At 42.2% G+C, this 72,089-nt stretch overlaps 3 protein-coding genes across 3 annotated transcripts in view; all 3 read left to right on the top strand.

The window, feature by feature from the left end:
* Window positions 1-28,029: 28,029 nt before the first annotated feature.
* On the top strand, window positions 28,030-35,125 carry LOC308290669 (uncharacterized protein; the record flags this gene model as incomplete). The annotated part of the gene is made up of 6 exons (XM_080732580.1): window positions 28,030-28,264; window positions 29,636-30,010; window positions 31,252-31,385; window positions 33,802-34,004; window positions 34,215-34,460; window positions 34,555-35,125. The coding sequence occupies 6 exons, from the start codon at window positions 28,030-28,032 to the stop codon at window positions 35,123-35,125; spliced, it is 1,764 nt and encodes a 587-aa protein (XP_080588706.1).
* A 3,462-nt stretch (window positions 35,126-38,587) lies between these two features.
* LOC308290670 (transient receptor potential cation channel subfamily M member 4-like) lies at window positions 38,588-56,782 on the top strand (the record flags this gene model as incomplete). Its single annotated transcript, XM_080732581.1, has 25 exons — window positions 38,588-38,674; window positions 38,871-38,932; window positions 39,448-39,622; window positions 40,030-40,225; window positions 41,132-41,250; window positions 42,177-42,366; window positions 42,923-42,987; window positions 43,709-43,948; window positions 44,615-44,717; window positions 45,195-45,274; window positions 45,688-45,848; window positions 46,325-46,457; window positions 47,021-47,122; window positions 47,873-48,001; window positions 48,740-48,869; window positions 49,189-49,325; window positions 49,531-49,649; window positions 50,477-50,684; window positions 51,411-51,526; window positions 51,806-51,938; window positions 52,054-52,228; window positions 52,442-52,607; window positions 54,639-54,829; window positions 55,939-56,071; window positions 56,707-56,782. 25 exons carry the CDS (start codon window positions 38,588-38,590, stop codon window positions 56,780-56,782), a joined length of 3,426 nt encoding a protein of 1,141 aa, XP_080588707.1.
* Window positions 56,783-63,923: 7,141 nt separating this feature from the next.
* Window positions 63,924-72,089, top strand: part of zc3h10 (zinc finger CCCH-type containing 10) — an 8,329-nt gene continuing 163 nt past the window's right edge. The window contains exons 1-6 of the mRNA XM_080732582.1: window positions 63,924-64,089; window positions 65,497-65,875; window positions 66,430-66,723; window positions 67,302-68,025; window positions 69,562-69,786; window positions 71,662-72,089. The exon at window positions 71,662-72,089 is cut by the window's right edge and continues 163 nt beyond it. Of these exons, the coding sequence (XP_080588708.1) occupies window positions 65,691-65,875; window positions 66,430-66,723; window positions 67,302-68,025; window positions 69,562-69,786; window positions 71,662-71,976 (1,743 nt within the window). The 5' untranslated portion in view covers window positions 63,924-64,089; window positions 65,497-65,690 and the 3' untranslated portion in view covers window positions 71,977-72,089. The remainder of the gene's footprint in view (window positions 64,090-65,496; window positions 65,876-66,429; window positions 66,724-67,301; window positions 68,026-69,561; window positions 69,787-71,661) is intronic.

Consider the following 72,089-nt stretch of genomic DNA (forward strand, 5'->3'; position numbering starts at 1 on the left):
CTCATGTGTGTAATTAGATTACTACTTAAACTACAGCCTTTACCACAAACTGAACATGTAAATGGCTTTTCTCCTGTATGCGTCCTCATGTGTAATTTTAGATTACCCTTGTCACAGCAGCCTTTGCCACATACGCTACACGTAATGGGGTATATCCCTGTATGAGTCGTCATGTGTGTCTTCAGATGACTTGATTTAATGTAGCCTTTGTCACAAACTTTACACGGAAAGGGCTTTTCCCCTGTATGAATCATCATGTGTGTTTTCAGATTACCTGAGTTACTGCAGCTTTTGCCACATACATTACACGTAAAAGGCCTTTCCCCTGTATGAGTTCTCATGTGTCTGGTTAAATCACCCATGTCTCTGCAGCCTTTGCCACACTCTTTACAAATAACACTTTTCTTCCTAATTTGACTAGTTGGTTTTGTTGGTTTCAGTTCCTGGGGCAGATTTTTTATTAAATTAATTATCTGCCCTCCCAAATTATTTCCGTGTGATTTCAGTGTGTTTAATGCTGACTCACCTTCCCCTTTCTCCCAGTCATCACTGTCTTCAGTATCATATTCAGAACAATGTGAAGGGAGGAGTGGATAATCATTAGTTGTTTGTGATGTTTCTTCTACATGAGCTTGTGTTTCCGTGTGTTCTGTGCTGTTTAGGGGCCCTGCCTCTAAATTGTCATTAACATATTCACTTTTCATTGCTAGCAATGTCTCTGTTGACCCATCAGCCTCCTCTTGTCTTTGAAGTAGCTCCCCCTGTTCCTCTTTAATCTGTGGAGGCTCTGGTTCCTCCTGGACCAGACTGGGGCTCCTCTCTTGCTGTTCCTCTTTAATCTGTGGAGGCTCTGGTTCCTCCTGGACCAGACTGGAGCTCCTCTCTTGCTGTTCCTCTTTAATCTGTGGAGGCTCTGGTTCCTCCTGGACCAGACTGGAGCTTCGCTCTTGCTGTTCCTCTTTAATCTGTGGATGCTCTGGTTCCTCCTCGACCAGACTCCAAATTCCCTCCCGTTGTTCACATAAAGGGAGGAGCCAGGTGTCTAGGGAATAATAATAGAACGTTAAATGTTTGATATCCATACAGTTGTTACCTCTGTTTTGTATATGTCATGGTTGGAAATTCTGATGTTGGAACTAAATGTTCAACATGTCATTGTTTTGATGGATGTTTTGAATCTAACAATATCATATCAAAAATATCCAAAATATGAGTGTATCAACTTTTTAATGTATTAACCATTATCCTTGTTAATTGATATGTTTTAAGCTAGAATGATTATACTTTGTATGTTGTATTATGGAGAGAGAGCAGTGTCTCAAATAACGCACACACTAGTCATAATGGTTGTAACTAGGATGCATTGATTACAATACTTAACATGTAGTTAATGCTGTTTACTTTTAGACCTAATCTCCACATAGAACTCCCTCATATACATTATAGCCACAATGGGATCTTACTATTAAATAACCAAAGATCTTCTTGACTCAAACCCATGTCTGCATTACAATATGAATTAAAGCGTACTTAAAAGTATTTCCACTAACCTGATCTGCGTAATTTGCTGTAGGGTTTTAAAATCCTGTCCAGGATGTTGCGTTTGTGGTCAATCTCTTGCTTCAGAGAAAGAGCTTCGTCCTCATACGCTGTTAGAATTCTTCCAACAGTCCAAAATATCTCTTCAGCAGCTGCAGATAGTCGCTCATTGACCAAGAACCTCAGTGTTTGTAAGGAAGCCATTTCTCAAAACACGCTCCCTGTGTTCTTGTGACAAATAGACCAATAGAAAAATAGACCAATACGAATTTCTGAAACTCCCTCCTCAAGTCAAGGATAGATAATGATCAGCTGCTTACTTAACCTATAGTCCAGAAGAGTGGCACAGATGTGTGTCATGGAACTAAACAGAGCTCTCTTAAATACACACAAGCAGTCTAACGGACCAATCAGAGTGGTGGGGGGAGGGGCTCCAACAATAGACAGAAACTGGATAATGGTTGTTCAACTGCCCCCACTTAACCATTCAAGTCCCTGCGAATCTGAACACACATCAACTTCCCTCTCATAACAATATTACTACTACTACTATTACAAATGTATATGAAGATGTTGCTGAATTTGAAGATGTTGCTGAATTTGAACAAAAGTCTGCTAGAACATCCACTTGGGTTGTGGAGTTAGAACAAGGTGTGTGTTTACACCTTGTTCTAACTTCTGCTTATACGCCTACCCTCAATGACCATTAGGTGCTTGGTCTACCTACCTTTTTTTCATAGATTGATATGTCTATATGCATTTGATGTATTGATGTTGATGTAATGATATATTACCTTGCTATCGTATTGATACCTTGCTTATTCTAAATCGCTCTGGATTAAGAGCATGCATCTGCTAAATGCCTAAATTGTAATTGTTATACTGTAAAAGTGTCCTGTGACTGAAGCCTTCAACAGTATCCATAGCCTAGCTGCAAAAAGAACATCATGTATATTAGGCCTATATTATTGCAGACAAACAGGTGAAAGGTACTCATCCCTATTCTTCAGGTGTGTCAGGGGTGTGATATGATGGGTTACCGGGGTGATTTTTTTTAACAAAAGTGAATGGACAAACACAACATGTGTATTTCTATTTCTTTAAAGTGAAACTATGTAAAGGTCAAATATGTGGATGAAAAACAGATAAAGGTGATCTGTAAGGCTAATGCAAATGAGCCCTAATCCTATGTGCATGTTCCACCCCATTCACACAATAGGCCTACTGCTGAGGGGGCTGTATGCTCTCTACTTATCATAATGAAAGGAACACATGCAAATGAGTTGTCCCAAATTGTCACCTGTCCATTAACAAGGGAAAAACATCTTCCAAAACACCTCTACTACCTAACTAGGCCATTTTATTTAGCTTAAGACAAAGTGAGACTTTAGCAAATGTACAACCCGTCAAGGTTGAATTGTTCAACTAATCTGTTTGTTATGTAATTGTGACCGAAGGTTGCAGTTTACCATGAGAAATGTCACAGCTTGTCTGCATGTAGACGCGTGTGTACCTACACATTTTTACAGTATATAAGGTTGGTTCTCTAGACACATCACAGGTGACATCACCTATGTAAAAGGCCATATACTGTATTGGTATTCCCCAGAATCCCTTTTATGCCTTGCCCATATATGAAGATCCCTGATGTCATTGATATATATATCACTGGCCAGATGGCCAAGACCTGGCCCATATCTGTGTGGCTGGTTCAGATAGGGATTTCCATGTATGGGCATAAAAGATAGTGTATGTTGTGATGTCATGGGAACCACTCTAACATAATCCCTTTTATGCCCATATACAGTATGGAGATCCCTGATGTCATCAATATTAAGCCCATATCTAACAGGACTTCATATGGGAATGCCCATATATGGAGGAAGATAGTGTGGCTGGTTCAGACAGGGATCTCCATGTATGGGCATAAAAGGGATGTACATGGATCTCCATATATGGGTAACTAGTCCGATATATCACTGGCCAGATGGCCAAGAATAAGCGAGGTTGCATGTCGCCCTGAGGCGTCTTACTAGTTTACATATACCCTGTTATTTAGTCATAAAACTTGTGTGGTAAATGACTCACAAATATCATATATTCTTAGTAAGTTTATTCTGTTTTCTGAAAACCAAAATGACACTTTGAGAATGTTTGGTGGAGAGCATTGGTTTTCAACCCTTTCATGTCAAGGTCCGTTATGTTTTCGGCATTTGAGCCACAGACCACCAATTGATGAGATTTACCCTCTCAGACCCAAAACAAAAATAATATTGTTGGATATAATTTCATTCACAATGCCATGCTGTATTGATGTGGCACCATTATGGAAGATGACAAACGTTGACTAAATAACAACTCTTCTACATTCTCTAATTGTGGAGACATCTTGTAACCCTGTAACCCTGGTGGTCCCCAGACCACTGATTGTTTGGAACAATGGTTGTACATAACCAGTTTAGAAGACACGGTTTGTGAATGTTGTGAGATGTTTTGGAATGCGTTTTTCCCTTGTTAATGGATGCACATTTCCCATGCAAATGAGTTTGCCCAACCCTTGTCACCTGAGGGGTGGGCCAACTCATTTGTATGTATACCTTTAGCATACAGCCCCCCAACAGTATTGGATCAATGGGGTGGAACATGCAGATAGGACTCATTTGCATTCGCATTACAGAATACAGATAACCAAATCTGTTTTTCATCCCCATATTTGACCTTTACATTAGTCTCGCGTAGCCAGACAACTATATTCCACAATCTCTGAATGCTATATAGTCTGGAACAGCAGCTCCCTAACGGCGAGTAATGGAAACAGGCATTACCGTTCAAGAAAATATATTTTAAAATGTCATTTCTGCTAAGCAGCAAGCTAAACATGCTTATATGATTTTTATTTATATAATGATAAATGTGTGCGATGTGAGACTGAAACGGAAGTGACGAGGAGGCTTCACTTCCGCTTCATCTCGCACTCATCATTTCTATTCCGGTTTGCCAGACTGTATGCTGGGAGCATTTGACCAAATCGCGGAGGCAACAGTCTGGCCACGCGAGACTACCTTTACATAGTTTCGCTTTTGTTTTTAAAGAAATACACATATGTTGTGTTTGTCCATTCGCTTTTGTTACAAAAATATACATTTGGGGGTTCTTATTGTGAAAACGTCAAAAAGACTTCACAGTGAGTGAATATGAGACTGACATACTGTATGTACAGGGTAAACTAGGCTTTCACAACAGTTATCCTTTGCAGGCATCTGCCATCATGTATCTCTAATACTTCACAAGTTAGCAACCCCCCCCTCTCATCCTTTTTGTGATTGATTGAAGACTTTATTAGATGTTTGCATAGGGAAAAGGTACAGTTTCATGACGGTACAGTTCACTGGTACAAGGTCTACTAAAAGGAGATCCTAGAAAAGACTATGCTTATTTCCATAGGAAACCGTTAAAGTATCTCATATAACATTGAATGACAGACGGATAGAACACGGTACTATGCAGTAGATATAGTCAGGAAAAAAAGTGGAAAACATTTAAAAAAAGAAAAAAAAAAAAAAAAAAAAAACATACGGTAGGTAAACACAAAGAAGGGTCAGGGGAGGGGAGGGCTGGGCTGGGCAATGTTTGATTTTACCAGTTGTGAACGGCTGCTGCCTATAATGGTCCTGACTATATGGTCCAGACACAACAGGCAATTTTTCACTCACATTCAATCCACACTCAAATAATACTTTATAACACATTTTGAATTCTAGAAAAACAGTTCTACCTTATACAATTGATATGGTTTTATCATTTATAGCTTTAGGAACCGTTCAATGGACTTCAATAGACAGGTGATGCCATCTTGGGAGGTTTTCAGCTGTTATTTTCAATGATGTAATGTCACATTATTTCTATAGTATAAATGATTAACACCAAAACAATTTAAAATACATCTGGGTTAAAAAAAAAAGTTCAATGTTATAGCCTATATATAAAACTAAATGTTGTCAGGTTCTAAAAGAAAAAGCCACCCCTATAGACGGGTTTCTTGTTTACAAACTTGGAGACTAAATGCACAGCTGACTGTATCATGTAATCAATTCCGTCCAATCCCTAAACCTGTTGTTTTGGGGAGCGTTGGTTTCATTGGCTAATTTTGGTACGGACCCTGTGCGCGCGTGTAACGTGGACCAGAAACCCGTCTATAGGGACGGTGAAGCTGATAAAAAAAAAAAAAAAAAAAAAAGAGTACTAAACGAAAAGGTAGAACTAGCCTACCGGCAATCTCCAGGCCAAACTGAAATAAACTGAATTAAAGTTCACTGAAAAAAGGGCTATTTAGCCTGACAATTTATATGTCAAACCTAAAATAACTATCTGAAAACAACGTGTCGCACATCTGAGTTTCACTCCGGTGTGCGGCTCGTGGTGCTGTAGGTACAAGATGTAGCCCGAGCAGCTCTTGTACTAACAGCGGCAGACACTGAGGAAAAGCGGATAGATGTTTTGCGGGAATGTTTTGCGGGAATGTCACGCCGCTGTGGGACGCCATGATGCTTGGTTTAACGCGTCCTTTATAAAAATAAAAAAATAAAACAGACGCAGGAGGCTGGTGGTGCTTTGTAGCACTAAGCCCTGTGCCCTTTTTACACTGTACCTGCCAGGCGAGTGCAGGTGAAGGCCCCATGAAGACGACAGACATAAGGGTCTATTCACTGAGTGGACTCGGTGGTGATGGGTGTGCGCCGTGGTGGACGATGAGCGGCAAACGATGCGTGACGGGCGGCAGGCCACTTATCTATTGTTTTTGGGGGGTGCGGCAGTGGGTGGTTTGCATAATTACATTAGTTCGAATATAAGGGAACACCAAAGCATCTCACACGGAACACCAAAGGTCCGCGGCATAGAAACACTGATCTGACCGACTGCAACTTTTGTCACAATGTTTACAGTTGACAGATTGTTCTCCAGTGTGAACACAGTGTTTATTCAGGTTGTATGGCTGACTGAAACTGTTGTCACAATGCTTACAATGGAATGTTTGTCTCTTCAGGCAACTTGACTGATTGAAAGTTTACAGTGGAAAGGTTTTTCCTCCAGTGTGGATACACTGGTGTATTGTCAAGTCACTTGACTCAAGTCACTTGACTCAAACATCTTGTCACAATATTTACTACAAAATAAAATAAAGAGTTGCATTTGGGAATCCATCAGTCTGGATTGAAAACTGAAAAATGAAAACTTTTTTGGGGGGGCTTTATCGAAAAAAACAAATGCACGAATGGAGTATGGAAACACTTAGCGAATTAAAATGCATTGAACTCGCAGGAAGGGGCGCTGGGGGGCGGCCACCTAATCACTTGACCCACAACCTCAAGTGTAATATTGCAATTATACACCTGTTACCCTTAAAAAAACAAGTCAACTTCATTTCATTGTAATTAAGATATTCGATAGGAATTTGTAATTTTCTAATGCCAGATTTAGCTATTATGTCCCTTAACTTCACATGAAAACTGCTAGGCTAGCAGCTAGCATAGTGTGGGGAGAGCTGCAACTCTTGTGACCAGCACAGCTGATATCTTTGTTTGATTAGACCCGTGTGGTAGTGCTCGTTATTTACACGGATAGAGAGCTATTTCAACCAATCAGATTGCTTCGTCGGAACTTCATGTACTTCATTGTGTACAGCCTCCTCCCCTTGGCCCGTTTCCAGTGTCCAAGTGCCTCTTCAAAGGGGAACTCTGGCCGTGTGGGACCCAGGTTGACCTTTAGGAGCTGCACCTGGTGCTCCAATGTCAGCCTGTGCCTGTGAGGGGCGAGGATGAGGTTCTGTTTGGAGAACCATCGTTCGCAGCCCGCTGTGTGCACAGCCAGGGTAGTGGCCAGCTGAGCAAGGACAGTGAGGTTGGGGAAATCCTCCTTGTGGTACTTAGTCACCGATGACCAAAGCCTCCACACGCTGTCTTTGGGGTAGTGCTGTGCTTTCACTACTTTCTTCACCGCTGCCCACTCCTGTCGTGTTTTCGCTGCATCAATGAGGGGCTTAGAAGTTGTCTGGCGGTCCTCCCCGTCCTCCTTCCATCTATGGGTTTGCTCGCACCCATAGTGAGCAATAAGCCTTTCCAGCTCCTCCTCCCCAAAGACATTCAACTCCTCCTCACTCATGGAGGCTACTGGGCGGAGACTCAGCACACCAAATGCAGACAACAGAGAGGTGTTTGGAAATCTGGAGTGCATGTTGCTAATCATGTTGTCAATGAATTTGACGCACAGCTGCTCCAGATTGAACGTGCCCCTAGTGATTTGGTACTCACCCTTGTACATGTTGTCCAGGATGTTGCTGGCTAATGTCATCAGGTTGGGGGATTTCATCTCTTTGATCTTTTTTAGATCTTGGATTGCTAGGTCCAGCTTCACTTTAACCAAAGCAACATCAAAATTCTCAGTTTGCAGGAACTGGGATAAGATGGTGACAGGGGCCATTGCATCCATCATCAGAGCGGTAATGCTGATGAATTTGACGGTACTCACCTTCTTCTTCAAGAAATTTGCCTTCCAATATTTGCTGAAATCCTGGGACACGTCTGTGAAATAGGACAGCAAACCGTCAATAGTCCTGTGCACACTTTGCAGAGCCTTGAAGTACAACAGCCATCGGACGGAATTCAGCTCTTTGAGTGCAAACACAGGGTCTTCCAGCAGTAGCTGTATGTCTTGGATTCTGACGTCTATTTTGGGATGGCCGCACAAGTAGTAGAAGAGATCAGTCAGAATCTGCTGATGCTCCTTGAGATCTGCTATTGCCTCTGCTGCCTGAGATGTACACAAGGCCAGGGAATGGGCGGCACAGTGCACATTAACCATGTGTGGGTTTGCCCGAAGCAGTATTCCTGTGCAGCCTTTATTCATTCCCGTCATGACGGCTGCTCCATCCGATCCCATGCTCATCACCTTGGTTAATGGGATATCCAGCTCTGACAGCACTTCTTCGATGGCCTTTGCAATGCCCACACCTGTTGCATCCCTACACTCCTTGTTGTCAACAAAATGAGTGCTCGGTTCAAATGTGCCAGCATCAAGGATCTGGACATACACAACAAGCCGTTTATGGTTTGTGACGTCTGTAGACTCAGCTGTGAGTACGGTCACAAATGGAGATTCCTCCAATTTCTTTTTTAGGGCAACATCCAAAGTGGCTGTCATACTTGACAGCATTTCTGCGGACATGTATCGTGAACTGTATGAAAGAAGCTTTTGCTGTAGATGTGCAAGCTCTGGGACGCCGACCTCTGTCATAAAGCTACTTAACGACCCAAGCTTGGAAAGGGGGACACCTTCCTTGGCCATCCAGTGAGTGGTTTTATCCTTTTGCTGTAGATGTGAAAGATCTGAGACACCAACCTCTGCCATAAAGCTACTTAACGACTCCAACTTGGAAAGGGCAACACCCTCCCGGGCCATCCAGTGAGTGGTTTTAAACAGTACCAGTGCTGCCTTGTCTTGCTGGCTGTTCACCTTCACTTGACTTTGTTCCAAGTCTTTTAGCAGAGAACGAACTTTGAGGCAGGACTGATGTTGCTTGGTAGCAACATGGCGAGTGAGGGTGGCGTACTGGAAGTTGGTGCATCGTTTTAATTTGTGCAGAGAGGAGTTTTCGTTGCATTTTGTACATGTTTTACAGTACATGAAATTGTCTTGCGAGAAGCGCAGCCATGTGAATGTGGTGAGCCACTTCCTCAGAAAGGGACGCTTTTTAGAGGATGGAGGTGCTGAAGATGGCAGCTTAACTGCAGCAGTTGGCTCATCAGACTCTGAAGTAGACTCAGAGGCAGGGGAGGTAGGCTGTACACAGGCTGTGGCAGGGAGGGTTGCAACACAGGGAAATGTAGAAGCAGAAGATGCTGTATAAAAGAAAAAGGAAGATTATTAAAACTAGCAAAATAAACTACAATAAAAAAAATACATATTATGTAAACATATAAAATGTGTTTACAAGACATAAAATCTATGCAATTTTTTCCTTTTCAACAAGACCCATGGGAGTCTCTTGAATGCTCCAGTACAAGGATCCACGCAACACAGAATATATATTTTTCAAATCATGTTCCTAAAATGATTTCAACACGGATAAAACATTTTGTAACTTAGGATAAAGTATCATAAGGCCATGACCAATGGTGGTGTCCGTGTTTCTTTTTTCTGCGAATACTTAACAACATGGAACCTGTTGGCAAACATAGTGCATGCATCCCAGGTACCCCGCGACGCTGACATGAGTGCGTCCTTTCTCAATAAGGTGTGTCGCTGACGCAGACATATGAGTATCTCTTTAATTCTATTTTCTACAGTCACTAATATTTATTTTAAAGAGTATTGTGTTCCGGAGGTTGAATGCTACAAATTCCGTCCTTTTCCATATACGATAATGTGGCAGTGGAAAGCTCATTACTAGCAGCTCAGAGCACATTACACTTCCGTGAAGATGGATGTATATTGATTTGTTTTCAGCATATCGATGACAAGGTTTGTTTCTTTGTTTTAAATCTCAACGTTTAAGTTCTATGGCAATATTTAAGTTGAGGGGTTATGTTTCATTATGGGTTTAATTGATCGATTTGTTTCTTGTTTCAGTTTGTTTGTTTTAATGTATTTTTAAACCAACAATAGGCTCTATGCATATACGCAATTTTGTTCTACACTGTAAAAAAGGACTCTTTTGCCGAGTAGTATTTAAACAATATATGAAGTGAAATATACTCAATATAATTGCGTCCTTGATTTTGTGGCTATTATTTGAGTTAAGATTAAATAAAAATATCTCTAATTGGAATCCACTCATTCTATTTAAATAAAATATAATGATTCTGAGAATGATACTTGAATGTAACTCAATTTTATTGAGTAGTTTTTAAGGGTGAAATCATTCTGAGAATATTGTTTAAATCCAACTCAATTTTATTAAGTACTTTTTACAGATCTGAGTAGTGACTCCAGCCCTTTCCCTTGATTGGTCAAATAAGTTGGTCACATGTTATGCAAAGCATGCTGGGAAAAGCATTTGTCTAGGTTTTCAGGGACATTTTTAAGCTTTCGGGAGCTAAAAATGCTAAATGTATCATACCTATGTGTCTGCCTTGGCAAGCTGACTGTCATGTCAGAATTTTATTTGTCAGTATTTGAGCTTAAAACCCTAACCCTAACCGCTATGCTGCTAGCTTAAGGTTGAGCTCCATCACCTTGGTAGTCTGAAGGAGAAGAATTCATGGTAATATTGAGATTATTATGGTGGTCTTCTTTAAAATGTTCTGATTATACAATAATAACGTTGTTGCATATCTATTTTAATTATGCATCTGTATGTTGGTATTGTAAAACTTGGAACAAATCCTCTGGGAAGAAAACCTGAAACCAAACTCTCCCTATGTTAATATCATATAATATTAGCATGGTCATTCTCCAGACCATGCTAATCTTATCTGTATCGTTCCATTCTTAGCACCGGCAATTTTAGTTTCATTTTGAATCTACTCAATATTATTATGTTGAACCAACTTAAAATGTATGAGTACTATTTACACAAAACTAGGTTAACTTATTATTTTTGACTAGTATGAACTCAATATTTTTACTTAAGTTTTACTTAATTTAGTTAAGTTTCAATTTAAGTTACCCATACTAAATGCATTACATCAAATTATATAATATGAGTTAGATTTACTTAATTTCAAGCCAATAATATTTACTCAATGAAATTGAGTGTAAATAGTTGCCATAATTTAATTAAGTAGTTCTTGTGTAATTGTTTTTACAGTGTACTTCCGGGTGTCTTTCGACTTCCTTCACAGGTGTTACCGATGATACTAATGAAGGATCTGTTCCATTCTGGTCAAACAGAGTCCAGGTGCTGATATTGTGCATGTTGGCTCACTGGAAACACTCTGCTACACCAGTGGGTTTCAAAGTGTTCTTGAGTGGGTTCCAAATGTCCCCATACAGGTGTGTAACTCTGAGAGTGTACAAATGGAAGCAAATGGACCTGCAAGGGTCCATTTGATTCCATTTGTTGATTCCATTTGTTTGAAATTAAAGAACCACTGTGCAATAAATCAAACAGAGCCTTAATTAGTATCATCAGTAACACCTGTGAAGGAAGTCGAAAGACACCCGGAAGTAGAACAAAATGGCGTATATGCATAGAGCCTATTGATTCATCAATAAGGGCCTTTCTGGGCCCCTCCCTTTCCCCCTCCCCCTGAGCAGCAGCCATGTTGGTGGTGTTACTGCTGCAGCAGTGTGTGTCTATGTCTATGGAGATGGGACTGGTAATGAAATTAGTCATTACCAGTCCCATCTCCATGATATTTAGATCTAATTCCATCGCCAGTTCCATCCGCATGATTTGTAGATCTAATTATATGAGTCCCATCCCCATGATTTGTAGGTCTAATACCATCACCAGTCCCATCCTTATGATTCGTAGATCTAATTCTATCAGTCCTTTCTCAATTATGTGTAGGTATAATTCCATCGTCAGTTCCATCCACATGATTTGTAGATCTAATTCTATACAGTTCCATCCTCATGATTTGTAGATCTAATTCCATCGCCAGTCCCATCCTTATGATTTGTAGATCTAATTCTATCAGTCCCATCTCAATTATGTGAAGGTCAAATTCTATAGCCAGTTCCATCCCCATGATTTGTAAGTCTAATTCGATACAGTCCCATCTCCATATTCTTTAGATCTAATTCCCATGATTTGTAGATCTAATTCCCCACCAGTTCCATCCCCATAATGTGTAGGTCCAATTCCATCGCCAGTTTCATCCGCATGATTTGTAGATCTAATTATATCAGATCCTTCCCAATGATTTGTAGATCTAATTCCACCGCCAGCTCTATCTTTATGATTTGTAGATCTAATTCTATTAGTCCCATCTCAATTATGTGTAGGTCTAACTCCATAGCAAGTTCCATCCGCATGATTTGTAGATCTAATTCCATAAGGTCACATCCCCATAATTTGTAGATCTAATTCCATCACCAGTTCCATCCCCATAATGTGTAGGTCCAATTCCATCGCCAGTTTCATCCGCATGATGTGTAGATCTAATTCTATCTGTCCCATCCCCATAATGTGTTGGTCCAATTCCATCGGCAGTTTCGCCAGTTCCATCTGTATGATTTGTAGATCTAATTCTATGAGTCCCATCCCCATGATTTGTAGGTCTAATATCATCACCAGTCTCATCCTTAAGATTTGTAGATCTAATTCTATCAGTCCCATCTCAATTATGTTTAGGACTAATTCCATCGCCAGTTCTATCCGCATGATTTGTAGATCTAATTCTATATAGTTCCATCGTCATGATTTGTAGATCTAATTCCATCACCAGTCCCATCCCATAATGTGTAGGTCCAGTTCTATCGCCAGTTTCATCCGCATGATTTGTAGATCTAATTCTATGAGTCCCATCCCCATGATTTGTAGGTCTAATACCATCGCCAGTCCCATCCTTATGATTTGTAGATCTAATTCTATCAGTCCCATCTCAATTATGTTTAGGACTAATTCCATCGCCAGTTCTATCCGCATGATTTGTAGATCTAATTCTATATAGTTCCATCCACATAATTCATCTGCTTACAATAAATGTGACAAATCTCTGTGACAATTATTAAACAATTCAATCTTTATTTCAGACCCAGGAAGATCCATATCAGTCACACTACAATAAAACAATACAAGAACAAGTAATACAACAATACAAAAAACAAGTAATAAAAAATTCAAAATAAAAGCACAGAGCACCAAGCCTAAAAAATCAGTTTCTGACATACAGACATGTGCGCCAATGGTTCCACAGTCTTGATGAGAACCTGACAGCACTGCGTGTAGGGTCCGTTATAACAGCAATGATGTCATTAACTGACTCAGATGCCCTACACATAAACCTGTACATAAGGTTGCGTAGTACAGCAGAGCAGGTGGGAACCCCCACACTGACAAACATCTGGCTCGCACTGGAGCTTCTCGGAGCTCTTAACAGCAGCCTCATACAGTCATTATAGGCCACTGTGAGACGTCTGATGCTGCCTTGTCTGTAGCGACACCAAAGCTGGGCAGTATACAGTGGTGTACAAAAGGATCTAAACAGAGATATCTTCACAGGTACAGAGCACATGCTAAATTTGCGACACAGCATGTTTGTCATGATAAAACTGAGAAATAGAGCTTCATTGCCAATTCAATACAACTACAACATTAAAAGAACTACAAATCCCAGAGTGCAGCAGCAAGATGGCTGCTCGTTGGCTGATTGGGAGCACCTGAAAAGGAGTGGAGGTGCTCAGTCATTTGAAAAAACAAACAACAGAGAGAAGAAGCTCCAGAACCAAGAACATCCAAGTTCCACTCAACTGAGTTCGGTCCAAAGACACCAATGGTCGGTAGATGTTTTATTTACTTGAATGTGTTTTAAAATGCTGCTTAATATGTTTATGTTAACTGTTAAAGTTTATTTGGCCTAGAGAGGCACATTGCATTGCAGCACAACACATTTCATCGAATTGTTGTTTAAAGAACTTTATTTGTAAATGCCCATAATTATTTGCTTAAAAAGTTAAAGTAAGATTGTCAGAGTTAAAATGTTAAATGATTTAAAAACGACTAAAATGTGGAAAATTCATTAGAATTGCATGTTTAAAGTTTAAAAGGTTAAGTTTAGGGCTGATCTACAAGCTTGGATCAGCTATAGTTTCTTTAGATCTTTCTATATTTAAAGGGCTTAAATGGTTGATTTATTTAAATGTTGAAAAAACAATGTTGTTAATCTTTATCTCTTTCTTCTGTGTTTTGAAGGTTTTCAACCTGATGATTGAAACCAACTAATCAACAAAGAAGCCAACAAACAATAGAGAAAGTTGGAAAATAAAAAAGTTGATTAAGTTGAAATCTTGAGTTGTCCTTGACGTCATTTGGAACTGAAATCTGTGGGGACTTGACAATGTTGGCTTGGGCATACAGCTTCCGCCGCTGTCTATAGATGTCCTTGTCATCTGACAGGTCATTGGAGATAATATGACCCAGATAAGTAATCTCGCTACATACATTTAGGGTAGAGCCAGCTAGATTGAAGTCAGGGAAGGTAGATTGTCTGTCTTCCCTACTTCTGATAATCATGATTTTACTCTTTTTAGCATTGTATTTAATATCAAAATCAAGGCCATACTGTGAACATACACTCAGAAGCTGTTGGAGTCCCGCACTGTAAGGACTAAATATGACCAAATCATCTGCATACATCAGGTGATTAATTAGTGAGTCACCAATCCTACACCCAGTTCTACATGCATTTAACATCAGTGATAGATCATTCATATAAACATTAAAAAGAAAAGGGGACAGAATTCCTCCTTGACGGACTCCATTAGTTACATAAAAGGAAGGAGAGATTGACTTCCCCCATTTTACACTCATCGTCTGGTGAGCATACCAGAACACCAAAATTCTGACTAAGTAACTAGGGACCCCTCTTTGTGTCAATTTCAAAAACAACTTCTCGTGATTAATGCGATCAAACGCCCGAGAAGCATCTATAAACGATACAAACATAGTAGAGTTCTGTCTACTGTATTTTTCTAGAATCTCTTTGAGAGCAAAAATACACAAATCAGTGCCATGTTTCCTTTTAAATCCAAATTGGTTATCAGCAGACAAAATCAACCTCTCAAGTCTGCTCAGTACAATTGACTCCAACACTTTGGACAAAACACTGGCCAATGCAATTGGCCTATAATTATCTGAGCTGTTGAGCTTTCCCACTTTATCTTTAATGACCGGCACTAATAGAACAGTGAGCATAGACTCAGGTAAAAACCCATGTATAAAACATCCTGTAAAACCCATAGCAACCAAAGGACACAGTTTCTTACTGGCAAGTTTAAGATGTTCTGCTGTGATATTGTCCAGACCACAGGCCTTGTTATCCCCTAGCTTCAACAGAGCTTCATGTACTTCAGCAGGGGTAACAATCACCTCATCATTAAAATCTACATTTTGAACTACAAACAGATTACTTTTTACACAGTTGAACAGATCAGAATACTGTTTCTGCCACAACTGTGAAATTTCATCCGACCCACTTACACCGTCTATATTTGATGGAAGGGATGTTTTGCAATTATTTATCATTTTAATTTCTTTCCAAAAGTCATTTACATTATTCTTTTGCAGTTTCTTTGCCAGTGAATCCGACCTCATTATATTCTCATTTCTTTTAATATACCAGAGGGCATATTTAAAATTGGCATTAGTCTGCTTTTTATTCTCAAACAGAGGGCCATGTCTAACCTTACCAGACTCCGCCCACAACCTAAAAGCACTTCTAGCCTCAGAGTGAAGTTTTTGTACGTGATCATTCCACCCTGGCTTAGCATTACATACTTTTGCTCTGTGTTTATGGAGTGGCTTGCTGGAACTACAGAGAGCCTCCACAATTGCTTTATACAGGGAATTCAATTCATTACAATGCTGTGCATTACTGCAATTCATGTCACGACACAGTATTGCATCTATTGGTACCTTAATTTTGCCCAGCAGGGCATCAGAGAGATTCAGATATTGTTCTAGATCTCTCTTGGTCAGTTTAGACCAGTTTATTTTCCCTGAGCTTAAGCTGTTATCCACAGGAATCAACACTGGCAGATGGCCTGTATTCAGTACTACCCGGAGTGGTATGTGATCGGTGGTAGCCAGATCATACACAATTTCCATATGTTCTATAGAGCCATGAGCATCTTGAGTACAAAGGCAATGATCCAGCCAGGAGGTTGTGTGCCAGGCTTCGCTGATATAAGTGTAGCTACTTTCCGGTAATAGTACCTTGCTAGATAAAATCAATCCGTTATCCATACAATATTGCATTAGATGTTTCCCAAATAAGGAGTTAGGATCAGACACATCTGCATTCATGTCACCAACAGCATAGATACAGGTAGAAGGATTGTCCTGAATGAACGACATGATAAATGCCATTCTGTTGAGATACTCATCCTCATTTTCATAGCATTCAAAAGGTGAGTATGTATGTATGTATGTAATCCACTTATCTCGAGAAACATTCGTCCCACCGGCTTCAGATTCGGCACATGCATTCCCCGCCACGGCGCAGAATGCAGTGCCCGGCCTCGACCCTTACCCGATATGCGGTTTTCCGGAACCGGTGTGAAACTTTCGGAATCTCCGTATGCGGAGCTGATTGTTGACATCAGGCTGTTCCGGAGGAACCGGCGCAAACACTGACTAATTGTGACATCACTTCATAAAAGGCTCTGACATCATGTACGCCACATGAGTCACCAATATCCAGGCCCCCCTATGCTGAGTCTGTTCTGGTCTTGGATTAATGACTCTGCTTTACTCTGCCACATTTGCTCATGAACTACTTTGATCGGATGTACACCAAGTATCATAATGAGATAACTGCGGAGGTTAAAGGAGCACTTCGCCAATTTTCAACCTCATCTCATAAGATCAGTCCTACAGTGCACTATAAAATGGCACTGTCTATGGAAATAGATCTTCAAATTATAGGGCTGGGGATGGAATCATGGGCATGGACAATCATGGAGATGGTACTGACTATCAAATTAGAACTATGAATCATGGGGATAAGATGGCAATGGTATTAGACCTACACATAATTGAGAAGGGACTGATTCCATTAGATATACAAATCATAAGGATGATGGAATTAGACCTACAAATCAAAAGGATGGGACTAGTGATGGTATTAGACCTACACATCCTGGGGATGGGACTCATATAATTAGATCTACAAATCATAAGGATGGAACTGGCGATGGAACTAGACCTACACATAATTGCAATGGGACTGATAGAATTAGATCTACAAATCATGTGGATGGAACTAGCAATAGAATTAGGCATACAAATGATAGGGATGGGACTGGTGATGGAATTAGATCTACAAATCATAAGGATTGGACTGGTGATGGAATTAGACCAACAAATCATGGGGATGGGATTCATAGAATTAGATCTACAAATCATGCAGATGGAACTGGTGATGGAATTAGACCTACACATGATGGGGATGGGACAGATAGAATTAGATCTACAAATCATACGGATGGAACTGGTGATGGAATTAGACCTACACATTATGGGGATGGAACTGGTGATGGAATTAGATCTACAAATCATGGGGATGTGACTGTATGGAATTAGATCTACAAATCATGCGGATGGAACTTGCTATGGAGTTAGACCTACACATAATTGAGATGGGACTAATAGAATTAGATCTACAAATCATAAGGATAGAGAGCTGGTGGTGGAATTAGATCTACAAATCATTGGGAAGGATCTGATATAATTAGATCTACAAATCATGCGGATGAAACTGGCAAAACTGGCGATGGAATTGGACCTACACATTATGGGGATGGAACTGGTGATGGAATTAGATCTACAAATCATGGGGATGTGACCGTATGGAATTAGATATACAAATCATGCGGATGGAACTTGCTATGGAGTTAGACCTACACATAATTGAGATGGGACTAATAGAATTAGATCTACAAATCATAAGGATAGAGCTGGCGGTGGAATTAGATCTACAAATCATTGGGAAGGATCTGATATAATTAGATCTACAAATCATGCGGATGAAACTGGCGAAACTGGCGATGGAATTGGACCTACACATTATGGGGATGGAACTGGTGGGGAATTAGATCTACAAATCATGGGAATTAGATCTAAAGAATATGGAGATGGGACTGTATCGAATTAGACTTACAAATCATGGGGATGGAACTGGCTATAGAATTTGACCTTCACATAATTGAGATGGGATCATGGGACTGATAGAATTAGATCTACAAATCATAAGGATGGGACTGGCGATGGAATTAGATCTACAAATCATGAGGATGGAACTGTATAGAATTAGATCTACAAATCATGTGGATGGAACTGGCGATGGAATTATACCTACACATAATTGAGAAAGGACTGATAGAATTAGATCTACGAATCATAAGGATGGGACTGGTGATGGTATTAGACCTACAAATCATGGGGATGGGACTCATATAATTAGATCTACAAATCATGCGGATGGAACTGGCGATGGAATTAGATCTAAATATCATGGAGATGGGACTGGTAATGACTCATTTCATTACCAGTCCCATCTCCATAGACATAGACACACACTGCTGCAGCAGTAACACCACCAACATGGCTGCTGCTCAGGGGGAGGGGGGAAAGGGGCGGGCCCAGAAAGGCCCTTGAAAGTTATAACATTATCGATCAATTAATCGATTAATTGATGAGCAGCGTTTTTAGGACCAAAAGGAAAATATTAAGATAATAATAATAATAAAAAGAAAATATTAATTATAATTGTTTAATTTAATTCTTTACCTTTGAATGTTTTTTCTCCGGTGTGGATACGCTGGTGTGTCTTCAGGTGACTTGACAAACTGAAACTCTGGTCACAATGTTTACAGTGAAAACGGTTTTCTCCTGAGTGGATACACTGGTGTTTCTTCAGGCGAGTACTTGACTGACTGAAACGCTTGCCACGATGTTCACAAAGGAAAGGTTTTTCTCCAGTGTGGATACGCTGGTGTCTCTTCAGGAGATTTAACCAGCTGTAGCTCTTGTCACAATGTATACAATGGAAAGGTTTTTCTCTTGAATGCCTACGCTGATAGTGAACCTTTAGAGAACCTGGCCTAGTGAAACTCTTGTCACAATGTTTACAGTGGAACGGTTTTTCTCCAGTGTGGATACGCTGGTGTGTTTTCAAGTGAGAATTCTGATTGAAACTCTTGTCACAATGTTTACACTGGAAAGGTTTTTCACCGGTGTGGATACGCTGGTGTGTCTTCAGTTTAGATGAACAGCTGAAACTCTTGTAACAATGTTCACACCGGAAAGGTTTTCCTCCAGTGTGGACACCTCCATTTGTCTCCCCCCAATCGTCACTGTCTTCAGTGACCTCCTCAGTGTCAGATTCGAGTTCAACTTCAACGTCAGAGCAGCGAGAAGAGATGTCTTCATCAACTTCACTTTTCACTGTTATTAATGTCAGCATTGATCCAGCAGGCTCCTCTGGTCTTTGAAGTATCTCCCCCTGTTCCTCTTTAATTTGTGGAGGCTCTGGTTCCTCCTGGAGCAGACTGGGGCTCCTCTCCTGTTCAGGAGGATCCTCCTCTTTACATACAACCATGTGCAGGGTGTCTAGGAGCAGAAAAATAACAATAGTGGGATCAACATTTAGAAAGGTAAAAAGTAAAAAAATATATATATATTCTATCGTTTAGACCGATGCTAGGTTCTTGGTTTACTTATGATCCTAGATTACTGAGGCATTACAGTACACTGTCTCTATAATTTGATGAAAGTGCTTACTTTAAGTTAAAGAGCCTCAAACTTACTGAGATCTATGTGGTCTTCAGGTTCCAGTTTAAGGTGGTCTTCAGGTTCCTGTTTAATAGAAACAGTCCTGGCTGGAGAACTCATCTTTACCTGCAGACTGGACTCCACACACTGGTCTGGAATGAGGGAATAGAATTAGGACTTTGACAATAGAGGGTATGCGCATGCATAAAGTAAATGGCAAATCGAGTGGCAAAGTTAGTTTAACATTGTTTAACGTTCATTTAAATCAGACTTTTCTGTTTGAATGATGGGGCTGTCAAGGGCAGAAAGTAGTTTTTTGCCTCTCATAGTTTGCGTTCCCGCTAATGCTGGGCGAGTAATCTAAAATGGATCGTGATCTCTATTCAGACTCCTATGCGATCTCATTTAGAAAAATAACATTATGGCGATTCTATGACATCATGACACTGTGGCAGCAGGTAAATAAACACGTTTGGGCAACAGTCCGCACACTGTGCGTTTGAGCACACACACACACACACAGCTCTTTCTCCATCGCTGTCTCCCCTCTCTCTCCCTCTTTACCGCACGCACGCACCCCTCTTTCGCACACACACACACACACACACACACACACACACACACACACACACACACACACACACACACACACACACACACACACACACACACACACACACACACACACACACACACACACACACACACACACACACACACACACACGCGCAGTAAGGACTTAGATGCAACATAAATAAGGACTTTAAATATAGGCTAAGTGGTTTTCTAGTGTTAAACAACTAATCGTTATTCTGACAGTACTCATTGGTACCAGCAGCAGCAGGCAGGAAGGCAGCTGTCCTCGGTAGCAGGAAAAGTCAACCTAAAATAAAGTCGACCCAAACTCGTTTCTAGGGCTGTCACGATTAATACATAATCGTCTATTCGCGATTATTTTTCATATTCGTGAATATTTTTCATATTCGCGATTATCGTCAATTATCTAATTTAATTTAAAAAGCAGTGAGTTTTGACAATAAAACCATTCTTAAACAAGTTAAACCTCACGTCAACACTTGCATTCTTGAATGCGCCTCCCCCTTGTTGCCACGGGGACCCGTGAACGCTCAATGCTGGTCCTCCTCAGTCACAGTCAGTCAACACAACAGCAGCACGGCACAGGCAGGCTGGCTGGCTAACTAAAAATGCTTAAACAGTTTGTTTTTTCCAGACGGTCGGAACAGACACATGTACCATACACATCCCGGGACTATATATTCCTTTTGATACGTGACAGAAAAAGGCGTTCACTTTCGTTTCAACACAGAGGACTGGAGTCAGTGCCTTTACTGCAGCTTAGCTTAGCATAGCTCTGGTCCATAGCATTAGTGGAGTTCTCCCTCCACTAACGCTATGGACCAGAGCTAAGCTTAGCACTGCTGCTCTGCTGTGGAGAGGATGATGATGATGATTACACACAGAAGGCGACTAACTAACTATAGATGTTGGATCGTGGTCGTGATAAACATTAGGCCTATTAGGCTACTGTCGCTATTTTCAGCTGTAGGCTATTTTTGCAGTTGTCTGCTATTTTCACAACACAGCGCGACGCGTTGTGAGCTTGTAGATCGGCTATTTTCACAACCCACCGCGACGCGTTGTGAGCTTGTAGATCGGCTATTTTCACAACGCAGCGCGACGCGTTGTGAGCTTGTAGATCGGCTATTTTCACAAGGCACCGCAAGCTTGTAGAGCGGCTATTTTCACAACGCACCGCAACGCGTTGTGAGCCTACAGATCGGCTATCTATTTTCAAATAGCTACGGTATAAAATAGGGCTAAAGTTAGCAAGTAAATGTACTTAATAGTTACTTTACACCACTGAACTGATGTTTAAAAAGCAATTAAATTGCTCATTAAGGTGCAGTATGAGTATGAGCTCAAAGCCTATTATCATAGTGGCATAAAATGAAGGGGGGGAAAAGACGATATATTCGTCAATCGGCGATTATTTGTATGACAATTAATCGTCTGGAGAAAATCCTAATCGTGACAGCCCTACTCGTTTCCCAACGAGTCTGTGGCCTTAAGCTAGATGCAGAATAGACCAAAATCAAATCTTTGCTTCTGGGGGTCCCTGGAACAAAATATTTTGCGATGGGGCTCCGTGGCCAAATACATATCATTCTGGGGCTCCATGACATGAAAAAGTTTGAGAAACAATGATAGCAACATAGGTTTTTTCAGGAAAACTGTTTTCCTGGCCACGGACCCCCATCTCAAAATATTTTGTTCCACGGATGGACCCCTATCGCAAAATATTTTGTTCCAGGGGCCCCCAGAAGCAAAGATTAGATTTTCGGTCTATTCTGCATCTAGCTTAAGGCCACAGACCCGTTGGGAAACCAACGAGTCTGGGTCGACTTTGTTTTAGGTCAACCTTTCCTGTATTCCTGTCCTCCACATGTAGTGCACACACAGGAGACACTGCTCATCACTCGACCATGTTCTCTATCTCTCTCTCTTTCCTGTTAACTTGCTTGCGAGCGAGAGAGAGAGAGAGAGAGAGAGAGAGAGAGAGAGAGAGAGAGAGAGAGAGAGAGAGAGAGAGAGAGAGAGAGAGAGAGAGCTTTAGGAGCCGTTCCACAACCTGCAGTGTTAAGGATGGATCATGGATGTCCATATATCAACATCAATGTCCAGCAGTTTGTTTTGTGTCTCCAGCAGTGTGTGTGTGTGTGTGTGTGTGTGTGTGTGTGTGTGTGTGTGTGTGTGTGTGTGTGTGTGTGTGTGTGTGTGTGTGTGTGTGCGCGCGCGCGTTGTGCGTGCGTGTGGGGGTCCACCTAGCCCCATATAGAACCTCACCCGTCGCTGCATACTGTTGCGCTCCGAGATGAGGTCCTTTAAAGATGTCTCCGTGGGGGGGAGAACGCCTCCAACTTTTAGGTAGAAAACACTTTTCCCAAAATTGTATCCACAAAGTAAAGGTGGTTCCGAGCTCCCTTACTGTGATAACCTAACCAGGGTCCATAAAACATGAACCAGGGCACGAAATAACCGCTTAAATCGCTAGTTTTGTCAGCCGGTCTAATGTTTACAAGCCTGGAAGTTGCAGCCGGAATGGCAGCATTAGCGCCTCGTCTGGTCGAATGTTGCATACTGTGACAGTATGCAGCGACAGTTGAGGGTCTATATGGGTCTACGTTCAACCAGAGGAGGCGCTAATGCTGCCATTCTGGCTGCAACTTCCAGGCTTGTAAACATTAGACCGGCTGACAAAACTAGCGATTTAAGCGGTTGTTTCGTGCCCTGGTTCATGTTTTATGGACCCTGGTTAGGTTATCACAGTATGGGAGCTCGGAACCACCTTTACTTTTGTGGATCCCCCCCCCCCGCCCACGGAGACATCTTTATACTAGGACCTCATCTCGGAGCACAACAGTATGCAGCGACGGGTGAGGTTCTATATGGGGCTAGGGTCCACCCTATGTTCCCCAGGTTCTATGTTCCCCACTTCTCCCCCAAATAGGTTCTATGTTCCCCATGTTCCCCACCCACCCTCCCCACAAAAAGGTTCTGTGTTCCCCTCTCAACCAAAAAAAAAGATCTACTCTATCTTCCCAAAAACGAAAAAAAAAAAAAAAAAAAAAAAGAATTGCAGGAAATGGTGGGACATATGGCCACTAAGAACATGTGGGCCCAGGTGTCTCCACCCCTAAGTGCCCACTTGTCCAAATGCCCACCAGATGCCCAGTCATAACAAAAGTATGGTGTCCAGATGGCCCTAGTGCCCCCTGTCCCACTAGTAATTTCTCCCCATTATTGGGTGTTTTGAGTTGTTATTAGGCCGGCTTTACACTGCAGTCAAATCCAGCCCAAATCCGATTTGTTGTCAGATCTGATCTTTTGGCCCGAGTTTTCACACTGCATTTGCAAGTGACACAGATCTGATCAGTGCGTTCAGACAGCGTCAGCTCAAAGCTGCCCTGCGGGGACATGTGTGCTTTGGTTACCGTGGTAACGACGTAGGCGTCATGACGTTACGTCACTACGTCGACGCTGGTTGATTACGTTCTGATTACGTGCGACATAATAGTCCATAGTAAACACACGTTAATATTGTTTTTCTCTCTTCTTTTCTTTACTCTTGTGTTTTGCTCTTCTCTCTCGTTTTCACTGTTTAGCTCACGTGTTTTCTCTCTTCTCTTTTGTTTTTCTAATGTGCTCAGTGGGCTGTAATCAAATAGTAAATACTCGCGCTCTGTAATGATGTAATTTACAGCCGCGCTTGGGTCGCGCTGCTCTCGCAGCAAGTGACGCTTGGGCCAGTTTGATGTGACTTGAATGTGACCTGCACCTGCATATAAGTCTATGGGGTTGATGTGGTTGCTGCTTTCAGACTGAGTCAGATGTCCTCAGATCCGATATGGATCGGATTTGAAACTACCTCTGGATGTGGTTTTTCAAAATCGGATTTCATGTGACCTGAATGTGACATGTTTGGATTTAGACTATTTAAAAAAAATCGGATTCCACTTTTGAAGTGACCCAGATCTGATTCAGGCTAGATTTCAGTGGCAGTGTAAAGCCGGCCTTAATAATTAGAAATGATTGTTTCCTGCATGTTTGGGGGGGGGGGGGGGGGGGGGGGGTAAATGGCGAACATAGAACCTGGGGAACATTAACCTCGCCCACCAGGCTTTCTGAGGCCGGCTACAGACCTGCAAGCACAGACAAGCACAAAGTGCTAGTGAGAGTTGTGTGGGGGGAGGGGGGGGCAGAGACAGCACAATGCATTCCGGATGGAAGTCACATGGTTTGAGTGCTTGTGAGAGTCCTGTGGTGTTGCTTAAGCACAAGCACACAAGCACAGCACATGGACTGTTGTAGGCAAGCATTATAGGGCAGACCAGCTGCACTTGATGAGACAGAAGGGCAGGGTTGAACTGCCAACCAATAGGACAGAGAGGCCATGATGCAATCCCACACAGGTGTGTTCACTTGTAGTTTAGTACTCCACAGTAGCAGAGCCTGTCTGCACTGCAGTGACATGAAACCTCCATTTCAGAACGAAATATTATAAATAAATTAAAGTTAAGTGTGTGTAACAGTAAACATTCGACAATAACAATGAATATTACAAATATTTCTTTACATGTCATACATGGTGACAGTGATGCCTACACAGATGCAATTGATTGAATGTGCTATTCATAATAAAATGAAAGCTTTATACAGTGGTGAAAAAAAATACTCAAAATTATTGCTTAAATAAAAGTATCAATACTGAAACATACAAATATACAGTGGTGAAAAAAATACTCAAATTCATTGCTTAAATAAAAGTATCAATACTGAAACATTTGTTAAAAGTAACTTTTTTAAATAGCAGATCTACAAGCTCACAACGTGTCGCATGGTGGCACGCGGTGAGCTTGTAAATCCATTTTTTTCACCAAAAAGCACCCAATGACACCTCCAAAAGAACTACATGGCCAAATACCATATCTGCTTCCTCCTCAAGCAGAACCGCCCACTTACGCAAAGCATTGTGGGAAATGTATTCTTTTTTGGAACAGACTTTGACTGAACACACAACTTTGACTGAACTTTTTTTTTTAAAAGTGCGTCTCAGTGTGAGTGCAGCCTGAGTGAAAGGGGAACATAGGTACGGTCCCTGTGTGTGTGTGTGTGTGTGTGTGTGTGTGTGTGTGTGTGTGTGTGTGTGTGTGTGTGTGTGTGTGTGTGTTGCTATAGCTATATGTGGAGATAGTTTATTTAGCCTTCAGCTAACATCAGCTCAGTAAAATAAGTAGCCTATATTAAGAATAGGCCTACACATCAAGCCTGAAACTTCGTGACGTCATTACGTGACAAGACAACAAAAACATAACAACACTGTTGTTACAACAGTTAGCTAGCTAGCTAACTAGCATGCTAACATGGAGCAGCCCCATTGTAAACAATGAAAGCAGGCATCACCAGTCTTTCCACCTCACAGTCACATATAATCGACTATATTTTGACACATGACACATGACTTCCATCATCTTCTCCACAGATAAAAACGTACACTCACCTTGGCTTTGTTTCAACAACTACATTAACATTTCCCAGGAGAAATAGGACCGATATCTCAGCATTTGTTACCTCCGTAGCGTGTCGTTGTTAAGCGAATGCGCGCAGGCAGTTGGCTGGCTCACACACAGCTTAGGTGTATGCCGCCACCTAGTGTAGCAGTATGTAGTGCATGAGTCTCTGCAGCACATGGAAGAAGATATCGTTTCACTTCTACCACCCAACCCAAGCTAGCTCCAGTTGGCTCCAGTTGTCTGGATGTCCTTAAAAAATATTACTGGACATAACAATGTAATAATAATAATAGTTTGATCTTACTTAGGATTAGGAATAGACCTCTTCTGTTGCGACACCCGAAACACCCCAAAAGTTCAGGTTCCAACACTGATGACGTGTCCAAGTTTGCAATCAGTAGATGTATGTATCAACTGACAAAGAATGTCTATTTAAGCTGCCACATCATCCAGATCCATAAAAGGTTTCTTCCCAACTGAGATATAGAACCCAACCACCTTAAAAACCATTGTAAAAAAAAAACCACTGTACATCCCTCCCTGCTCTGCCTGCATAACCGTGATGCATGAAAACTGTTTTCACCTGTAGGCTACATATTTTGTTCTGATTGTATTGTATTGTGTACACTTCTGCTTTGGCAATGTAAACGTATGTTTTCTCATGCCAATAAAGCCCTTTGAATTGAATTGAAAATTGAATATAGAATTAATTTAATTTATAGTAAAACATTCACAAGGTAGTGGAGGGGTTATCCATCCTTTATTCACTAACAGTTACGCACCTCCTCCACCAGGCGGCGACAGACAACAGTATCTGGATCCTTTGCTGCTCACGCTTGTAACACGTTGACCCGGACATGAATGCGTGTTGTTTATGTTCAGCGCAAAATGGTGGAATTGGAATTCCTGGAGGACACGTAGACACAGCTTTACACTTTATATAAGTATTTTTGTTGGAAAGGATCTTGTGTTTTACAAGATATCAGTCCTTACGATATTATATTCTTACTAATTATCACTCAGCGCGTCAATTTAAGCTTCAATGACGGCAGTAGGATAAGGGTAGGCAGGTAGAAGGTCCGATGTTCCGAGTAGGATGACCGTCGGCAGGTTAGCTACTCACCAGTGTTAGTTTTTCTGGGGTTAAGGTTAGGTTTAAGTCGTCGGAATACTGTCCTGTTATACTCTTGAAGCTACCATGGAAGGTATAACATTATATAATTGTGCTTAAGTATAGTACAAGTTAGAGATGTGACCGAATATTCGGCGCCGAATATTTTCGGCCGAATAGTGCCAAAAAACGCATATTCGGTTTCGGTTCGGTTTGATTTTACAGCCGAATAATTATTACCGAATAGTACCGAATACCAAATACCGAATATTACCGAATACTGAATACCGAATACTACCGAATACTACCGAATAATGTATAGGATATTCAATATATATATATATATATATATATATATATATATATATTTTTTTTATATAACAATAATTACATTGATATTTCTTTATGATGCAATAATTCAACTATATGGAATGTTAATATTTTGAGACATAATTTGTCTTTTATTACAAATTTACTACACAATAGTAAATAAATAATTCTACACAAAAATAAATACGTTATGTGTGCATTCAAAAGTGAGAAATAAATGTTTTATGGAACCATATGGTGATTATTATTTAAGTTAGGTTTTGCCATAATCATGTCTTTTGCCATAATCAGAAAAAAAATCAAAAAAAATTGTAATACAAAATAAATGATATACATGTATTATTCGGCTATTCGGTATTCGGTTTTCGGCCAAATGTTTCCAATATTCGGTATTCGGTTTCGGCCAAGAATTTTGCTTTCGGCACATCCCTAGTACAAGTATATTTCAGTTGGTGAAAATGGCTCACAAAGGAGGTAAAACGAGTCAAATGGAGTCTGTACGGCGGCCGATAAAAGCACACATGACGTCGGTGGGAGAGGAGATATTGTTTGTTTTGGAGAAACAGCAGCGTGGTTCTGATGTTTGTAGTGTGAAGCTTAATGTCAGGGTGTTTGTGTTGGAGCGACTAAGTGCGGCTGCAGAGTTCATGTGCAAACTCTTCCAGATAGAGATAGAGACACTGGAAACTCTACTGGAGAAACAAAACAAACTGCTGGGCATCATACTACAGCCACACATCAAGCTACACAGAGCAGGTTGGTTCATGCTTCTTGTTAAACTAACATGTTTACAGGCCACTGCCACAGCCATAAATCACTTTATGATGTATGGCTGTGGCGAATACAGGTCCACTCGCAAAATGTCCAACTCGCCAAATCAACTTGCTAGGATGAGCAGGGTTGTCAACATTGGACTGTCAGTCCAGGAGAATCCAGGAGATGTATTTTTTAGGGGGTGCACGGAACTCCCCAACAGGGGTCTGGTGGTCCTTCCCCCAAAACTTCTTAACAGATATATTTTCCTGTGTTCTGTTGAATTTTGTGCATGTTTGATACTTTTATCAGGCTTGCTTTACTAGCATGGGTACAATTTCAGCCTTAAAATGCCAAATGTAGGTGTACAGATTTGATGACTGAAGTAAAGTAAGACATCCTTAATAATGACTTCTCATCTGGGGGTCCTCCCCCAGAAAATATTTAACATAGTAGATGTAATTTCCAATCATCCTGGAAAATCCAGGAGCATTGACAAGCCTGCCCAATGAGTGTGGACAAGTTGTTGGATTTTTGGCGAGAAGACCGGTTACCGCTGTGGCCACTGCCACAGCCATATGTGTTTATTTTAAACATACATGTGCAAGGTACAGTGAGTAGGGGTGGCCATATACCACTACCATTTCTAAACATACTGTACTACTTATTAACTGAGAACCAATGTCAATACTATCAACAATATGTCAATTACACAGTAATCACGTATTCAAGCTATTCATTGCTTTTTAGGAGGAGGACTTGGAAGCAGGTTGGAGTCTATTCATTTCCAATGGGAGAGTGAATGTGAACATAACAATTCGAGCGTCTCATATCCTGCAAGTTTCTGTGTGTGGAAAATAGCTGATCTGCATGCTCACAACGTGTTGCGGATGTGATGCGTAGAGAGCTTGCAGATCAGCTATTTTCATCATGCAACACGTATGACAAAGAGTAAGTCAGGCTTTACTTGGCTTTACATGTCTCCCCCCTTCTCCGCTCCCTCCTCTGGCTCTCGGTTGCTGCCCACACAGAGTTCCAAACACTCATGCTGGCCTTCAAAGAGGATGACTCCTCAAGCTTTAAAATAATTCCCAAGAACTGATGCTTCCCACCCCCACTTGATCATGATTGGAGGAAGGCCCACTTACCTTATCTTTAAGGACTTTTAGGACCTAAAAAAAAGAAGAAAAAAAAACCTTTACTGTAATCAAAAAACGGTTATCAAAACTGCACAAACATTGGCCAAATTGTCAAATTATATAAGAAATGCATAAGTGTGTATATGGAATACATGAACTGTATGTAAATTCACATCACAGCCATTTTACGACTAGTGCTGATGCTACCTCTTCTGCCCTCCTTCTGTCTTTGAAGAAATTTCCCCTGAACATGAGGAGAGGAGTTCCAGTGTGGTCCAGGAGGAACCACAACCTCCACAACACGAGGAGATGAGCTCCAGTCTGGTCCAGGTGGAGCCACAACCTCCACAACACGAGGAGATGAGCTCCAGTCTGGTCCAGGTGGAGCCACAACCTCCACAATACGAGGAGAGGAGTTCCAGTCTGGTCCAGGTGGAGCCACAACCTCCACAACACGAGGAGATGAGCTCCAGTCTGGTCCAGGAGGAACCACAACCTCCACAACACGAGGAGATGAGCTCCAGTCTGGTCCAGGTGGAGCCACAACCTCCACACATTAAACAGGAACAGGAAGAAGAGGCAGATGTGTCCAGGTGCAACACACTCTCAGGTAAACGATAATAGACCCACAAATAGTCCATAGCAGTTGCTAGTTAGATGGGATTTACATTGTAAGGTGTTTATTGTATGCATACTGTACTTACAGTATGCCTGTACTGACATAAATAACAGGTACCCGAAGTACATTTTAGCACAGCGATTAACACAGCTGTGAGTTAAAAGACATTATCCTACAATTTTGCTAAACTTGTTTTGGAAATAACACATGTACAAGCTATTATAGGCTGTTTTACCACTGCGCCATCCACCCAGACACTAAAGTTCTCATTTGTATTAAAAAAAAGAAAAAAGGAAATGATCAAATATTCTGCTATAACTTCACATTAAAGGAGTAGTTCACCCCCAAAATGACTTTTTTGAGCGGTGGTCACACCGTCTCCATAGCGTGGCCGTGTGTGTCTGTGTGTGTGTCTGTGTGTGTGTGTGTGTGTCTGTCTGTCTGTATGTAGCCTCTGGTGTAGCCTGAGTACCCTGGGTGACCAGAGAGGTGCTGTTGAGTCTAGCCTGCCCTGAGCATCAACTGCAATACACACACACACACACACACACACCCCCACCCCACACACACAGGCACCCCCCCCCCCCCCCCCCACAGGCGTGTGGCGTGTGCATCCGATCTGTGCGCAGTCGATAGGTTACATGCATGATCCGACGCACATGGGGCGTGCACGCGCCCTTGTTGTTTTCGGCGAAGCGCTTCCACCTGCTTTCATTATAAGCCTTTAGGCTTCATTATAGGCTCCACCCTGGCATTGCAGGCAATTCAGAGCTATGATAGACTAATAGATGGTGCTATCTAGTGGTGGTCTAGTGGCGGTTCATAGTCAGTGCAGTGAATCTCTGTAATCATTAAATAAAGTTATAACAGGCATTATGAGCGCACAGCCATTTTTTGGGTTAGCAGGGATTGTGTTAAAGCAATTTATCAAGGGTATTTATACCATAAAACGTGAACTTCAGCCGATCTATAAGCTTAAATTTAGTGGAGATAAAAAGTGCAATATTTGTCATTGAAATGTAATGTAATGAACCAAAATGTCTGATTCTGTTTAATATAGTGCTGGAGATGGATGGAGACTTGTGTTACTGAACAAACAAACACACCGATAGAAATGATTACTGTCACAATATAGAGCTATTTAACACTTATTTTAACCAAAGAAAATCACTTGCAACAACCTTTTAAAGTTGAAACATTCCATGGCTGCTTTCATTTGATCTTGTCCACAGATGTCCTGCACCTCCCTTTGTGTAAAGAGGAGATTTCTCCTGAAGAGGAGAGGAGCCTCAGTCTGGTCCAGGAGGAACCAGAGCCTCCACACATTAAGGAGGAGCAGGAGGAGAAACTTCAAATACCAGAAGAGGTTGTTAGGCCAATACTGACATTACTAACAGTGAAAAGTGAAGATGATGTTGAAAACCGAGACACAGAGCATGTAGCCAGCACCTCAGCCGAACACATGGCAACCGAAGCTTATATAGAGTACTGTGTACCTTCACACTGTTCTGAATCTGACATCACCGAAGGCAGTGATGAGTGGGAGACTAATGTAGATCACTCACCTTTAGAATTGAACTCTCTCAAGACAAGACAGAGCTTGTCTTTGAGCAACAAGATGTCCCAGGACCTGAAATCACCAAAAGAAACTCCCACAGGGAAGAAATGTTTTAGTTGTACAGTTTGTAGTAAAGGCGGCTTTCATGGCAAAGGTAATCTTACAAGACACATGAAGACCCATACAGGGGAAAAGCCATTTACTTGTACAATATGTGGACGTTGCTTTATTCAAATGGCTGATCTAAAAACACACATGAGGACTCATACAGGAGAAAAGCCATTTGCTTGTAAAGTTTGTGGCAAAGGCTTTCGTCATGCACAGAGTCTAGACGTACATGTGAGGACTCATACAGGCGAAAGGCCCTTTACATGTCAAGTTTGTGGCAAAGGCTTTGGTGACAAAGGTTATTACAAAATACACATGAGGATACATACAGGGGAAAAGCCATTTACTTGTACATATTGTGGCAAAGGCTTTGTTCACACTAATAACCTAAAAAGACACATAAAGACTCATACGGGGGAAAAGCCGTTTGCTTGTAATGTTTGTAACAAAGGCTTTGCGCAGACAAATACTCTAAAAAGACACATGAGGACTCATACAGGGGGAAATAACCTCTAGTCATTCCCTGCGAGGCGTTACAAGGGCTGTCACAATTATGAATTGCAGATTAAGTGTCACAAATAATTGCGATTAGAGATTCAATTGTGTTTTTGAAATTGAACACTGGATAGACAATGCAATTACAGACATATTTAACTAATTTATTGCCACGATTAAAACTGGCCAATTTACGGGTTGGACGCCACAATTTCCTTACCTTTAACGTGGTCGTGTGCTCCTGTTCTCGAGTTAGCCTGAGCAGTGTTTACAAATTAAGCAAATAGACCGAAACAGAGTACAGAGAAGAAAAAATAAATAGTTTGTGGTTCTGGGTTACTGGCCCAGAACGGAAGCACTACCTCTAGGTTACTTAGTAACCCCATAGTGGCGATCCGATTTTGGATTATTTTTTTATAAATGAAATCAGATTGCATTCTCTGGTTTCTCGGGTGAAGCAGCATGGACCATCGGCTTTTGCTCGGGATTCTCGGGTTGGGGCAGTAAATGAGTTAATAATTTTATACTTTTAAAACAATTTAAGAAAGGGCTTATCTACAAGCTTAGAACGCATCACAGCGTGACGCAATTGTGGTAAATAGCGCAATGTGTGGTGTTGATGTTTGTAGTGTGAAGCTTTACAGGACCACAATGGAAACAAACCCTTATAGGGCTTTTTGTGTGATCCTTTTAGCACCATCGTATAATCGGACCACTGACTGTACTATTTGCAAACTGTTAATAAAGTAATCAATCAATCAAAAGCGTGTTTGTGTCAGAGCGCCTCATTGCGGCTGCAGTTCTTGTGCAACCTCTACCGTTGAGAGATGGACATCTTTGTCAAAATGTAATATTTTCTACAGACATGCATGCCCTGTATGACCATAACATACAGTTTGAATGTGGAGATATTTGACTAAATACTATAATTAACCCAGGGGCCGTACAGAAGAGTGCCGCGGTCCGGTCATAGACTGCGGTCCGCCTATTAAGTACCCCTGCCATAGAGACTTGAGTTCAATTATATTTTTTTGTGTTTTTCAGGGAAAGTTTACTATAACCAAATCTTTGTCATAAGAATGCGACAAAAACAAAAAAATAATAATTATTGAACTCAAGTTTCCATGGTGTTAGTAATCAATAGGAAAGTTTAGTTTAGTTTAAGTGAGTACAGTAAGTACACTACATCTTTGTGACCATAGGTTGCAGTTAACTGTGAAAACCAGCACATCCTGTCCGTCCCAAATGCTCCCAAATTATGCCGTTAGGGGAACCACACTAACAGAATCCCTTTTATGCCCATATATGGAGATCTCTGATGACATCAATATAGCCATAGCTTTGAATGGACATATTTTGTGTGTCTCATGTGGGCTATAACATAAGACATCTATGATGTCAGATGTCAGTCATATCCATATTTCGTCCACATTTTGTCCAACTTAAACAACCAATAGCAACTCGAATCACACTTGCAGTTTAATTCCGTTCTGTGCGAATTCCGACCTGCGGGTGTCTTACTGGTAATAACAGAGTATAAAACAAGTCAACATGTGGAGCATCTTAACAATCTTAAATGACCTTTCTTATGTTTTCCTTTTTTGTTTGTATTTATGTCTAGGATGCCATGGGACCTGATGGTGGCATGGGATACCAGCACGTCGTCCGTCTGGCTCTCAGTCTGGTGGAGCTGCGCAACCACCCTTTTGTGACGCGGGCACAGGAGAAGGAGATTGTCTCCCTCTGGAATAAACTTCCAGATGGTGACAAGGCAGGCGTCTCCTACCTCCCGCCTTTTGTTCCTGGGACAGACAGTCAGAAGCGGTAAGCTGTTGGCATATAGTGTCTATGTATTATTCAACTAAGCATGAAATGTTTTCCTGCTGAACAAATAGAGATAATCTAAGCTCAAACATCAAAAGAAGCCAATTGTTAAATGTAGACTACGCTATTCCAATAAGCTAATAGATGTAATGATTAATGTTATTATAATGTCATTCTCATAAAATGTTTTGGGGGTTGTTTGTTTTACAGCTGCAAGCTCGGCACTGGGACTTCAGCTCAATGGCCCGACAGCAGCCGCCTTGTCGAGGCCATGTGCATCGAGCTGAGCCGCATTCACCCCGCTGGCAGGAGTACCTGCGGTGTGAGGATAAATCGGTGGGGTATGGTGATGAGGGACTATACAAAGATTAAGGACCTCGTCAGTGACAACCCCACTCTCAGGGCCCAGACCAGAATCCAGCTCTATAAACTCAGTGAGATGACTCTGGGCCAGTGGTGAGTTTTAACACATTACTTTATTCTAAGAAAGAAGTAGTAGTAATTCCTGTCCATACCCAGAGGACTGATTGTCTTCGTAATGCTCCTGCAGGAACAAAGCCAGGGAGAAGAGACAGGAGCGGGATGTCCTTCACCTGACTGTGGACCAGCCCAGTGTCTCTGCCGTCGCCTCAGAGCCTCTCGCGGCCGCTCTGAGCAAACCGCAGCAGCCGTCCGAATGTCAGCCGATGACTGCCATCCCTCTTCCTCCGCTGGTTGACCCCGGACAAGCCCAGCACGGACCAGAGTCCATCGTCCTCCAGCTCATCCAGCCTGGCCTTGTGCTGCCTCCTCCTATCCAGCCAGGACTCCAGCCCATCGCTCCCTGGCCCCCGGTCGGTGTCCCACCCCATGTGCCACCCCCCAAAATGTCACGAACCACGGCGTGGCGCTGGAAGAAGAAGGAGGAGGCTGCAGCGGCACAAGGGACTACTCTACAGCGCCCAAAACCAAGGCATGCACTTTCTTGCTCCCAGTGTGGCAACCCAAGGACTAAAGAGTATGGCCACAGCCAAGTGACCCTGGGTGGCAGGAAAGTACACTATTGCGCTACAGCAACGGGCAGGCCTGTTGAGAAGTGGCTGGCGGAGATGAGGAGAGGTGGAGGTGGTGAGCTGGCGTGAGCTTGTACAGAGTGCTGACATTTACATTATTATTATTTTTTTACATGTGCATTTCTGTATAAATGTTTTTATAAAATATGTTATTTACATCCACGTAATTGTCTGTGAACTTCATTTAAGTGAGTGACACTATGTAAATATTGCATATTGTGATGTTTGCCACTGAAATAGAATCTGTGGCCAGGAACTTTAGGCTGCGAAATTAAATGTATTAATAGGACACCATACCCTAATGGACCCATGTGATTCCATTTTTTGTTGAGTTACACACTCGCAAATTTACTGGAGTCAAGCCATCCGACTTTGTATGTTGAGAGTTGTTGACACACCATCATAGGGACAGTGTGGGAGAATGGGAAGCATGTGTTAGTGTGTCAAGAACAGGTCAACATTTCTGAAGAGAGTCAGTTGGAAATCTCAGTCTTTTGAGGAACTGTGTCAACATTGCAGCACACTAATCTGTGCTTCCTGTAAACTTGTCCTCCGTAACGTTCCTGTTTGCTTGGTCACTGGTGATGAGCACAGAGCTTTTATTAGCCAATCATTATTGCTTCAGAGACATAGTTGGGGGAAAAGAGAATGTGGTAAGACAGGTGCTGGTTAAAAAATAAATAATAACATTTGATATATTTGATTGATTGAGAAAACAGGGGTCCCGACCCACAGGTTGAGAACCACTGGTCTATTGGACCAGAATGTCTTGTAGTGACATGAGGAAGGGAACCATAGATGAACTCTACCACAAGAACAGGGAAGGAAAGAAAACCACAAAATGCCTGTTTTATTGGTAATGATAAGAGTTCAGCAGTTATACTCTGACATGCTTAACGTCGTTGTGGGGTGGAAACCTTGTATGTCCAAAACCATTTTGTATTTATCATTTTAAAAATGATTTAAACTAGTGAAAATAGCTGATCTACAAGCACACACCGCCTCGCACGGCGATGCGTTGTAGATCAGCTATTTTCACTAGTTTTGTCTTGTGTGACAGCCTTGTAGGCCTATGATGAAGCAGAGCTTTGCTTTATGAAAAACATACCAATTTTAAACTTGGAGATACAAGGTTTCTGCCCAACATTGACGTTATGCTTCATACACATCGGTCCCCTGGATGTGGGGTTTCACGTCCTTCAGTGCTTGCTTTGTTACCCAGCATACATTTCATAATTAAAACAGAGTATATGGTACTAATCAACTAAACCACAGTTTGATTTTAGTGACATGGTTATATGAATAGCAACATTTAATAAAAACTAAAATACACCTGCACAATGCAGCTTTAAACATGACATTTGTAGAAAACATTAAACATAAATAAAAAAAGAAAGTTATCAGTCATCTCTATTTGGGAAAATATGGACACATTTTGTCCAACTGCTTCTCGCCCTTAGTCTTAAAGAGGTGGTGCCATAGTTTTGTACTTTTTCTGTTTTTCATGTGTCTAGGAGGTTGAAAGTACTTCATTAGACCCCCTGATGTGTGTTTATTTTTTAGAAATGATGTATTCTTTTAGTATTTGTTTGTTTTCTCTTGGAGGCTGCCCCTTGTGGTCAAAAGTGTCAGTTAAAAAACACAGATACTGTGACACACACAGTATCAACTCCTCCCCAATTGCCATTCACCCAACACTGTGGGGTGTGGCTATATCAGCTGGGTCACCACCCACCATGCCATCCATGCATACTTAATGAACTGGGGGTGTGGCAACATAAAAACCCAATTTTAACTCTTTCTGTATACTTTTTTGGAAAAAATCTTCCTCCTAGTATAATCATAATACCTGATAATCATGTTTTAGAGGGGGGGGGGGGGGGGGGGGATCATGGCACCACCTCTTTAAGGCCCTATCAGAGTATAGTCTGCGGTGATAATCACCGTGGTGTAGTTTTCTAGCTATCACCTAGGCTTTGTAATACATTTTTAGGTGATAGCTAGAAAACTACACCGCAGTGATGACTTATCACCGCAGACTGTACTCTGATAGGGCCTTCACTGGTTATAATCATCCAGAGTAGCCTACTGAGGCTATAGTAACAAAATTACAGCATGAAGTTGTCCTATATTCTGTTCTACATTATACATATAAAAAGCAAGTAAATGTTGATTAATTTGTGTTGCTCACAACGCGTGTGAGCATGTAGATCTGCTATTTTCAAATAAACATGAACGATGTGTATAGTGGTTTAAATTGCTCATTTGACCTAGTAGCTTCTTTTGGGCTTGTTTTCATGTTTTCTTGCAAAATCAGGCAATACTGATTGTAAGGGGAGGAGCGGGATAGAGACTCTTGTTTCTGTCTTGTGACACACTGAGATAGGACAGTTGAACCAACGCATGTCCTGTAGAAGCAAAGCATCCAGAGAGACTTTTCATCTCCCCGCCACTGACCTACTCTCCTGGCCGCCGCACATGTAAGACCCTCTCTGTTCCATTATAGTCCATAAATACAGCCTGCTTGACGGACATTGTCACACGACCCAGCCAGATCATGTACCTAATGTCAGGGGGTCTGCATGAAGTTAGATTTAAGACTTTTTAAGCCATTAAAACGGGAACGTTTTTACAAAAAACTCTTAGGCTTTATAACAGTGGTTTAGAAAGGTGGTTCTCAAAAATAGCAGATCTACAAGCTCACATCTTGTGAGCTGAAAACATTTTCAAAAGCGGTACTCAAAGTATCAATACTGCAATATAAAATGACTCTATTCAAGTAAAAGTCTGGAATTCAAAATGTACTTGTGTAAAAGTAAAAAATATATACAGTATATATATATATTGACATCAAAATGTACCAAAAGTAGAAAGTACGTCGGAAAACTCGTAGGGCGGCTATTTTCAAATGGCCAAAATGAAGTGAAGGGCTGAAGTGGTTACTGTATGTTTTATTTATTTTTTATTTTATTTTAATAATAATAATCAAAATCTATAAAGTAACTAACTAAATGTGGTGGAGTAGAAGTGCAATATTTGGCTCTGAGGTGTAGTGGAGTAGATGTAAAAGTATTGAAAAATGGAAATACTTCAGTTAAGTAAAAGTACCTTAAAATTGTATTCAAGTACAGTACTTGAATACAGCTGCTTAGTTAATTTACACCACTGGTTCATTTGATGTACTTCATATCAGTTGTCACACAGGAACTGGCTCAACATTTCAAGGAAAGTTGTCTAATCACTGAACGTTCAGTTCTCGTGTTTAACTTCCTCTATTGTGTTTATTTTTTATAGACAAAGCGTTTTGCTGAAGATAATGGTTTACAAGCTAATACAGTAGATAGAAGTCTGACACCTCAGCATTAGGTCTGACTGAGACTGTTGTATGGTTGAGTCAGCAGAGTCTCTGGGGAACGATGTCCCACTAACATTTCACTGCCTGTATGTGTATGAGTGTATAAGTAATTCTTGACTGATTCTTCGTTCTTCAAGGTTTCGTAAAATCCACTGCAACACCAAAAGAAGAAGAACATGAGCGAAAATGAAGAGAGAGCAGAGATTGAACTTGAAGAGGGACGAGGCACCGCTGGCGAAATACCTACATCTGAAAAGGATGAGGTGGGCATATAAAAGTGGTTATTTATGGAGAACCTATTTTTATTTATTTATTTTACATTTTTAAATGTATTTTCTTTTTTTTTCTCCAAACAGTAACATTTTACATGTCTGGGATTTATCCCATGGATATGATAACACAAATGTCATATATTGCAGTGTGAGGCAATATACCATAACTTGTTTTAAATGTTTTCAGAGTTGGATACCAATCCTCTTCAAGAAAAGAGAGTGCACCACCTTTGTAGAAGATTCTTCCAGGTAAACAATGTGGGCCTTGATCTTGAAAATAGCCCATCTACATCGATACGTTGTGAGCTTGTATAAAGAGGGGAAAAGGGTGGTGGGGGGAATTGATGTTCAGTGGTTCTCAACCTGCGGAGGTCCCTGCATGATTATTATTTTACTTGTTGCAACATTGTTTTCTCAACAGTAAACAAACCAACACACAATACACACTTCCAAAGTGTCAATAACATTTTAATACCGCTAAAATGAAAAATGAAAGAACATTACTCAAAAGTCAAAAGTAATCAACAAACTATACTAGAAGAAAATGGTCAAACATTAGCCATATTGTCAAATATTAGTAAAAAAAAAACACATTGGAAATAACCGATCTACATGCTCACAACACCTTGCAGCACGAGGCGTTGTGAGCTTGTAGAGGGTGTGTGGGTGCATGTCAGGGTGTGTGTGTGTGTGTGTGTGTGTGTTATTTTGGGGCGGAACGTGGTCTAGTTGATACATGTATTGCTCTATGTTTTCTCCCTTAGCAATGGCACACGATGCCAGTGTGGACGTCAGAGAAACGGCCATCAGCCGGTGGCTCTGGGAGAGTCCATGGCCACCCACTGGGACAGCGCCCAGCACTCCTCTGAACATCCTACTGATGCGTTTGGATGGTTGTGGTTTGAGGGAGTCAGCCGGTGGAGGCGGAGCTACATGCCTGTAAGTGGCTGACTGACAGTGTCAGACAAGGGGCATCATGTAGACTCACGTATAGCCAGACAAATCTGTCATTGCAATTGGTGCCGTCACCTATGATGACTAATCATCTAAGATGACTCACTGTGATGCCAGGCATGTCCATTTATGGTTATACTGTATGTCCAGGCAGACAAGACAGATAGACAGCTGTATCCACAGACAGGACGTTGTATATTTTTCTAACCTATTTAGTGTATATTCTAAAATTGACGATAGTTCTATTGATGACATTTCTACTATAGGGTAGAAATATCATGCAGATCATTCTACTCTATAAACCTTAACGCTGTTGATATGAAAGTACTTGTTTTGTATTTAGTTTGTCCATCGCTGACGTCCTCTCGTTTTGCCTCTTTGATCACCTCTAGGTCCTGCGTCTGTCCTGGGACACAAACCCCTCCATGGTCTACGACCTGATGACAAGGGACAGGTCCAAAAACGGGTGGGGTCTGTCCACCCCCAACCTGGTGGTGTCTGTGGTGGGAGGAGAAGGCAGCGCAGAGGTCAGCGCCTGGGTTCAGGAGGTCCTCAGGCAGGGACTGGTCAAAGCCTTGAGAAGAACAGGTATAGCCTACAGTAGTGATTGAATGATTGATTGATTGATTGATTGATTGATTGATTGATTGATTGATTGATTGATTTCGATCCATTTAACCCATTTAGACCAGAGGCCAATTCTTACAAATGTCTTCTAAATCCTAACAGTTTCTTACTCCCTATGTTTCTATAATATCGGTGGTTCTCAAAACACACATTTTCAAGATTAAAAAAAAAATAGCTGATCTACAAGCTCATGCCGTGCTAGGAATGCGACAAAACTAAAAACAATCTCCATGGATTCAAGACTTCATGGGGTGAGTCATTGATTGAAATTAAGTCATTTTTGGGGAGAACTACTCCTTTAACTAATGCTAGTGGCCCGAAGAGATTTAGGCTGATCGCCAAGGCTTATTTTGCCAAGCCTATTTGAAAAGTAACTCGAATTTCAACACGAAACAGTAGGTGTGGTGTCACTGGTGTGTAATATGTGTGAAACTATTCCTGGATTCCTTGAGTCTTATCACCGTTTCTTCTGAACATTCATCCTGTGTGATCCACACAGATACCTGTGGGAGTGAAATGAACGATGAATGAGCTTGTCGATCTGCTATTTCTGGCGAAAGCTTTCCCCACAATAAGCATGCTGGGGTTTAAGTGGTTAAACTGTGATTATCAAGCCATCTCTAACAATCATCGCAAAAACTCTCTCTCTTTGTCTGTCCGCATTCTTGCCCACATAATGACATATTTCACATGAACACACACTCACTCACACGCACACACACACACACACACACACACACACACACACACACACACACACACACACACACACACACACACACACACACACACACACACACACACACACTCATCCAGGAGCCTGGATAGTGACAGAGGGCTTGTGTGAAGGCGTGGGGAGATGTGTAGGAGAGGCGGTGAGGGACTTCAACATCGCAGCCTCTTCCGACTTCCACAACAAGGTTGTGGCGCTGGGCGTCGCTCCTTGGGGCCTTGTGCACAATCGACAACAGCTGGTCAACCCTCAGGTACACGCACGCAAATTAATTGTGTTGTTCTGCATTGATTGTTTCATCGTCATATTGTTTATTTTCATTCTTGTTAAGTGCTAACTCTGATATATACATTGTATCCTTGCATCCAACTGTAGGACTGTACCTCTCCTGTATGTAGCCGCTACTGTCATTGAATGCCCTGTCCATTAATACTGTGCCCTAATTAATACTGAATTCATCTTTTGCCTATTAAACGGTGGGCTTTGCCTATAAATTGTACTGAGATCTCAGATATAGTTGCCAATTGTGATATCATTGTTTTGATACTGTAAATCAAGTGTGTGTGTGTGTGTGTGTGTGTGTGTGTGTGTGTGTGTGTGTGTGTGTGTGTGTGTGTGTGTGTGTGTGCGTGCGTAAGCATGTGTGCGTTTGTGCGTGTGCGCGCGCGCGCTTGTGTGTGTGTGTGTGTGTGTGTGTGTGTGTGTGTGTGTGTGTGTGTGTGTGTGTGTGTGTGTGTGTGTGTCAACATTGATGAATGTTGCACATTGCCAACATTGATCAATATTGATGAATGAGCAACATTGTTTCCTCACTAATAAATAAGACCATTACTGCGTCAAAGGTAGGCTATAACTGTACTATGAAACATTATCAAACATGGGCCAAAATGTCAAATATTAAACATTGGCCAAATTGTCAAATATTACAAAAAAAAAAAACTGCTAGAAAGTCTAATATATCGTAAATCGATATAATCACATATAATCGTCTATTTTCACGATAAGTATTTATCTATGGAACAGAGTCAAACTAAATGTAATGCCTCAACTGCTACAATTCAAAGTGCTTGTCAGGGTGGGGGAGGGCTCCCCAGTTCAGGTTGCGGCCTGAAAAGTTGAGGACCGCTGCTGTCAATGACAGTCACTACAGAATGCAATTCCTGTTTCCTTCCATCCCAGGGCATTTCCACACGCTGCACACCCACCGTTAAGTACTCTGTGGAGAAAACCACCGGGGACTCCTGTTGCCTGGACAACAGCTATGAGGCCTTCCTGCTGGTGGATGATGGGAGTGTAGGTCGCAGAGGAGGAGAGGCCAAATTCAGGGTCAAGCTAGAGGACTGCATCTCCCACACCACAGGCATCAAGGGTAAGAGATGGTGGATGTAAGGACCAGGTTTCACTGCTGTACAATAACATTCTTGTATGCTTCCCCATGATTTAAGATTAATGCAAAATGTATAACAATTTTACAAATCATAAATCATGGAAATATAAAACATCAGTACGTTTGACATTATGAGAGATGTAGATAATGTTTGATGCATCAGTTTCACTGTACAACAGCGCAATTGCGCATGCATAAAGTGAATGGCAAATCAAGTCGCAAAGTGACTTTAACACCGTTAATGTTGTTTAATGCAATCAGATCAGATGTTTTTTAACTAACTTCCGGTTATGATGATTATGTCACGCGCCTACCCTCTATAACATTGTTAATGTATTTCCCCATGACACCAGATGCACGATTGATGCCAAATTGATTATAAAAATGATAAAACATGGAAATATAAAATATATACCGGTATGTTTCACATTGTGAGAGATGTACACATATTGTATAGTGCATCAGTGTGCAATAGCCAAACATGAGCTATACTTTATGGAGAAATAGAAATGAGACAATTCCACCACTTCTCCTACAGGCAGCGGCAGCATTGCCATTCCTGTCCTCTGCATGCTCATATCAGGACAGCCAAGCATGCTGGAGGTACAGTCACTGCTTCTTGATGCAAATCTTCATTCATCCAATATCATTTCATGACATATAACGTGCATAATAACTTTTATGAGGCAGGATTGCACAACGTTTTATACCTCATTAACAAGCTCACGCGCCGCAAGCTTGTACATCCGCTATTTTTTTTAAGTAGTTTTAAAATCTTGAAAGTGTGAGAGCAACGGATTCAGAGGGCATTACCTTTTCCTTGAATCTTTTTGGCCCAAAATATCTTCTCGTGTCAGCCCACTGTACATTCTAGTTTCATGAAAATGTAATGTGTAAACTAAAGAAATAAGAGCCAGTCTATACAAGTATTTAAACAGCACTATGCAACTTTTTTCTTCTACCCTGATTTGAGCCTGGCTTCCTGCACAAGTGCTGACATGTTTTACCATTGAGCTAATAGAGAAAATGTAATCTTTACCATCAGGTCAAAATTCATGTCAGATCCTGTCTCAATAGATGAGCAGGGAGACAAACTACGACCATCCCAATTGTAGAACTTATAATTTATTCACATACTCCATAGAGATTAAACACAATTAAATTACATTTCATTCATTCTTTAAAGAAAGGTTACATAGAGCTACTGTACTTCAACCAGTAGAGAAGCAATGTTGCACTTGTGAAATCATTTGTCTTTATACCTGCTTCTGTTTCTGTCTGTCTGCCTTTGTCTGTCTGTCTGTCTCCCCGATATCTTCTCCAGTGGTTAGATACGTCTCTGAGGAACTCCACACCCTGGCTGGTGCTGGCAGGTTCAGGAGGCGTGGCTGACCTCTTGAGTGACATCTTGGAGAACCTATCACCGCCTGACCCCGCTCTCCAGATGTCCTCCAATGTGGGAGACGGTGATGTGTGTCCCAGTGTTGACCTGAAGGACAGAGTGGCAGAACTGGTCAGGAGACACTTCCCTTCTGAAGCACAGACAGACACACTCATTGAACAGGTATATGAGGGCATTCAACTCTGGGAGGTGCCATGTCATAGTTCCGACCTCCCATTCTTCCGACCTCCCTTTCTTCCAACCCGACCACCTAAACCTAACCTTAACCATAGCCCTAACCTCAGTAAAACTAACGCTGGTGAATGCTAACCTGGTGAAATGCTAACCTGCCGACTCTGGTGTATGCTAACCTGGTGAAATGCTAACCTGCCGACGCTGATGAATGTTAACCTGGTGAATGTTAACAGAACAACGGGAGATCGAACCAATGCAGTCCCTGTTGACTTCACAGGGAGAATGTTTTGTCTGCTTAAGAAAGTTTTCTTTTTCTTTTATCTTTTTAATTATTAACTTTTTTAACTTATCCAGAGTCAGACAAGGTAATAATTGTCCTTGGATGCCGTTTGCATTTTTCAATTTAGGCATTTAGCAGATGTGCATTTGTCATGTTATTAGCTCAGTGGACGGGGATGTACAGTATAATATCATGTGTCATAGGTTTAAAACGGGCTGACTGATTTGTTGTCTCTGAAAAGTATATTTGTTTGTCCATCCGTTTGTATGCATTAATAAACTAAATGCCATCAGAAGAGCACAGTCTTAAGTTCCAGTTTACAGTTCACGTGTAGACATTGCTAAAATCCCCATCCTGTGACCTTTGACCTTCAGGCTCTGAGCATCTACCAGAACAGGGACATGATAACAATCTACCATGGAAAGCTGGAGAGGCCAGATAACTTTGACACAGTCCTGCTCAAGGCCCTGGCCCGAGGTAATTATGGTGCAATAATAAACAAACTGTGTTATTGTCGGGGGAGGTGGCTCTGTATCGTTTCCAATAGTCAGTCACTCATATTTGATACAGACTATTTCTGGTGAAAATCTAACTAATTCAGCAGCAGTAACATTGTGTTTTCTCACCGTCTTTTGATGCTTTATATCCATATATAGTCAAACCGCCGGGACAATTTGTTTATTTTTGGAACACAGTTCTTATTTGACACAATATTAAATATTAAAATGATGGATGGATGGATGGATGGATGGATGGATGGATGGGAAAAGAAAAAAAGAAAAGAACGCTGCCCAGGATGCGTAAATTATGTCAGGCTTTGGTGCTCTATTATAGTCCTTTTCTGGGTTGATGTAACATGGTGTGTGTGTGTGTGTGTGTGCGTGTGTGTGCGTGTGTCCCTAAGTGCAGCAGCCAATAAGCAACATGCATCTTATGACGCCAGACTTCACACAGAGGATCTTAAGCTAGCAGTCACCCTGAACAGAGTGGACATCGCCAAGAGTGAGTTCTTCAATGGTGACATCAACTGGATGGTGAGAAACAACACAATACAAGATACCGGGCAATGTGGGCATGGTCCTTTCGCTCATCATAAAATATATATATATTCCTAGTTGGTCTGTGTCTAAGGAGGGCTATGGACACTTCAGAAACCCTGCAGAAATTGCTGAAGTCGTCCTTGACTGACATAGCATTGACCATTATACTGGCATGATACTGAGCATGGTACTGACCATGGCACTGACATGACACTGACCATTATACTGACCATGATACTGACCATGATATTGACATGATACTTGGTACAAGACCATGCTTAAAATGTAACATTGTAAAGGTCTCTATGTACTTAAAAAGTCGGTTTTGTCAAAAATGTCTTTTTAACAAGAAAAAAAAAAGAAAAACAAGATAACCTGTCCCCATTGAACTCCATTCCGCCCGACAGAACCGAGACCTGGAGGAGTGCATGACGGAGGCGCTGGTCAACGACAAGCCCCACTTTGTGCGTCTCTTCACCGAGAACGGCTTCAGCGTCCGGGACTACATGACCTACGGCAGGCTGGAGAGCCTCTACGGCAGCGTGGCCCAAGGCACGCTGGCCTACAGGTAGGGCTGTCACGACCAGGGACCAGGTGCAGAGAACGTTAGAGAGGCAGGGACTGACATTTCTAAAAGGGCCTTTTGGTGAAAAGAGCTTGGAGGTGCTGTTTGGCTTGTAGGCTTTGAAGTTGCAAGGCCAGATATAACGCATAACCTTAATATACAAATAAATGACTGGCATATTTGACAACTTTATACCTAAAAAAAAGAACATTGATAGTGGAAATACATAAAAGAAAATTTTGTTAAATGGCGAATCAATCTTGAAACACACAGAAAATCTGGTAGGGCGAAAACCAATCATATGCATTATTTTGGTAAAATTCCAACCTACGACCTTCGGTTTGAGCTATCACTGTAAAGCCAGCATTCTGTTCTGTGTATCTGTTTTTTCTGCCCTTTTCTCCACATGCGCTCAAAATAAATGAGTCCCTTCTTCTTGTGGATGTTTCAACACTGTACTGTCTCTTCTTTCCTTACAGGCTGCTGGTGGAGCGCCTGAAGGAGCGGAAGAAGACCTCCGGCTACGCACAGAGGACGGACATCAGTCCTCTGATGGAGTGTGCCAAGGAGCCGTCGGAGTGGCTTAAAACCAGAGAGATCAGCCTGTATGAGGTGGGGCTTATAGAGAAATAACTTTGTATCTGTCGGTCAGAACTTTTACTACTTGTACACACACAAAAGCATTAGAAGTAGCAGCCGCATTTAGAGCTTGTGGGTCTGTGATCTGCTACCACAGGGATGCTGACAGAACCCTCGCTAAAAAACCCAGGACAAAAATCCACTCATCCTAGACAATAAACTCCCTGTTGCACTCAGAACTGCAGACTCACTCCCTAGCTTCCGTCGTGGTCTGAAAACTCACCTCTTCAGACTCCACCTTAGCCCATAGCACTTGCCTACCCTCAATGACCCGACATTTTTTTGTTTTTTATGTAAGGTTTTTACTGAATAGGGTGACTTGATGTATTACCTTTACTTATTGTTACTCGCTTTGAATTGAAAGTGTCTGATTGCCTAAATTGTAAACTGTAAATTGCTACTTTTGCTATTTTTGAATCTGAATCCCAAACTGTTTTGGACATATGAGGTTTGCACCCGACAGAGACGATTTGTTATTAGGAACCTTGATTGATCAGTCCTTCTGTGTTGACTTGACTTCTTTCTTCTCTCTCTAGTTGTCAGGTGTCTTGAGGCAGTTATTGGGCAAAGAGAGGCTGTTCTACTTCCGTGCTCTGGGTCTAGAAGACAATTTCACCTATGGCAGGAAGTCTCTGAGGGTACTAACTCCTAATAACTATTATTTTCTCTTTAAACATGAACCCTAGCAATTATTCTGAGGTGAAGATTAGACGAAAATAGCAGGTCTACAATTTCCCAATGTGTTGTGTTGCGACACGTTGTGAGCTTGTAGATCTGCTATTTTCGGTGAATATATTTAACGCTGAGGGAAACAAATATGGGGCCTAGTCTAGTCCCCTGGGGGACACTGGGCAACTTTAGTATAAGGGTTTAGACATGAAATAGCCATCCTGTACCAAGTTCAAGTTCAAGTCAGTTTATTGTCTGTTTACACATACAATTTGTTGTAATGTGCAACAAATGCAAACATTGCAATGTTTCAAAGATCAATTACGCATGTATTCTATCAAATTAAGTAACTGGTTTCTTAGTTTAATACCAAGCAAAAACTGACATGCTGTTTCTTTCTTAAAGGGCTGATCAGTAATGTAAATGTAAACAAGTAGCCAGGTAGAGGTTCCATTGATGTGATAGAAGGAATAACTAATAGACATAACATATTGATTATTTTTAAGCTGTGTTTACTGTATTCTGGAGCTATATACTGTATATGTAATATTTGTAAACATTGGATTAACAAAAGATTTATAGGGTGCAATATAGTTTCCATTTACAATTTTAACTCTTATGAATGTCCAGTATGCGAATATAACCCCAATGTATATACAGGGCCTTTAACGCCTATTTCTCATGTCCTCTTCATACTTCTGTTATTCTGTGCTTCTCAGCATGCCAGTAAGCTGCTACGTGGAGACTGTTCTTACAGGAAGCAGCCCTGTGAATCCCCCTGGACGTCTCTCTTCATCTGGGCTGTCCTACAGAACCGCAGTGACATGGCCGTCTTCTTCTGGGAGATGGTAAAACACATGATGTCAAGAGAAGGCGGAAGGATTTTTATATGTGGTACCGTACATTTATGGGTGGATTCTGCCAATGCAATTCAATGGGAAATGCTCCATTCCCGTTGAAATGCATTGACAGAATCCACCCTCATAGGTAGAATAAAAGTTAGGTTTGACTGTGCCCTTAGTTTTTATTTTATTTATTGTTTATTTGTTTACTTTACTGTAGTATTTATGATTTTCAATACTTCTACTCCACTACATCTCAGAGACAATCTGAAGGAGTAAAGTAAACTTTCGGCCTAGCGGAGAGAATTATTTGAAACCTTTAGTTATTAGTTAAGACCTATTTAAACCTGGCTATTTGATACATGTATTTCTACATTGCAGTTTTTTATTTTTATTTTATTCAAAATGTTTGTCCCACGATTTTGTAATTTTTCACCCTGTGCTAATTGCCTAAACTGTAAACCTGGACGCTGCTATCCCTCTGCCAACCTGGGGAGCTCATGCTTCCTTCAGTGCATTGGGGGCGAGCAGACCACTTATTATCACCTGAAAAGGGGGAGCTTCCCCGGTTATTCCAACCAGTTCCTTTTCCCTTAGAGAGACCAGGATAACTGTGGGGGTACCTACCCTACATTGCAGTAATGATATATTTATTTAAGTAAAATAAAATAGTAATTTTCCCACCACACATGTATGTGTAGCTAACCAGCCCACTCTTTCCCTGTCCCTCTGTCCATCTCCCAGGCAGAGGAGTCGGTGCTGAGCGCTCTGAGTGCGTGTAAGATGCTGAGGGAGATGTCCAAGATGGACTGTGAGACGGAGACCAAACTTTCCATGGCCGAGCTGGCACAGAGGTTTGAGAAACTGGCACATGGTGAGACTTTGAATAAATGACTCCAACTGAAGTTTTTTATACAAGATCACCAATGTGTCCGTACATGGGCAAATATGTCCGTGGCAGGACTTGGTCTTGTTTGTGGAAGCGGTATACAGTATCTCTAAAGTAATGTCATCAACATGGATCTGTCCCATTTCCCATATTCCCTCCTGATTGGCTACCGTTGCCTTCTAACATTTGTGTATGCGACCTGACAGTCGCATATCTCCTGATTAGGGAGTCTTACTGGTTTTATTTATTTCAACTCTCTGTAATAATGCCTTTCTTTCCTGTGTGCCATCTGTCCTCGCCTCAGATGTGTTCAGTTCCTTTTACCAGTGCAGTCACTCCTTCAAGCTGCTCACCTGCGACTCTCCGGTGTGGGGCACCAACTGCCTCCAGATGGGCATGGCTGCTGACGCATGCCTCTTCTTCAGCCATGACGGAGTGCAGGTTGGTCCGTCTCTGGTCTGGCTGCCTCAGCTAGTCTCTAGAGTTATGTCACTGTGTTTAAAAGTCCTCAAATGGCCACGTTCATTTACTTATAGCTGCCAGTGGTGTCTCCTGCTTGGCTGGGTGCTCCAGTGAATACTACAGTATATTTGCACTGTGTGTGGATGCGAAATGGCTAAGAATAAAACAGTGTTCTGCTGCTCAGGCTAAGCTGTCTAAGATCTGGCTGGGCAGCATGGAGCGGGACACGACAATGTGGAAGGTGCTTCTCACCCTGCTCTGCCCTGGGCTCTGCTACACCAACCTCATCACCTTCAGGTTCAGGTTGGTGCTCGACAGCCATACATGTTTAACATTTAGACATGTTACACCTATACGTTGTTATACCTTGCAAGCTGTGAACGCCTCAGTGTCGTTTTATTTATTGGTATTATATCGCTTTACACAAGTGCGTCAAAAGTAGCAGCTCCACAAGCTCGAAACACGGCACGAATGACGAATCGATGTATTTTGAGCTTGGATATCTGCTACTTTTACTGGTTTGAATCCTATTTTGGACATGTGAGGTTTCAACCTGACAGAGACATTATTTATATTTATAGCAACATAATTATCCTATAATTATTACTTGCCCCAGAAGAGTGCACAAGTACTGCGTTCGGTGGCGTATCTGTCGCGTATCTCTACCAATCAGGGACCAGCATACTTGGTGACATCACCATTAACAACCAATGAGGGACCAGCATTTTTGGTCAAGTCACAACAAGCGCACCCTGATATATAAATAACAAGGCGTGTTCGGCTGCGTACATTATGTAGGTAGGTAGGTAGGCCTAGGTATGTAGGTACAGGTGGGTAGGTGTTTAAGCCCATAGCCCAATCAGGGACCAGCATTTCTGGCAACGTCATCATTAACAGCCAATGAGTCAGTGGTGATGTCACTGGCATCGCCAGTGGTGAGCGCACCTCATAGCGCTTTGCTGGCACACAAGTAGGCCAAACATGGCGTACTTGTGCTCCTCGACAGAGTGCAGTTCTATTTTGAAAACGGCCTCAGATCTTAATGGGATACACAACCTGTATATTACAATGAAATTCAAAATGTGTGTGTAAAAAGATTAAAAGTTGAGCGGGTTTGTCATGCCTTGCAGAATCCTGTACTCAAGATGGCATCAGTTCTGGAGCGCTCCCGTCACTGCCTTCGTGGGCAATGTGCTGATGTACTTCCTCTTCCTCCTCCTGTTTGCCTACGTGCTGCTGGTGGACTTTAAGCTACCACCCCCTAGTGGGTTCCCGGCCATCAGCGAATACCTGCTGTACTTCTGGGTGTTCACCTTCATATGCGAGGAGATCCGACAGGTGGGTGGAGGGGGAGGTTATCGCTTTCTTACATTGAATCTCCAGTTGGCACACAGTCCCCACTCAGCCAATAAATACACAAAGTACAACAGTGGAATGGGGTTTAAATCGTTTGTCATTAAAGCTAGGGTAAGTGTTTGTCTTTGGTTAAAATAAGTGATGAATAGCTCTATATTGTGATAGTAATAATTGCTATGGGGTGTTAGTTCAGTAACAGAGGTCTCCCTGTCTCTCCAGCTCTTAAAAACACCCCATTAACACGTCCACAGCTGGGTAACTGGATAGCCCCCGCAATGCGGCAGCCGCTAGTGAGCGAAAAAAACTAAATTTTCCTAGTGGAAATAGTATTCCGTGGACTCCCGGCTCCCATTGCTGTGTAAACAAACTCGCTGCAGAAACATGAATATATCTCCACTTCTTTTCCCATATGGCTTGTTTGGTCAAAACGGCCTGTTTTCTATGGACCATAGCTTACACAGATCATCGCGTCTGTATTTTTTCTTCCTCGCGTGAAAGAAAATACTTTAAACAGCTGTGAACGGGAACGGCTGCGCGCACAATGGGCAACTTTCAGATATAGGTAATCCTGATTGGATAAAATTGGAACGCTGAAAATGATTACTATCACAATATAGAGCATTACAAAAAAATCCTGTACAAACCCATTGTAACTTTGCACTGTTTTAACGATGATTCAGTTTGATTGATGTGTATAACAACTTCCAGGCATTCTTTGAAGACAACATGACTTTTCACCAGAGTATGAGGCTGTACAGGCAGGATGTCTGGAACAAGTGTGACCTCACTGCCATCATCCTGTTCATTATTGGTCTTGTCTGCAGGTTGGTACGCAGACATCATTGGTTACTGTAGTACACTGTTTCCCTAACAGTGGGTTGGGACTTGGGACCCATAATGTGGGTGACGGAAACATTGTTATGGGTCACGAGTAAATACCCCTTTATTTGTTGTATCCTTCATTTTGTTATTATTTCAAAATATCACCAGTAACATTAGCTTGAAATAGATCGAGAGCTTTGAGAAATGCTGGAACCATGATAATCTTGATTAAAATGAATTACAATTGGTGAAATAAGTTTTATTCTGTGCGTGCGCTTCAGGATGTTCGAGAGGTCCTATGATTTTGGACGATGTGTCCTGTGTATCGACTACATGGTCTTCACACTCCGTCTCATTCACATCTCCGCTGCTCACAAAGAGATGGGGCCAAAAATCATCATTGTTGGCAAGATGGTAAGATATAATACAGATATGAATGCTCTTTTATCATGCTGGGGGTATGATGAGGGTAGCATGGGTCACAGATATCATGTAATGAACACAACATGTGTTGTTTCTCGCTTTTCAGATGAAAGATGTCTCTTTCTTCCTCTTCTTCCTGGGGGTGTGGCTAATGGCATATGGCGTCGCCAATCAGGCACTGCTCTATTACTACGATCCCAGCCCAAATCGCATCTTCCGCCGAGTGTTCTACAGACCTTACCTGCACATCTTTGGGCATTTTCCTGTTGAGGAATTAGATGGTGTGTGTGTGTGTGTGTGTGTGTGTGTGTGTGTGTGTGTGTGTGTGTGTGTGTGTGTGTGTGTGTTAGTGCGTGCTTGGGCATTGCTGCTTTAATGTTTTTACTACAGCTGGCCAGTCTCATTCATTCATTCATATATATATATATATATATATATATATATATTTTTTTATTTTTTTTATTTTTTATTATTATTATTATTTTTCATCCAAGTGGGAAAGCAGTGGGACCTGGCCTGCACTGACAATGTAACACTGATAGAGGGCGGTGCTGAGCCATGCAGGAGCGAGTACAGCAACTGGCTGGTGATCATTCTGCTGGTCATTTTCCTGCTGGTCACCAACATACTGCTCATCAACCTGCTCATTGCCATACTCAGGTAGAGAATCAGGGACGTGTCACCTTCCTCTTCTGTCTGGAGCTCCATCAGTGCATTCTCTGTCTCTCTTCTTGGTTTCCCTCACTTGGCTGTTATCTCCGCTCTTTACCTCTGATCTTGCCGTTGATGTAAAGTAAGCTCTGTACTCGAGTACAATTTATACAAAGTACAAAGGTATTTCTGCTTTACTGGAGCATTTCCAATGTTCTATACCAACCACTTCAGCTCTATATGCGTTTCCGCCATTTGAAAATGGCTGATCTACAAGCTTGCAGCGCGTCGGGATGCAACACATTGTGCGCATGTAGATCTGCTACTTTCAAAAACATTTTTTATACATTTTCTACAACTTGTGAAATGGGACATTATGCATAATGAGTACTTCTACTTTTGGTACTTTTTAAAGGGATATTCCACTTTCAACAGGGAGCAGTGGTAGGGCCTCTCTCCACATACACACCCATTGTAACTTCAAACTCCATTTTAACCATGATAGATTCATTAAAAACACCCATTATTTTTTTCTGGTGACTCACACTACCCTCCTAATACGTGAGCAGGCCGTGTTTTTTCGATAACCTTTTTCATACATTTTTTATAATTATTTGGGAAAATGGAAAAAATGTAATACAACAAAATAATGTGAAAAAAGTTATCGAAAAAACACGGCCTGCTCACATATTAGGAGGGTAGTATGAGTCACCAGAAAAAATAATGGGTGTTTTTAATGGATCTATCATGGTTAAAATGAAGTTTGAAGTTACAATGGGTGTGTGTGGGGAGAGGCCCTGGGCCTGGAGGGCCTGGTAACATTTACATCAAATATCTAAATATTCAATCAAGCTAATGAAAAACTGTTCAGGGTATTCATAAAAGCCTGATTAGATGATAAAATTACCAAAAGTTGTTTTGAAAGTGAAATATCCCTTTAAGTACATTTGGTACTTTTACTTAAGTACTTTTTTAATTCTGGACTTTTACGTGTAAGGGCACGGTCACACAGCACTTTTATTCTGTAATGGGAATGGACCGTTTCTTTTTTTTTCTTTCTTTTTTTTTTTTTGCTTTGCAGAAATCCACAAATGGCCACAAACATCCCCATTCCCATTGAAATGCATTGGCAGAATCCGCCATCATAGGTAGAAAAGAGCAGTGTGACCGTACATTTACTTAAAGGCCCACTGACACGCCCCGAAATTATAATAGTATGATACAGTAGGTCACGTGGTCTCTCTGAAAACTGTCTGAAATAGTCTGAAACTCATGTCACAGTGTAATCTGCCCCCCCGCCCCCCAACAACAGCTGACCAGTACAGTAAGTAGTCTAAGTACAGTCAATTCATTTGATTGGCTTATAAATGCGCATTCCCACAATGACATCATAAAAATATTAACTCATATTTTAAAGCTATACTGTGTAAGTTGCTCAACTGGTGGTCTGTAGCAGTATAGCAAACCGCGGTCGCGTCTGCTTTTTTCGTCCGTTTTTCGCCCGCGGACCGGGCCGTTAGACCACCGCGTCCGCCTCGCCGAGACGCTTTCAATGAGGTCTCCCGTGTCCTTCTACGAGCAGCGGTTGGGGAGTTACATGCTAGACTCCTCCAGTGTACTTCCTGAAGGCGTGTTTCCTAAACCCACCAGAGAGCCCGGCAGTGTATGATCTGCGCTGTGATTGGCCGGTAGTGTATCATGTGTGTATGATCTGCAATGTGATTGGCGGATGATGCAGATGACGTCATTTTGCCGGGAAATCCCGCCCCTGTCAAGGCTAAGTAGAAAACATATAAAGAAAAGGCTTTTGGGGCTGAAATGAACGGAGTGGGGGTTCTAAAACTTTAGCGATTTAATAGTTAGGACAATTTTAAGATATGTTTTATAAAAAAAGTTACATAGTATAACTTTAAGATGACTTTTTAAAGTGACAGTACCCCTTTAGGTGACAGTAACCCTTTAAGTAAAACAAATAAATAAATTAAAAAAGAAATACTTTTTCCACCACTGGTTGTTTTGCCACTTCAACCCTCCATGCAGCTACACCTTTGAGAAGGTGCAGGAGAAGAGCGACATCTACTGGAGATTCCAGCGCTACAAGCTCATCCTGGAGTACAAGTCCCGTCCTGCTTTGGCTCCTCCATTCATCATCCTCTCCCACTTTCATCTCTTCCTCTCGTTTTTAAAGAGGAAAATCCACAGGGTGGCTCCGGGCCCGATCTTCCACAGCGGTCAGTGTTTGATTTGGATCATATTAAATACAGATTAAAGGAATAGTTCACCCCCAAAATGTCTTTCTTTTCCTATCGATTAGGAGGAGACTCTTTATGTCTCCATAGGGAACAAGGCAGGCTCTTTGTTTCTCTATAGGGAGCTGGTCATCAAATTACTGGCTTTGGAATGCGACAAAAACAAAAAGATATCCATAAATTCAAGTCTCCATGAGATATATTGAGGGTGACAAATTCCTTTAAAGACTTAGTTAATCTTTTGAAAGTCAAACTTTTCAGACGAACCCCAAATAAAAAAAATTGGACCCCCCCACCCTGACAAGAACTTGGAATTTAGTTTGACTCGGTTCTACAGATACATATTGTGAAATAGCTGATCTACAAGCTCAGAACACCTCGCACTGCAAGGCGCTGTGAGCTTTTAGATTGTCTATTTTCACAATGTCTGCCTCGTTCTTACGTAATATTTTACAAATTGGTTTTAAAAAGGTCTTAAAAGTAATTCAATTGCAACTTTAGAAATGTGCAGATATCCTGTATACACTTATATGCATGTTGGTTTGTTTGCTGTTGAGTGAAAGAAACAATGCTGCATATTAAGCTAATGACCTTGGGGGTGGCAGCCTGGGGAATCTCGCTGAGGGTCATGACCCCTAGTTTGAGCGAAGTTTTTAACAACATGAGAACCATTGATAATAGTCCATTGTATTGTGTGCGGATGCATGCATGAATGCACAAAGATGATGGGAGACATTACCATGTCATTATTCTCTCATTTTAGTAACCAAAGTATTGTGTTGATTTGTTGACATCGTCTAGCTAGGGCTAAGCAAAGCTTTTCAGTTCGACCTCTGCTCACATCTGTCTATTTCAGATATACAAGCTCAATTAGCCACTTCCGGCACAGTGGGGTAGTGACGAAAAATAGCAATCCAGGACTCTTTGGATGCCCTGTAATTGGAATGAGTGGACTTTAAATCCTTTATAAATATTGTATATATTTTTAATGCAAATATTTGCTTCCGGAGATCCCTGGAGCAAAATAGTATGTCTTAATGTGTTATTGTGCATGCATGCAAAACATTTCAGTATTTCCCCCCAATGGTTAGAGCTGGAGATCAGACGTAACGAGCGTGAGCGCATCATGAGATGGGAGAGCGATCAGAAGAGGAGCCTGCTGGCGGCCCAGAGGGAGAGCCAGAGAGACAGTGACTCTGAGAGGATTAAACACATGGCTGACAAGTGAGATTCCATGTCAATGACTTAATTCACGTCCGGCCACAGCAGTGTTTCTCAAACTTTCAAATTCTCAAGTTCTCCCCATAACTCTGACAAATGAACCTGTTATGGTTAATTTGGTTCCATTTGTACACTACACTGTCAGTTACAGACTTATATGGATCCATTTAGACCCCCCTAAAGGAACCCACAGAGTCCCTGGAATCCACTTTGAGAACCACTGTAAAGTAACTTAGTGCATTTATTTAACTAGGCTACTGTGGGCTAAGTACAATTTATTTATTTTATTTTATTTGGAACTTTACTGGAGTTTTTCCAATTATCAATACTTTTACTTCGGATATAAATTATTATATTATAAAACATACATGAACCACTTTAATCTTTTTTATAGCTCACCTATAGGCCATTTGAAAAATAGCACATCTACAAGCTCACAACATGGCGTGATGCGACACATTGCAGATCAACTATTTTCAAACATTTTGATGCCAATACTTTTGTACTCTTGCTCAAGTAACATTTTGAACATAGGCATTTTTTTACTTGAGTACTTATACATTGTGTTATTGCTACTTTTACTTGAGTCAACCTGGATCTGTATTAAATTGCACTGAACTGTGTGCATGTTTTGGCAGAGTGGACAGCGTGCTGAAACAGGCGACTGAAAGCAGAGACTTTGACCAGAGGCTCAAGCAGATGTCTGACAAGTAAGATAACGTCACTGGATTTCACTGCATGACAATCACTAAAGGCTCTGACAGATAGAAAGAGTCAATAAGGCCACTTGTTAATATCAATTTTAGATTTATTTATTTGCACAATAAAAAAAGAAAAGAAAAAAAAATGTAATTCAATTCAATTCTTTAAGAGCTATATCGGCATGAGAAAACGTAAATTGACATTGCTAAAGTAAGTGTCATGGGGAAAGTGTATACAGTTGGATTGTGTAAACAGAGCCATGTCACATGTGTCGTTATACATAGTATTACAGCTACAGGGTGTAAAGCTTTTTGGAACAGATAGCAACAATCTTTTGCAGTCACTTTGGAACAAATAGCAGCATTTCTTTTTGCGTTTAAACGTAGCAGCTCTGTTTATATTGCAGGTCTAGATGTCACTCAAAGAAGCAATGAATGAATGAATGAACGAACAAATGAATGAACAATCAATCAAACAAACAAACCGTGTTTTGGCAGAGTGGACAGAGTGGACGGTGTGCTGAAACAGCTGACTGAACAGCTGAATGAAAGCAGACATATGAAGACTGAGGTAACTGCAGGCGTATCATTCAAAGCTCTTCCACCCCTCATGGTTAATTGGTCTTTTTGTCTGTGATGACACCTGGATTTACGCAGGCCGCTATTCCCTCAAAGGGTTTTTATCTACCTGGAAGACATTATTACTTTAACCATTATTTTATGCTTTAACTATAATAAAAAATAGCAGATATAGGTCCTAAAACGTCACAGCTTGTAGATCTGCTATTTTAGAAAAATCATAAAATTTGTGCAAGTCTTGAATATATTGACACGATTCTATAAACGTCTTAAATCCCTCTATGGTTTTTGAAAAACTCAAGTTTCTATCATTCTTTCTCATTCGTTCTCAAACCTTTTCATGTCAAGAACCCCTAGAGTTATATGTATTTGGCCGCAGACTCCCATTTCAAAATATTATGTATCAGGGACCCCCCAGAAGCAAATATTTTAGTTACGAATGTTCACTTTAAAAATATATATATTCAAAGATTTGCAAAAATTTTCAAAAAATGTCAAAAATAGCAGATCCACAAGCTCACAGCTCTTCCAGGTCTTTATGGGTTTTAAAATGTGACATTCATGCCTTTATGATGTTTTCATTTATTTTATTTTCTTTACTAGATGGAGAAAAGCTTGAACGCTCTCAATCAGATCTTGAATACTTTGGCACAGAGCACGCTGGAAAACCCTGGCCAACCACCCGGGACCTTCTAGCTGTGAGACGACAGCGCTACAAACTGTGCCACCGTGTAAACAATGAATCTGCACATGACTTAGAATACACACACACTTCTCCCTCCGCATCATCAGCGCCCACACCCTAGGTGGGGTTGGCGATAGGGCCTTTCTGTGTGGAGTTTGCATGTTCTCCCCGTGTCTCCTAGGGTTGATACCCTCACAAAAACATGCAGTAATCCTGGTCTCAATAATGCCTCCCCCTGGCCAGCCGGGGCGCTTGATGGAGGGGAAAGGAACTGGTTGGAATAACGTGTTCCTTCCACGCGCTACGTCCATCCCGGGGAAATCCCCCCTGTCAGGTGAAAATAAACAACTTGGACTCCTCATGCATAGAAGGAAGCATGAGGTCAGTCCGTTGTCTCCCCAGGCAGAGGGAGAGCAGAGCCCAGGATTACATAGGCAATTGGCACTGGGTGAAAATGGGTTGCAAAATCGTGGGATAAAAATTATAATAAAAAAAGAAAAAAGAATACACATGCACGCACGCACATGCGCGCGCGCGCGCACACACACACACACACACACACACACACACACACACACACACACACACACACGGTGAAGGAATTACAGAGAGAAGAGATGCAGGGATGTTCAATCTGGAATGACCTACCTCTAACAATAAGAGACTGTTTGTCATTTCCATCCTTCAAGTTCAATCTAAAAAAATGGTTAGTTGACAATCAAACCTGTGACCATGTATAGTTCTAAGAGTACAGCTCATGCCATTGTACGTATATTTTTAACTATCCTTTTTTAATGTAGGGTACTGTTAGTAATATGTGTTGTTTTTTTTTTTTTTTCTTGGTTCAGGAAAAATAGTATTTGTATGTATGTTCTTAGGCGCCCTCTCCTAATGTAGGGTTACTGTTTGTTGGTACGTATTGTTTTGTCTTCATGTGGGGACTACGGATGAAATTTAGCATTCTTGCTAATTCCGGCTTATTTACATTGCATTCATGTAGTGTTCATTAATATGCATTGTCCCGTCTAAATAAACAAATAAAGTAAAGTAAAGAGACTTTTATTATTATAAATCACCAACATTGTGTACATATAAGAAAGAATCATTGACAGCCTGCAGACGGTTCAACAGACAGATATTTAACATCACCCGTTCGAATGATCTAAACACACTGAATGGGACATTTTCACGTCTTTTCTGAGGATTGAATGGTGCAGTAGCAGAGATGCTGAGCTACCAGTAGCTCGTTGTCACACCATTGATTGAGAGATAAATTACCTACTGACGGGACTCTGTTGCTGCGCCGTCACGGTCAGTATTTTATTGACCATGATGGAGGCGCACCATCTCAGGCGACCTTGGTCCACGTGTCGAGCGTTGCGAAGGTCGCATGAGCCGACTCACCACCGTTAGAAGTTCTAAACCAGGGGGGCCAATATAGTAATTATTCATTTCCCCGACTTTTGTCAACCCACTGAATGGTGACAACGACCTACCGTAGCTCTGTATCTCAGCCACTGCACCATTCAATCCTTTGAAAAGACGTGAAAAATTCCCATTCAGTGCGTTGATATCATTCGAATGGGGTGCTGATACAGACATCTAACATCAGCCTCCCTCACAAATGGTGATGGTGCTGCCGTCAGCTTGAGGATGGAGCCAGCAGAACTGCTGCTCCTCCCTGTAGTGATGACCCTGGTCAATGAACTCGGACCCCCAGAAGTCCTCGCCTCCCGTCGGAGGGAAGCTCCAGTGTTGCTCCGGCCCCTCTGTGCTCCAGTGCCCCGCCCCTACGAAAGGCTCCTCCCCCTCCTCCCACTCCCCCTCCTCCTGGTCGAACACGAACATGTGGTCGAACATCTGGTGGAAGCTGAAGAAGTCCTGGTGGTCTTCAGGAGGAGCTCCTCCTCCTGACTCCTCCTCGCTCCGCACGAAGGCCTCGTGGCCGAGACGGTCGTAGAGACTCCTCTTTTCCTTGTTGGACAGGACTCCGTATGCTGTGAAGAAATGATAAATATTATTTATAGAGCAGGGGTCTTCAACGTTTTCAGGCCAGGGACCCCTTAGCTGAGAGAGAGATTAAGCAGGGACCCCTACTACATATTGTATAGAATTGTGTTGCAGATAAAATTTAACCACTTGAACGTCAAATACTTAGTCTGCTCTTCTTCACAGTGCGAGGCGTTGTAAGCTTGTAGATCTGCTATTTTGGCTAATGTTCCATCCACTCAGAATAGGGATGCTAGGGTTCAAATGGTTAATGTAAAAAAAACATGATCCTATCACACAAAGATGGGGTGGCCCCACCGGTAGTAACTCTGAGGACCCCCTAGGGGTCCTGGACCCCCTGTTGAAGAACCATGTTATAGAGAACTCTATACGCTGTGAGAGAAATAAGAGTTGTTAAATTCTTCTCCGTGTTGTACAGGACTCCAAATAAGAGTTGTTATTTATTTACAGGCTAGATCCGGCCCTGCCCCTTTGATGTCATATGTGCACGAGCCTGCTGTGGAAGAAATGGAGTTGTATGTTTTACTTATTTTGTTTTATCCATCCTCATGTCATAAAGTGACACGCTGCAAGCTTGTACGTCTGCTAAATTAAAAACAAATATTTGAAATATATTGAAGGTGTTTGGAACATTTTTCAATAATCTTGCTTTTTGTGAACACAAATCAACAGCCACAAATACTGTACATATACAGTATCAATTGGGGGGTCCTCCTTGCGGCGCCACTACAGGTCATAATATCAGATCTGTTTAACCCAGGGTTCAGCAACCTTTTTGAAATGAAGTGCCATGTTTTTATTTTCTAGATAGTCAGTGTGCCATGTCAACAACCCCATCAAAAATTTGGACAGATTTTGATTGTCAGGACAACGACCATTAGAATCAGAGCAATAACCCACCTATCTCCCCGACTCCCTCCCCAGTCAAAGTTTAGAATTTTAATGAATGTAGAATTATTTGCAGGGTGTAATTTGCTGCAAATGAGGTGACTTAATTGACCACATTTAAAACAATATTTGATTTTAAAATAAAAACTCCTCTCTCAAACTTCTGCCAGTGTGCCAGTTATCACCCTCCCATGTGCCAATGTTGGTTTAACCCTTTACCTTCAGCCATCTCCCTGAAGGTGTTCTCGGCGTCGGGGCTCTTGTTCTTGTCAGGGTGGTGTTTCATGGCCAGCTTACGGAAGGCCCTCCTCACCTCCTTGTCTGTGGCGGTCTGCTGGACGCCCAGGGTCTGGTAGTAGTTCCTCTTCAGATCAGAGGAGCTCCTGGTCTGGGTCTGACCCCGGTCAGTGTCCCCCTCCTCATCCTCCTCAAGCACCACCTCCACGCACCACAGGCAGCACACCAGGACCTAGGGGCCAGTAGAAAGTGTCATATCATGATTATTGTGACCAAAGAAATCACGATCTACGACATAATCGTGATAATCAAAATATCCCCAACATCCATTATCCTGGTGCGGAAACATTTGCCCAAAAAATAGCAGATCTACTGCGACGCGTTGTGAGCTTGTAGATCTGCTATATTTTGGCAAAGAGATTTGGTATAGAGTGAAAAAAAGACTGTATCAAGCACTTATTATTATGTATTATTATAAGTAGGCCTACCTTTTACCAATTATACTCAGGCTTTTGTGAAAATCTCAGACAGTTTTTAAGTTGCTCTATTCAGTATTTAGATATCTGGTATTCATTTTATCAGACACGCCCCCTTCCTATACAAACCCACACAGATCTGCAAGCCCACACTTGTAGACCTGCTATTTTCAAATAGCCGAAATATGCATCTGATGCATTACCTTGTGTTTACCTTTGCTTACCGTGAATCGCTCTGGATTAAGAGCGCCTGCTAAATGACTAGACTGTGAAATGTTAATAGTAAGTCAAGAGTAAATGTTGACAGGCCTACCAGAGTCCTGAAGGAGACAGCGTACAGATCCATGCTGAATGGGATGAGACAGAGTCACAGAACAATGTGATGAGATTGCTGGAGTTGGAGTTTGAAAGATGTCTGATCACAAGTATCGCTGCTACTTCATCATCATATGTAAACAGAGAATACAAACACGTCAGCAAGCAAGCATGAAGGGGGAACTGGTGTGTGTGTGTGTACTGGGTAAACAGCCCTAACAGCTTTTGTATTTCCTCGTGTGACAATTCCTGACAAAACCAGACAAGCAGCTTCAGATAGTTTTTTCTTTATTGTTCTATATATACTTATACTTCAATTACTTGTTTAACCATTTGAACCTCTGCATCCCTATTCTTCAATAATAGGCATTATTGTGAGTTTGTAGATCTGCTCTTTTTGGCAAAGAGGTGTAGAGGGAAAAGAGAGCAGACCAAGAGTTAAAGTTTACTAAGTATTGTTGGTTGTAATGGTTAAATGACTTATCTATGAAAAAGGGAGATGACATGCACATCCCTAACCCAAGTTGGGCAGTTGCTGAGCGACGAGTAGATACTAGAAAATAAAGAAAACACTCGCACACTGAGGGCTCAGTGTGCGAGTGTTTTGTTTATTTTTCTAAATGACTTATCTATACACTGATGACAGTTGCTGTCAAACAAGTCTATGAAACTATCTATGACATTTACAGACATTTCTAATCTGCAACACAATGTTATTCAATATGTATATAGGCTATATTCTCTGCTCCCTCCACTGGCTCCCGGTTGTGGCCCGCACAGAATACAAAACACTGATGCTGGCCTTCAAAGCAGCCAAAGCAACTGATCAACCCCTACAACCCCACCCGTTCACTCAGATCAGTGAACACAGGGATGCTTACAGAACCCTCGCTAAAAACCCCAGGACAACGATCCACTTGTCCTGGACTCTTCGCCCTCCTGGCCCCCAAACTGTGGAATAAACTCCCTGTTGCACTTAGAACAACAAACTCACTCCCTAGCTTCCACCGTGGCCTGAAGACTCCTCTTCAGACTCCCCCTAAGCCCATAGCACTTACCGTAGCACTCGCCTACCCTCAATGACCATACGTGCAAGCTAGCATTTTTTAGGTTTTATAATTTATATAAAGTGTTTCTACGGATTAGGTGCTCGGTCTACCAACGTTATTTTTTTTCTTTTCCTAGATTGATATTTCTATGTATTTGATGTATTTATGTATTACCTTGCTTATTGTAAATCGCTCTGGAATAAAAGTGTCTGCTAAATGCCTAAATTGTATTGGTGGTCCCTGCTTCATTCTCTCTCATCTAGGGGGTCCCCAGGCTGTTATACTTACAAGTGGAGATATTTGGATGAAGCCTATACCTCTCAAATGCAGACTGTTCTTCTTTCCTTCTAAACTGCTATATTAATTATTGTAGATTATTATATCAGCTGCCAGCATATTTCACTGGTAATTTTGGATCAACATTATTATCAAACTATTGTGTGTAGGCCTACATAGTGTGTAACTATTAAACACAAACTAATCCAGATGTAAACAAACGCACTACAGGGCGTGTGCTATGCCTTCTGAACAGTAGATGTCGGTATAGATAGCATAGATCAAGGAAATAGAGACGGAAGCGTGCTTACCTCGCCGTACAACGGTGTAGCGCGCCCACACATACCAGATCTACAAGCTCACAGTGCGTAGCGTCGCGACCCGTTGTGAGCTTGTAGATCTGTGATTTATTTCTGGCACAAAAAGCCACATTTGACTGCGTTTATTTGGCAGTGCTTACGTCCGGCCTGAAGCCCCGCCCTACTGTATCCGGTAATCTGCACACACACATACGTGCATGTACACAGGCCGTTTCCGTTTCCGCTGCACACCGGATCCTCAACATATAGAGTGAATAGTAGATGAGTCTCTAGAGAGGAAGTGACGTCGTCTTGTTCGTCTTTGCTGGTGTGATGTGTTGATCCGAGGAACCTTGTAAACAATAACAGTAAAGGAAATATTATTACTTATGGACAATTACAACAAAATGTAATTATTATGAATGTAATTTAATCCATAATAATGACAAACACAAACCCTGTATGTCCGTCTGGCCGCTGATCGGTGGAAAAACAACATGTTTCTGGTAGGTTTAATGTAGTCTGACTGCTGCTATCTTGTCAGCTAACATTAGCTTCAGTCTAGACTGTCATGACATTAAAGGGATGGTTCCATGATGTCACATGTCTTTAGATTCTGGTCAAATAGTTCGATTAGTTTTAGTTTTAGTTTTTCATCTGAAATAGACTAATGATGTCCGCTGGAGGTTTGATAGCATTTTGTATCAATGCTAATGGAAAGCAGGTTAAAGTAAACACAATAACAGTTGTTGGCTAAAGGATCCCATTGGTTTCCCACTAGCATGGCTAACTGATCCCATTGGTTCCCACTAGCATTGTTAGGAAGGGCTAACAACCAGCTTGCTGTGGTCATGTGTCAGCCACCTCAACCACCTCTTTGACGAGATGTACATATAAATGTTTTAAAACAATATTTGATTTTAAAATAAAGAAATCCTCTCTCTCTCTCAAACTTCTGCCAGTGTGCCAGTTATCACCCTCCCATGTGCCAATGTTGGTTTAACCCTTTACCTTCAGCCATCTCCCTGAAGGTGTTCTCGGCGTCGGGGCTCTTGTTCTTGTCAGGGTGGTGTTTCATGGCCAGTTTACGGAAGGCCCTCCTCACCTCCTTGTCTGTGGCGGTCTGCTGGACGCCCAGGGTCTGGGTCTTATATTTCATTTTATGTAGGCTATTTATAACATACTTATATGTATTTCATTTGTTTATATTTATGCGTATTTATTTAGCCGCAAAAAAAGAGAAGATTTACGTTAAAAAAATCAAGTTTCCAAATGCACAAGCTGTGAGCTTGTATATCTGCTGTTTTTTTATAGCCAACATATATAAAGTTTGTGTAAACAGGGTGAGAATGACACCACATGGGTTGACACTAAGGTCTCAGAGGCACAAAATGAAAAGACCAAAAATCGAAATATTGATTATTATCACGATTATCACAATATTCCCAACCTCCATTATCCTGGGGTGGAACATTTGCCCCCCCCCCCCCCAAAAAAAAAGCAGATCTACAAGCTCACAACGCGTCACGTTGCGACACGTTGTGAGCTTGTAGATCGGCTATTTTGTGGGGGAAAAAGACTGTAGTACACTATTTCCAGGTCCGTTTTACCAATTCTAGAGGGTTTAAAATATTTTTAAATGGTAACGGATATGCAGCTCGGCAAATCAAAGGTGAATTGACCCATGACGGAGGATAATTTCACGATCAATTTAAATCTCCACGATACGACTATTGTGAGTGTTGTTGTTTTTTAACCACAAGAAGCGATTATAGCGATTGTTGTCCCATCCCTAGTTTGCATGAAAGAAAGAGAGAGAGTGTTGGAGCCAAAATGCCCTTTGAGTCAACAGTCTGGCCACGCGAGACTAATGAAATGATAAGTAATTTATAACCTATCCATTTATTTCACAGATCTACGAATAGGAAGAGAGGAAGATCCATCACACACTGGCCAGAGGAGAGGAGCACCCATCAAACTTTTATTATTGTTTATAAGACGTTAATGCATGTTTTCCATGCAAGGCCGATTTAACCCCCCGCTCACCCATGTGGTCCCGGTGCTGGGCTGAACGCCATGCTGTTCTCCCGGTGCTGGGCTGAACGCCATGCCTGATCGGGACGCTAGCTTCCTGTCAGGTGGTGCTGGGAGTGGGAGTGGCCTAGAGGAGGGCGGGGGAGCTGTTGGAGGCGGCGGGGGCGTCATCATGGGGGGAGGCGGGGCTCTGGGGAACGGTGGCGGAGCCGGCTGTGGGAACGGCGGTTCCGGGCTGGCCTTGGACGGCGTCTGCAGGTATGTGGAGGTGGTGGGGAAAAAATACTCAATTTGTTTACTTAATGAATTAATGGTGACATAACCCTATGTTAGATATGTTGATGAATGAATTAATTACTAATCTTGTCATAACTCTTATTTATGAATTGACGACAAGTGTGACAACACTTTTCCCCTCCACAGGGACTTACTAATGAATTATTAATCATGACTTATTAATACATTATTAATCATGACTTCTTAATTAAAGGAGCTATAGTCAACTTTTTCTTGAAAAACGGATGCTAAAATAAAAATGTTTCGAAAATATTTTATAAAAAAATATATGTGTTTCTATTCAAAAATGACCACAAAAAGCGTAAAATAACGATAAAATAATCATTTTGGCCATTGTCAGACGACACTTTGTTTACATTCTAGTCTATAGACTAGGATGTAAACAAAGTGTCGGCCCTACAATTAAAAAGTTGACTATAGCTCCTTTAATTATTAATCATGACTTATTATTGAATCATGAATTACTAATGAATTATGAATCATGACTCATTAATGAGTTAACGTTGCGTACGCAGGGACTACGTGCGCAACGTGTGCAAGCGGGGGAAGCGCTGCCGCTTCCGCCACCCGGACGTCAACTCGGTGCCGGACCTGGGCGTTCAGAAGAACGAGTTTGTCTTCTGCCACGACCACCAGAACAAGGAGTGCATGAGGAGCAGCTGTCGCTTCGTCCACGGGTCCAAGGAAGACGAGGACCACTACAAGAAGACCGGAGAGCTGCCCCAGAGGCTGAGAGGGAGGGTGGCCGCCAGGCTGGGTCTGAGTCCCACCGACCTGCCCCATAGCCGGGGAGAGGTCCCGATCTGTAGGTAGGTTTATATATACAGTATATCCATCTATCTATCTAACCCCAGAGGCTGAAAGGGAGGGTGGCCACGAGGCTGGATCTGAGGCCCCACTGACCTGCCCCATAACCGGGGTGAGGCCCCGATCTCTAGGTAGGTTTATATATACAGTATATCTATCTATCTATCTAACCCCAGAGGCTGAGAGGGAGGGTGGCCACGAGGCTGGGTCTCAGCCCCACTGACCTGCCTCATAGCAGGGGAGAGCTGCCAATCTGTAGGTAGGTTATGTATGTATAGTATGTATGTATGTATGTATGTATTTATGCAATACATGCAAAATGTATCTATGCATGTAACCCTAACCCTGAGCCCCACTGACCTGCCCCATAGCAGGGGAGATGGGTTATATCAGGCCGCACTTGTTGATGGTGACGTCACCAAGAATGCTGGTCCCTCATTGGCTGTTGATGGTGATGTCACCCTGTGTTTTTTCAGGGGTTTTCCCATTGGATGTTGTAAACACTCACAGACAGACAGACAGACATAGATTTATAGATGGAATATTATTATTAATATATGTATTCATTGTGTCATTCCAGGGACTTCCTGAAGGGGGAGTGCCAGCGGGGGAACAAGTGTAAATTCCGCCATGTCCAGAAGGACTACGAGTACGAGACCACCCATCATCATCCCGCCCTGGGCGGGGGGGCTATGGGGGGGAACACCCTGCTGGGGGGAGGGGGGGCGATGGGGGGGCCGGGCGGAGGGGGAGGAGGTGGAGGGCCCAACGGGGCGGGCGGCATGATGGGGGGACTGAACTGTGGGGGGGGTCTGCTGGGAGGGGTCAACGGGGGGTCCTGCGGAGGCATGGTGGGCCTGGTGGGGGGCGGGGGTGGCACCGTGATGGGCATGGGTGGGACCATCCCCATCCGGGACCCCCCCGGGGGCATGTCGGGGGGGCTGGGGGGAGGCGGTGGGGGCATGGGGGGCTGTCTGTCAGCCCTGGGCTCGATGGGACAGCGGCGCTACGACCGAGGGGGGGCCGCCGGGGCGGGCGGGGGTCCCTGGGGAGAGACACTGTTCGATGGGTCTGGGGCGGGGCTGTTCGAGGCGGGAGGGGGGGGTGGGTGTCCGCTGGAGGCCGTGGATCCCCACCACCTCACCCTGCAGCTGAAGAGACGGAGGATGGAGGCTCTGGGTCACTACGAGCTGCAGACCCCCACCCTGCAGCCCCACGCCGCTTCCAGACCCCTGATGGAGTTCAGGTTCCTGGAGGAGGAGAACAGCCTGCTGAGGAAGAGGGTGGAGGAACTGAAGAAACAGGTTATAACCATATACATAACTCTATACAAAACCCTTAACTCTATACCTAACCCTGAGGAAGAGGGAGGAGGAACTGAACAGGTCTGTTATACCTAACCCTAAACCTAACCATATACACAATTTAGATCTACGGATGCTATAGAGTGTGAATCTACAGGACTGATGCAATGTGTGCCTTGAATGATAGCTGGCTGTCCAGGACCACACCAAGGTTTCTGCAGTTTGTTATCTATGGAAATAGTGAGATCTTGCATGGGGAAAGACTTAGCTGGGAAGAAGAGAAGCTCCGTCTTGTCCGGGTTCAGCTTGATGTGGTGGGCTTGACAGAACCTCATTAGTGCCGTCCCAGTGATGCCTAGCAAATAACAAAACATATATATTGGTATTTCCCACAATAACATCATTGCAGATTTAGCTTACATGAACAAACTGAATCAATTGGATTGCAAATTAAGCAGATTTGACTTAATCCTGCCCTCAGAACACATTCCAATGATTACAAGTCACAACTGCACAAAGCAAAACGTCAATGCAGACAGACAGACAGACAGACAGACAGACAGACAGACAGACATACAGGAGAGAGGAAAAGGGGAGGAAGGGGACATGAACAATACACAGATGTCTTATTGCCTCAATCACTCACTGTTGAGTAGATTTCCTTCACACTGGGTTGTGTTTGTCACGCATTGAATCCGGGTCAGGAGTCAGGAGCAGTACCATAGTAAACACCACCCTTTAGAGGCTTATATTTGGCATTTATCTACTTATTTCTGTGACGCACTCGGCAGTTAAAGAAGGACTGTTTTTGATTGAATACCGGACGTTATTAGAGGATTTACTGTAATTTACGGTAATCCACACCAGGTGTCTAACTTGATTATTAATTAGTATTATAATTGTTATTATAGATGTCTAACCTGATTATTAATTAATGTCATTATTGTTATAGGTGTCTAACCTGATGTTAAAGCTATACTGTGTAAGTTGCTCAACTAGTGGTCAGTAGCGGTATTGCTTTTTTCGGCCGTTTTTCGGCCGGAGTCGTCGCGGACCACCGCCGCGGACCACCGGAGCGGCGCCAGCAAACCACCGCGACCGATAGTAATCCGTGGAGGGGTAGAACGCATGGTAGAACGTAATTTTCTGGCCAGGATTTGTGGATTAAGAGGTTAAAATCCTTCACCATGGTAAACACTGTAGCCAAGCGGAGGCGCTTCCTGGAGACCAGAGCAGATAAGCTGTGATTGGCCGGTAGTGTACCATGTGTGCATGATCGGCGATGTGATTGGGCAACGTATACACAACGTATACAGATGATGCAGATTACGTCATTTTGGCGCGAAATCCCGCCCCTGTCACTGCTAAGAAGAAAACATATAAAGAGAAGGCTTCAGAAGCTGAAAATAACGGAGTGGGTGTTCTAAAACTTTAGCGATTTAACAGTTAGGACAATTTTAAGATTTGTTTTATAAAAAAAGTTACATGGTACAACTTTAATAATATTAACATTATTAATTCATATTATAATTATAGGTATCCAACCTGATGGCCACCAACGAGGTTCTACTGGAGCAGAACGCTCAGTTCCGCAGCCAGACTAAGGTCATGACCTTGACCTCCACTCCGGCCCCCGGCTCGGAGCAGAGCCTGGTTCCGGGACCCCCCATGGTGGCGGCGGTGAGCTCCTACAACCACGGCATCGCCCAGACACACACCACGCTCAGCAGCGCCCCCCAGAGGGGGCCCGTCACACAGCAGGTTAGTGCATTGGCAAGCACCCTCCATGACCATACATGTCATTCAGGTAGCATTGTTACATAGAGCCATGTCATGTTATGTTGACAGTCATTCAGATAGCATGGTTACATAGAGCAGGGGTTTTCAAAGTGGGTGACGGGGCACCCTGGGGTGCCGTGACAGCAGTCCAGGGGTGCCGCGAGATCATTTGATAATATTCGGAATTCATTTGGACACTTGAAAAAATATTATTTAGTATAATTTTAAACTTGAAGTACAAAGTTATTTTCAGTCAGCTCTAACCAAAGTGTCTATTATATCAATGTTTTCCTCGCAACATAATCACTAAAAAAAACTTTCGGTGAAGCAAAGCCCTGCTTCATCATACAAGACTGTCGCACAAAACTAGTGAAAACAGCCGATCTACAAGCACACAACGCCTTGCGTTGCGAGGCGTTGTGTGCTTGTAGCTCTGCTGTTTTCACTAAAAAATATTTATGGGGTGCCCCGAGACAAAAAAGTTTGGGGACCCCTGACATAGAGCCATGTCATCATGGACGGATTAACCCCCGCGAAGGCCCCTGGACGATATTTTTTTACGCCCCTCCCCCCCCCCCCCCCTCCCGACCGACGCGCACTACCCAGCTCGGATTATAAACCATGATGATCATCTGTGGGTCAAGAAAGCACCTGTAGACAACAGAGGAGGGGCCCACACATTTGATTTTTAATTAACGTATACATTTAATTTTAGTAAATTGTCAATGACCACGCGGCCCAGTATCCCCAAGGGCCCAAGAGAGCCAAGGGCCCCTGGCAACGGCCCCACCGGCCCATGTTATGCCGACCGTACATCAAAGCTTTGATTGATTGATTTATTGAGGACTTTACTTTATTAGAAGTTCGCATAGGGAAAGGTACAGTTTCATGACAGTATAGTTCACTGGTCACGGTCAACTTCTAAAATGATGAACCCAAAAAAGACTATGGCTTGTTTCAATTGAGATCTCATATAACATTGAATTACAGACAGATAGAACACAGTACTGTGCAGAAGATATAATCATATTTACAACAGAAAGGTCAGGGGGAGGTAAGGATAGGCTTTGTTTTCATGTTACCAGGTTCGAGTAGCAGCCGCCTGTAAGTGGCTTTTCAGTGACATTTTAAAGGAAAGAAGGGATTTAAAATCCTTTAAGGCCTTCAGTAGGGCGTTCTACATTTTAGCGGCATAGCAGGTGAACGCACTTGTGCCAAATCTGGGTTGGACGTGATCTGTGGAGCTACCTCTGGTGTTGTAATTGTGAATATCCGTGAGGTTTTGGAAGTATTTTGTCAGGTACATACTGTAGCTTCCATGTACAGATTGTTGATGTTTATTTGATTGTCTCTTGAAATGTATTGAATAGGTTCTTGGTCTACTTGCGTGTTTTGGATTACTATTTCTATGCATTTCATGCATAGACATAGTCTGCTGTCTTTACTTATTGTAAGTAGGGCTGTCACGTTCATGAAATTTTACATGGAGATTAATTGTCACTCAAATAATTGCGATTAATGATTTTAATTGTGTTTGGCTTGTAGGCTTTGAAGTTGCACATGGCAAATATCATATGACACATAACCTAGATTATAAGTAGAAAGTCATTACTGACATATTTGACTGACAACATTATACTTAAAAAAAGAATTGTTTATGTAAATGGCCAGTCGCATCGCAAAGCGTTGTGAGCTTGTAGATCTGCTATTTCCACTTTGTTTTGAATTTTTCAACATGTAAACGATTATGACGATTACATGCGATTCCATGATTATGTACTAATTGTGATAGGCCTGACTGTAAGTTTCTCTGGATTAAGAGCGTCTGCTAAACAACACCCACATTGTCCATTGTAGGAGCTGGTGGTGGTGGCCTCCACCGAGAGCAACGCCCCGGCGCCCCTCAACCCCGAGATCAGCTGCCCGCTGTCCGCCGCCCTGGTGCAAACCATGGGCATGGGGGCACCGGCCGTGGTGTCCATGGCACCTGTGGCCGTGTCGGTGGCGCCTGTGGTGTCCGTGTCCATGGCACAGGCCATGCCGGGCATCACCATGAGCCACGCCCCCAGCCAGGCCATGCCCGGCATCACCATGAGCCACGCCCCCACCACGCCCATGGTGTCCTACCCCATCGCCAGCCAGAGCATGAGGATCACCAGCCTGCCGCACTGACTCACCGGCTCGGAGGACTACGCAGGGTGCTTCCTTCACCTCTAGAACAGTGCTTCTCAACCTGTGCGTCGGGCTCCCCCGGGGGGTCCCCAAATTATTCTGAGGGGTCCCCA

The sequence above is a fragment of the Nannobrachium achirus genome, assembly GCF_963921795.1.
Source record: "Nannobrachium achirus genome assembly, chromosome: 9".
NCBI classification, from domain to species: Eukaryota; Metazoa; Chordata; class Actinopteri; order Myctophiformes; family Myctophidae; genus Nannobrachium; species Nannobrachium achirus.